This window comes from Miscanthus floridulus, chromosome 15 (assembly GCF_019320115.1).
Source record: "Miscanthus floridulus cultivar M001 chromosome 15, ASM1932011v1, whole genome shotgun sequence".
NCBI classification, from domain to species: Eukaryota; Viridiplantae; Streptophyta; class Magnoliopsida; order Poales; family Poaceae; genus Miscanthus; species Miscanthus floridulus.
In genome coordinates, this window is record NC_089594.1 from 22,034,308 (window position 1) to 22,104,986 (window position 70,679).

A 70,679-nucleotide genomic window follows, 5' to 3' on the forward strand; every position below is an offset into this window, starting at 1 on the left:
GCGACCTGGTGCTGAGGCTAAGGCAGAGCAACAAGGGCCGCTACAAGCTGACCCCACCATGGGAAGGACCGTACATCGTCGCCCAAGTGCTGAAGCCCGGGACCTACATGCTAACCAACGAGAAGGGCGAAATCCTCACCAACGCTTGGAACATAGAACAGCTACGTCGCTTTTACCCTTAAATTTCCAAGCATTGTATACATTGTTTCTCGGAATACAATTAAGAAGCGTTCTTTAGTTGTTCTAATTTTTTGAGAAACCCCCCGAGCCCATCACGGGTCTCGGCAGTACGATAACACCATAAGGGAGACTCGGCTCTGTCTCTGTAGAACCAAGCCTCCCTCGGGGGCTAGAAGGGGGGACTCCCCCCCTAAGTCCCACGCACCGTTTTTTTTCAGTCGTTTTTGAAAAAATTCCTACGCCAAACTCTCTAGCGTGCTCTAACAAATTAATTGTGAAAAAACCTAAGGATCGAAAAGCTGCCTCAAGGCCAGAAGGCCGGCTGAGTCGCGAGACGGCCTACGCCTCCGGGCTATGGCACTCCCTCACCACCTTTTGCCCGGGGGGCGGCTCAGGCTCCAAGGAAGTTTTTTGCAAGGGATTTGTTCAGAGACGAGACAGAGGGCAGAGGCTCGAAAATACAATGAAAAACGATTAAAGAAGCGTAGACGCACGATTACTTTAAAAAGGCCTCGACGGCCACCAGCGTTATGATAGGGTAACATAATCCCTAATCTATTTACATGGCCTCTCGGGCCCATGTCAAGGCTCAGGGTCTCCAGCATCGGCGGATGACGTGGGAGGGATCACCTCCTCTTCAAACAGTTGGGCCAGCGCCGTGCCGGGGCCCTTCGTCGCCTCCATCAGCTTCGCAACCTCCTCGTCAGCCTCCTCCTCATCATCAGGCAGGACATAGCCATCGATGATGGCCTTGAGATCGATGCCGATGTAGTGTGAGGCGATGATGGTCAGGGCGCGCTTAACGCCCGTGTGCAGCGCCCCTCGGAGTCGCTCGTGCACTTGGCCGCTCAACGCAATTAGGCGGCTCCTGAGGGAGCGGCCTGACTAGACCCCCTCGACCTCCAGGGCCTTGTAGGTAGCACGGGCGGCGCTCTTCAGCACATTGTGCTCCCCGATCTCGGTCTCAAGCACTGCCTGCACTGCGATGGAGGCCTCGGCTGCCTGGGTGACCTCCTTCTCTAGCTCTGCACCAAAAGAAACAGAATGGGGTTGAGCACAAAGGAAAACAAGCCAAATAGGGGCGGAAGCCTACGAGACTCACCCTCGGCCTTCTCCTCCCAGCGTCGGGCCTCGACCTAGGAGGCCTCAGCTTTCTCCTTCCAGCACTGGGCCTCGACCCGAGAAGGCTCGGCCTTCTCCTTTAGGCATTGGACCATGACCTGGGAAGCCTCGGCCGCCCTGGAAGCCTCTCCCTCCAGCTCTATATCACACCATGGAGTTAGGGGCCAAACACAAGAAAAACAAATAAAACAAGGGGAATAAGACTCACCCTCGGCCTTTCCCCTCCAGACCACAGCCTCAGTTCGGGAAGCCTCAGCCGCCTTGAGGGCCTCGTCCAAGGCACCTTTTATCAGCTGGTGCGCACCCTACTCCGTCCCAGCTGTCCAGCAAGGGCCTTGACAGAGGCCGTGGCTTCTCCAGCTCAGGACCTGAAGGCGTCTCGATCACCGGCCACGCGGGTCAGCTCCTCCAACTCCTTGACCCGCGCCGCCAAGGGGGCGACCTGCTCTTGAGCCACCGCCGCAGCAGCCTTCATATCAGTACCGCGTAAGCGGAGGTCCTCCACCTCCGCGCTCCGCACCGACAGAAGCTCGTTGGCACGAGTGAGCAGGTCCTTCTGCCACTGGAGCTGGTCCCAGACATCCCTCTCCCGCCGGAGAAAGACTGACTTCCCAAGAGACCGGGTCTCGAGCTCCCGGGTAAGCAGAACAGGGATCATTCACTACAAGAAAACTCAGAAAAAGACGACACCACATGAGAAAAGAAGGCGCGAACCTAGGCGACCTTGGGCAGATCGTCGGCCACCACGGACAGCGCCGTCCGTAGTGACCGCTCCACCAGCTGGCAGTATTGCTCGAAGGTGTCCCAGCGCCAGCCCTCGGCCGCATCCTCGAGGGTGAACAGAGGCTCCCCTTCAGGGTCGTCCCGGCTCTGCCATAGGACACGCGAGTGATCCCACCCATGGGGCTCGGGTCGTACCCACATGAGGGCCGAGCTTCCCTCGCCCGGGGTCGGAGCCGGCTGTTCCACGAAGCCAGCCACCTCGGCGTCGACCACCTCCTACGCCTGGGAAGTATCGTCGAAGGAGATCGGATGGACCTCCGCCTCCCGAACGCTCCCCCGCAACAGCGGCAGGCCTAGGACCAGGGGCGCCACCGAGGCCTCCGCCGCCTTCATCTCCACTTCCTGGGCCGACGGCTTCACCGCAATCACATCGGCCTCGATGGTCCCAGGGGCTCTGACCCTCGCCGCTGCGGCCTTGGTAGTCCTGGGCGCCCCGGCCTCCGTCGCCTCGGCCTCGGAGGCCCGGGGGGCCTTGACTTCAGTGGCCTCGGTAATTGAGGGCGCCTTGGCCCCATCTAACTCACGAGCCTCGGCCTCGCGGGACGGAGGCGCTCCCTCCCCTGTCTATGTCGGGGTCGCCTCGGCAGCCCCTCCTTGGGCAACCAACTCCTTCGGGTCGGCCCTCGCCGACGCTGCGCCATGTTGTATGGTGGCTTGCGCCTCCACCACCCAATGGGCGGTGGAGCTGGGCCTCACCTTGAGCGCCTTAAGTGGTGCCAAGGTGGGCACCTCCGCAGGATGCTTCTGGCTGAAGACGAGATACTTACGGGGTCAGCATGAGACCGAAGAATGAATGGAAAATGCTGCAACTCTACCAAAAATACGCTTACCTCGAGCGGGGCTGCAACCGCTTTGGCACGGCGACCCTCCTTTATGAAGGTGGTGGCGGTCGCAGAGGCACGACCTCTATATCCGCCGGCGTCGGCCGGTCCTCGACGGACCCCGGCGCCCCATCGGTCCTCTGCGGGGGCAGTTGTGTCACCCCTGCCGCCACCTGCTCCACCGCTACCGTTGAGCCCACCGGGCTGACGGTGCGCTTTCCCAACGCCCGCGCCTTGGGTGTGTCGGCCTCGGCCCCGGGGCGGGCGATCACCGGCCCCGAGGCGTCTCCTCCTTCTCCTCCTGGGAGCGCCGGGCTGCTTGCCGATGCCCCAGGCACCATCTCCCCGATGTCAGGGAGATGATCCAGGGGACCCCGCCCCATCTCGCCCTCGTCATCTCCATCCGAAGCATCCGTCGACAGTGACGACAACGGGGATGCCTCCAACAGAAGACCATCCTGCCTTTGCTGCCGGCGGCGCTTCTCCAGTCCCTCGCGTGTGAGGATTTTCCTCGTACGCTTTGCCTCCTTGGCGTCCTTCCGCCTCTTCTGCGCCTCGGCGTGCGCCCGGTTCACCGCCTGCCGCGCTGCATCCTTAGGAACAGGCGGTGGGGAGGCTCGCACGTCCCTCATGCCCTGTAGGAATGGCGAACGCAAATAAAGGACCGAAAAATAGTAAGGAATGAGGAGGCATCGGGGGCCGCAGCAGCGTGTGACTTACCAAAGAAAAGTACCCCCGCGATGGGTGCATCGCGATAGGGGCCAGACCACCGCTCCTCAGCTTCCCATCCACCATCTTCCTCACCCTATGTAGAATCTCCTCATCGGGGAGGGCGGAGGCAGACATCCGGATGCCTTCGATCGGCTCATCCGGTCTCATCTCAAACAGGCGCCGCCGCCGAGCCATCAGCGGCAGCACCCTCCAACGGTGGAAGGCCGCCACAACCACAGCTGTCGTGAGGCCACGGCAGCGCAGCCTCTCCAGTCCCTCTAGGAGCGGCTGTAGCTTGGGCTGATCCTCCTTCGGGACGCCATACCTCCACTTCTCCGGACAACTCTCCACGATCCGCCCGGTGTAAGGGGGAAGCCCACCATCGTCGTTGTGGAGGTAGAACCAGCTGGTATACCAATGGCGATTGGTCGAGGTGAGCTCAGCCAGGATGTAAAGGTGCTGCCGATCCTGGCGCACTTGGAGAGTGCAGCCACCGGCCCTCACTGCCCTCCTCGCGCCTGACGTGTCTGTCGGCTTGGTGGTATGCCTCGTCCGGAAGAGGTGGATCCACAACTCCCAATGGGGAGCAATCCCCATGTACCCTCACAGACGGCGACAAAGATGGCCGCCTGCGCGATGGAGTTGGGGTTGAAGTTGTGGAGCTCCACGCTGTAGTAGTGCGGGAGCGCCCGCATGAATCGATCCACCGGCAAGTCGAGGCCGCGCTCGTGAAAGGACATGAAGCTCATGACGTAGCCATCGTGTGGCCTCGGCTCCGGCTCGCCCGACGGAGTGATCCACTCCGTCCTGTTGGGGTCAGTAACCGGGCAAAGAAGTCCACCATCGACGAGCGATTGAAGCGTCTCCATGGTGACATCGGACTGACCCTAAGAATCCGCCTCAACGACAATGGCGCCGGCCATGGGTGCGATGGAGAATACGACTACGACGGTGAGCCTCTCTCGCTCTCTCTATCTCGCCTCTCTCTCTTTCTCCCCGGCGCTCTCTATTCTAGCAACGGCGCAAGGGCGGCAAAGGCGAATGTAGGCAAGGTAAGGAGGAGAGGGGCGAGGCTCGTTGCGTATTTATGTAGGAAGGAGGTGAAATGGGCAGGCGACGAAATCGGGAAAGTTTCCCCTAGATCTGACATAGTTAATCTAGATCCAATTTTACCGCCCACGTACCCACCTTTCCCTCATTAATCGCGTGAACAGTTATGTTCCATCCGCTGACACGGCGTCGCGTCCGACCGCTGCAGTGGCAGGCACCGTTCCGCCTCCCCGAGAAAGTCACCTCAAAAGGCGTGCCTGCTATTGTCGAACCGATGGGGGGAGGGAATATCCCCCACCCAATTCCTTTTAGACAAAGGAACTGGGCGCTGAGCCCGCTACGGTCCAGGGGTTCGAAGACTAGGCCCCCGAGGGTTTTGACAGCCGCCCTAGGGCAACAGAGTCAGGGACGACTATGGGTGAGCCCATATGGGGCCGAGACCCAAGCAAGCGAAACGCTTGGGACACCCTAAGTTGTGTCCGAGACCGGTAGGGAGGTCTCCGAATGGGATCCCACCGTAGGGAGGCACCGAGCCACCGGGGCCCAACGAACAGCCTTGACACCCACTAGAGAAACCCTTTGGTACTCTTGGAGTGTGTCTCTATACCGCTAGCCGACCCCTAGCGAACGGGGCATGGGCCTCCACTCGGACTTACCCGATAACAGCTCACCAGAAGTGCCACCGCTCGCGCCCATCGAGGGTAGCCTGGCATATTCCACCCCTCCTTCCAAATGAAAAGGAAGCGCGAGGGTCGTACAAAAAGCCAGAGGAACCCCTAACGGCCCTCTTGCTCCGTGCAGAGGCTAAGGGGCTCTTCCTACAACCTTGCCGAGACCTAGCGACCTAGGCTCGCACTCGAGGGGGCTCGGCAAACAACCCCTCCTTCTGAATGAAAAGGTTGCGCGAGGGTCGTACAAAAAGCCAGGGGAACCCCTGATGGCCCTCTCGCTCCGTGCAGAGGCTAAGGGGCTCTTCCTGCAAATATGCCAAGACCCCACGACACAGGCTCGCACCCGAGGGGGGCTCGGCAAACAAACTCTTATGCGCGAGGGGCGCACAAAAAGCCAGGGGAACTTTTGATCGCCCTCTCGCTCCATGCAGAGGCTCAGGGGCTCTTCCTGCAACTTTCCCGAGACCTAGCGACCCAGGCTCGCACTCGAGGGGGCTCGGCAAACAACCCCTCCGTCCGAATGAAAAGGATGCGCGAGGGTCGCACAAAATGCAGGAGAACTCCTGACCACCCTCTCGCTCCGTGCGGAGGCTTGGGGGCTCTTCCCGCACCTAAGACGAAGACAAGCAACCCAAGCTCGCACTCGAAGACTCGGAAAAACACGATAAAGGGCATCGAGCCCGTTACGGTCCAGGGGTTCGAAGGCTGGGCCCCCGAGGGTTTTGACAGCCGCCCCAGGGCAGCAGAGTCAGGGACCACTAGGGGCGAGCCCGTGCATGGCCGAGGCCTGAGCAAACGATCGCAACGGACGACCTAAGTCATGTCCGAGACCGACAGGGAGGTCTCCGAATGGGATCCCACCGTAGGGAGGCACTGAGCCACCGGGGCCCAGCGAACGGCCCTGGCACCCACTAGAGAAACCCTCTAGTACTCTTGGAGTGCGTCTTTGGACCGCCAGCCGACCCCTAGCGAACGGGGCTCGGGCCTCCACTAGGACTTACCCGATAACAGCTCACCGGAGGTGTCACTGTTCGCGCCCACCGAGGGTAGCATGGCACCCTCCACCCCTCCTTCTAAACGAAAAGGATGCATGAGGGCTGCACAAAAAGCCAAGGGAACCTCTGACGGCCCTCTCGCTCGGAGCAGAGGCTAGGGGGCTCTTCCTGCAACCTTGCTGAGGCTCAGCGACCGAAACTCGCACTCATGGGCCCAGCAAATGCAATAAAACCCCTCTCACAACGTAAGAAAAGCCCCTGGAGGAATAAATTCATTCCTCTAGGGCCTCGGGGGCTACACCCGGCGGGTGCGCTTGCGCGCACCCACCGAGGCCTCGAGTACGAAACACCATCCCGCCAGGAGCTGCTGCAAGCCGAGCCTCGTCAAAACCTCAAAGAGAGCGCTCACACTCTCCCTGAGGCTCGGGGGCTACTGTCGGGTACCACGAAAAGGGGTCACCTAAGCAACAATCGAAAAAATCGCTTAGACTCCGTCAAAGTCAAAGCCAAGGGGCAACTATTGAACAAACCCTGGCCGTGTCCGAAGCCACCTACTCTCTGCCTCGCTAGAGGCCTCGCACGAGAGGCCTCGGATGGCCTACCAGTTTTCCGTCTCGCTCGAGGCCTCGCGCGAAAGGCCTCGGCCGAGGAACCAATTTTCCGTCTCGCCCGAGGCCCCGCGCGTACAGCCTCGGACGAGACGCCGATTCTCCACCTCGCTCAAGGCCGGCTCGGCAAAACAACCTTATCGCCTCCGCCTCGACCAACTTCTCGGACAAAGACGTTGCGTCCGACCGGCGCGTACGACTGCTCCCGCGATATCAGCCAAACGACGGCTCGACACAGCGGCGTGACCAACTGGACGCTAGTCACATCGAAGCCGTGCCACCCGGGATAGGACAGGACAGGGGTCACCAACCACTGTGCTCGGTACTGTGCCCACGACTGGTGCCTGTACTGCGCTGTGCTACCTAACCACTGCTCCAGAAACAACGCGGCGTGCGGAGTCAAGTCCAGGTTACTATAGCCTCGAAGTCAGTGTATAGAACCAACTGCTCCCTCCATGCCTCGGCAGTCTACTTCAGGGTCTCGGCAACCTCGGGGTTCGCGCCTGCTGAGCCCCCTATGACGGCTCGGCCTCGGCACCAACTGGGCCTCGGCTCTTCACGCAGTCAACGCATAGCAACCAGCACGTCGCTCGTCAGGCCCTGCGTCCAACCATCACTGGAGCTCTCACGTCGCACAAAGTTCGGATGTGACCGGCGCGTTGCTCCAACACTTCAAGGGCAGGACCACTCCACCAACCATACCGCCATAGTAATAGGCTACAGGGCTCGGACATGCCACCTCTATTCGCACGACGCCACATAGCTAACACATGTATCACCCCTGTCCCCCCTTCAACTATAAAAGGGAGGGATTTGGGCCGTTTCAGGGGAGAGGCACACAGGTTCACGAGGTAGACGAACGCACACTCGACATTCCGAAACACGCACGCTTCTCCACCGCCCGAAATCAACTCCTCAAGCGATCCACGCCACTCCGCGCAGAGATATGGGACTAGCTCCCTCTCTTGCCCTGCTTGTAACCCCATACTGCGAGCATTTCAGTGCAAGGAATACAAGATCGATCTCTCAGACTGGACGTAGGGCACCCATTGCCCGAACCAGTATAAATCTTGTGTCTCTTTGCATCACCATCCGGGATTAGGGGCACGCAGTACGTTTTTACTAGTTGGTTGAGGGCCCGCCAGTCCAAAACACCGACAAGACACAATATTGTTTGTAGGCTTGTCAGATTTAAAACAGGTGTTCACCCGTAGGAACGCACGTGTATATTGCTAGTAAACTAATTTTCTAAAAACTTTTTTCAAACCAAAATTCTAAAAACTTCGCGCAGAAAAAAATGAAAGGGTTTTAAAAAATTGAGTTCAACAATCGTCCGGTTTAATAGGCTGGCGACTGTTTTTGTTGACGGGCCAATTCGGCCTCACTCGGCCCACGTTCACTCTGCTTTCACTTCGGCTTATCAGTGGCAACTGGGCCAGTGACCAGTGTCGCCGGATTTCTCTTCTAAACCCTGCTTCTCCCCTTGCTTTAAACCCGCGGCGTCGCGGAGGCGCGGCGATGAAGGCGGTTGCTTCCCGGAGAAGCAACGTCGGGTCGGCGATCGTCGCGCCGCAGCAACGAGGGGCTTCCCTTCCGCTCCGCCCGCAAGTAGGCGAACTGATGGTATGCAAACAATCCCCTCGCCGATCTCACTCCAATCCCAATCTCGCCGCGGTTTCGTCGTTTGATTCCGCCGATTCGATCGGGACTTCTGCGCTGGGCGATCCATGGCGGGAAAGCACTGCCGCTCTAGTTGCATCATTTTGTGGGTCGCTGGGGTGGGGTGGGGTGTCCGGGTGTGTGCTGTGTCACTGTGTGCTTCGGTACCCCCAATTTGCTCGTCGCAGTTTTGGTTGGTTCCCGTCTGCACCTTGCTTTTTGTGGATCCCATCCCCACACTTTGATAGAAATTTGAAAGGATCCTCTGTAAAATTTCAACAAATTTCTCCTGTGCGATCGTATGGTTGGGGCTCATCCCTTCGGATCCGTTTCCTGTTCTTCGGTTTCCACAATAGCGTATTGCCCATTCATGACTGAATGATTATTCTAATCTGTCCGAATTTTTTTTTCAGGGATACATGGTAATGGACTGCACGGTTGATTCCCAAGAGTATCTGGCTACCCCTTCTAAAATGGCTGTAAGACAAGCGGACGCCTCAACCCCTTCGCTTTTTGGTTATATATATGCGCACGTGATCCTACCAATTATCTTGCTGTGCAGTTTTATTTACAACTGCTTTATGCTACACGTATAACAATTTCTGGCTAACTGTGCTATACTAAGTCTTGTAAATTGGATCAATATTCATCTATGAGATCTTCTCCCTTGTTATTTGTTTACTGGTATGTCTGGGATTGTCTTTTTTTCCTATCTTTATATTCTAAGAAGTTTTAATCTGCCAATGCTACTTAATCTACCTTTATTTTAGTGATGCACATTTGCCAAAGAAAATCTTGAGAAATATGCATAGTGATATTGTGTGGAGGTTTTGCCCTATCTTATTTGGTGCTTAAACTTGTTTGAGCATGCTTTGTTTGTTTAAATGAATGGAACACCAGCTGCCAAGTTTTAAGAAAAGGTGTATGTGCTATTGTGCTGTGACATCAACTTCAGTTTCAGATGAAATTTGTTTTAACTTCCAGTATTTTTTAGATCATAAAACCTAGGAATCTTATAGTAAATCTTTCTGCTACTGTTCATCAGAGTGTAATGATTTGGAGTAGTAATCTCTACAATGCAGGCAATGAGGCGCAGAAAGGTTTCAGTTGTTGATGCAGAGATAAATACTCCTAATGCCAATGAATAATGCTGTGCGTTTCGCTCTTTCTTATTGGACTACCTTTTGCATTGGATATATTCAATACATTGTTAATGTCCTCATTCTTTTCAAACTGTACAATAAATTGCATGGCTAAAAAGGTCGTAAGTTTATTTTACTTTTGATTCTTCCATTCAGTTTTGTCATTGAGTTACATGCCCTTTCCAATTGCTAAGTACATTGTGTTCTAAAAAAATACAAACATACTGATATTACATGTTTTTGCTTTGTTTTGATTGGTAGTCCAAAAGTCTTGGTTGTGGTTGTTGCTGCTCACAATGCTTCTATCATCATCTGGAGCCTATTCAGCCACAGATACACAAAGATCTGAAGAGGGCACATGTCGTTATGACTTGACAAGCGTTGCCGTGTTATCATGTATGCAACCAAACGGTGTATGGAAGCCATCCTCGTCCTCACAGACATGCTGCAATGCTTTATTATATGCAATTGACCAAGTTCCAGCAAGTGATGAGAGTGGGGCTTGTTGCCTTTGCCGTTATATGAAAGAAAGATGGGGACCTCCTGAACTAGGTACCACATATATTCTGTGCAATGGAAAGGATAGACATATCATCTCCAAATGGTCAACATTTCATATGGAGGACTGCTCAGCAGGTACATGCTTATTTGTTGTTCCTTGAAGCTCAAAATACTTGCTATCTCAGTTACTCCATTGGTCCCTGAAGGCATGCATGTATTTCAAAATTAAAACTTTGTTATCTTTGACTAATAATTAGCCTAATTATATCAAAAGTTTGTATTACAAAAGTAGTTACATTAGATCCTTGAATTTAGAAATGTTTTGTAATGATCAAACTTTTGTTCCTATAAATTATATATTATAAGAGAAATTATATATAGGTGGCCTCACCAAGTCTAATCGCGCCTTATATTCAGGATAGAGGGTGTAATAATAATTTGTGCCTACTAATAGCTTTTTTTTTTAATCTTTTTCTAAGCAGAGTGTACAAAGACAAACATTTCTTCTGTGGACATCTCTGCGGACAGTGAAGTGGTTCACGTACATGACACTAGCAATAGCAAGGGTATATGGATAGCTGTTACCTTGTTCAGTGTGATGGCTCTTATTTGCTTATGGTATTTCTGGAGGTCCACAGCAGCTAATACAAGTGAGCAACGCCGAACATCATCCTACGAAGGTGAGCCTCAGGTTGGGCGCCAGCGATCCATCATCGCTTCATCGTCACCATCAAAAAAGCTTAAGGAGAGAAGAATTTCATCATCTTGAAAATATGATCCTCGATGTATCTATAGAACTGCACGGAGATGTTAGGATAGGTGTCTAGTATGATCATGCTTACATTAATTGCACGGGTACAAAATTGACATTGTTCAGCTGCTGTGCTGATATCAGATTAGGTACAGATGGATAAATGTTTTTGACAAGCCCTCAGTTGAAGTTGAGTTTAATCTTTTGCAACAACAAAAAAAAACAACATTATTTGTGTTTCGCCAGAGATTGTGTACGGCCACCGGTTTCTCGCCATGGTAAGGGAAGCTAAGAAAACGGAACTGAAGTTCGCACTGGAATCAGGAGATATATTTAGCCTGGTTCAGTACCATATTGGGGTCACCCGATATAAAACGGCAAGCTTAATACCTGCTCGGCCATACCCATCTGGTTATAGGATTGGGGCCATACCCATACTGGTTATAGGATTGGTGTAGGTACGTCTGGTAGTAGAAATGATTTCCCATCATATGCACTAGTCCATATGTTTTTAGCGTGTGCTGACGGCGGTAGCCTTCCCCATCAATTTTATTCCGGTCTGAGAGATGAGCTGTGTAAAAGTAAACTTGGAGCACACACCACAGCTATAAAAAAACATATTTATAGTTTTGGCTTTGGTCAATTGTGTCAGCAGAGTAATAATCTTCGTTCAATAATGGTTATGTGACCAAAAAATATTTCCCATTTTGAAGCAAGACCTTTTTTGTTTTGGCAAGGCAAAATTGTAGATTTTTATGGATGCAACTAGGTTCTGTCAGCACCCAAGAGGGGGGGGGGGGGGGGGGGGGGGGGGGGGGGGGGGGGGGGTGAATTCGGTCTAAACAAAACATAGATCCTAGGGGTCAAATTTAACTACCATTATAGCAACTCTAAGAGATTCTCTATATCCTTCCTAATTTTTAGGAATAGAGTTTTTCTATTTTAAAGTAACCTTCAACCGGTTCTTTAAATGATTATATCCAAATATAGTCATCCTCTATTTTGAATTTCTCGCTAACCAAAGATAGATACGAAAATGACTCTCTAAAGTGTATACAAGAATATAAGATATAGAAAAGTTGTTTGAGGGGGCGGGGGGGGGGGGGGGGGGGGGGGGGGGAGGAACATATATTAAGTGATTTTTATGCAGATGACTCTCCAAATGATGATGATTTAGAGGTGAATTTTAGAAACACTCTTTGGAGATGCTCTTAGAGAACCCATAAACTACTCTAACTCTAGTATGATGTGCAATTAACGTTTTTCTAGTGCACTTTTATCTTACCAACAACCCACAAAGAGTTTATTAACATATATAGCCAATCCTAACAACCCTATAACTAAATCTTACAAAGGTAAATATTACACAAGTATGATAAGTAAAAAGCAAAGGATAGAGAGGATAAACTCTTGGCATCCTGTGCTATTGGTTGCTAAAACACAACCCTTAGTCTATGTTGGAGATCTATCGAGGTATGCTCCCAATCAATAAGTCTCTCTCGATTGCGGTGTTCGCTCGACCAAAACCAATGGAGTCACAAAATCTCCCTATGCAGTGGCGGATGTGGGATGCGGGATAAGGGGGGGCTAAAACAACAGAGATGTTGATTTGCACGAAGATTTAACGGTGAAATCAAGTTTTGCTACAGTAATTAGCATTGAAATCAAGAAATTAGGGGGGGCTGGAGCCCCCCCAGCCCCCCCTTTGGATCCGCCACTGTCCCTATGCCACCCGATGGTTACTATAGTGTTGGACTATCACACAAGGCCTTCGCCAACCAAAGTGTTGCGAGTCATCAAGTCTCAGAGTTGCCACTACTGTCACCCAATTCGATCATGGTGTGTCAAATACAGAGCAAAGGCGGGTGTGAGTCACATAGTCTCACTAGATCCACTTAGTCGCGGTCACCTTGATGTTGTATCCACTACATGGTTTCTCCATTTAAGGGAGAGATGCTTCCTTGTCCTCTGCACACTAACACGTTGTCGTTCCACACCAAGAATGGAGAGAGTCGACGACTCGAAGGCTACCTCACCTTCACTGGAAGGTCATGAAGACTTGCACTTCCGAATTGTCAAGATACAAGGGCATCAAGACCCAATCACTCAAAGCTCTCAAACTCTAGGGACTAACTCTCAACAAAGATGCATTAAAATATTGTCTATCCTAATTTTGGATGTAATTTTGAATGGGTTGTTCGGCTGATGGTTTAATTTCTACGGTTGATAAGCCGGCTGATGTTGTTTTGTTGTGAGAGAAAAACAGTGTACCATGGCTAATAAGCAGGGATGATAAGTTCAAGCGAACAAAAATGTCTTGAGAGGGTGGATGCAGTGTAGACAACCTTATATATAACCCCATTCACCTCAACTAGCTGTAGGAAACAAGCTGCGAAATCATAAGCATTGGATGACTCGTTGCCTTTTTCCATTCACGAGACGATCTACTGCTTAGGGTGTCCCAAGGGGGTAGTGACGTCGCTGGCTGTGAGTCCGACGTGGAAGCCAAAAAGGTGGAAAGAGAAAACTCACTGGTACCTAGTAAGTTGCCGATCGATTATTCGATTTCACATCGTTCGATGAAAACAGAGATGAATAGTTGGGATCCAATAGGAGAGAACGATTACAGATCAATACTAATTTATTTCTTGTTCATCCACATTAGCCAGCGATTTCGCTGGGTCCGTTGCGGACGCCCTTATATTTTTCTGCCATATCGTACGGTGACTCGGTGAGTGCAAGTTTCCTTTTGCCACCTTACTGATAATCACTAGATGTTCTGTCGCAGCCCATTTTCTTCTCGGCAGATTAATTGTGCGGTGCCTTCTACCAATCTACCTTGTGTTAAATAGTGCTGTGAAGTGGTTCCGTTATTGGTGTTTGCGTCGTTTCTCCGCCGATCTTTGCACCACTTCGTCTCTTGCATTCCTAGGACTTAGTATAATCTAACTCACTTTTCACTCGTGTTAGTCTTAGACTTGTGTTGTCATCTAAATCACAAATACTATGGTTTCACAAAAAAAAATCACAAATACTATAAGATATATACCTTTTCTTGTCTCTTTCTTTGTGTCTTGAGCTTGTTTGTATCGTCGCACTTTTCTTGGACAACAACCATATAATAGTAAAATTATATAAGATGTTTGTACACAACCACATAGGGATAAAATATTTTTCCCTTTCGTTTTCAGTAGTTATAAAAAAAGTGTTGACACTAATTCGGTTACACGTACAGTATGCATGATTGCAAGGGCCGCACACGATTGAGACATGCAGGTGAGGTAGGTATAAATGGTGATGCTGACTTGGGGTGTTGGCGAGACTGATCTGACACTCATTCTTCGCCCAGAACAACCACCTCGCAAAGATTTATCAGGGTAAAGCATAGCAGGGATGTCCTAGGTTCTGCAAGACCATTTAGAACTCTAGTAAATCTTGTATAGAAAAATGTTGGACAACAATAGGTTGTAAGAGTTTGAGGGTAAAAAAAAGTGTAGTAGATTGAACCTTTTTGATTGATGAGATAGATGGATTTCTGAATTAGCCATGATCCTGTCATATAAATCGAGGTGGATGGTCGTATTAGAACTTACAAGTTTAACCCTTCGAGATAGAGCGAGTCCCCAACAAAAAAACTCGAAATAATATTGGACTATCGAAATCAGCTCACACTAATGGAAATATGAAATTCCCTGATGGTTTTAAATTTTTTTTGACGGTTATTGAATAAACCGTCAGGGAAATAGAATTACCTTGATGGTTTCAGGAAACTGGTGAAATTTGTACAATTGTTCCAAATTTGATCTTCTTCAATTTAATTTGTTTTTCTGGTTCTTTTACTCTCTCGATTATATTTGGCTGAGTATTGGCCATGGGCCCCTTGCTCACGGAGCTGGCTGAACAGAGTCGTCCAGTATTACGTAACGGATCCGATCCGATCGAGGGACACACGACACGACCAATGTTTGCTATCCAAAGTTCCAAACCAAACCGTACTCGGCCTAACCGGATGTGTCAAAAAAAAAAAAAGCTGATAACGAAACCTAAGAGACCTAGTAATTCTTCTGGTCGCAATGGCTGCTGGCGGTCGCCGCCCGGCGGTAACTCTGCCGGCGGTGCTCATGCTCGTATGCGTGCTGGTGGCCACGGCGCCCGGGCTCCAAATGCTCCTTGACGAGGACCCAAGTACGTACCCCGACAGTAGGCCGAGGGAGTTCTGGTACCGGCGCGGAGAAGTGGTCGTCATCGATCTAGGCAACACCAACTCTTGCGTCGCCGGCTACACCGGCTCCGGCAAGACGACCGACGACGACACCATGTTCCAGTTCTGCATCCCCTCCTGGGTCGCCTTCACCGACAACGGCACTTCCCTCGTCGGCGAGGCCGCCAAGAACCACGCCGCCGCCAACCCCGAGGCCACCATCTTCGGTTTCAAACGCTTGCTCGGGCTAAGGTATATATCGTTCCACTAAAAACAATACATATATATTAGGTTATATATAATTGATTGATGGATTCATGATTAGTGTGTATCGTTATTCGATCTGTTAATAGGCGAAACCGCTGGTACGACGAGGACATCGTGCAGGGAGCCATCCAGCGCGTGCCGTACAAGATCGGTACAAGAGATTACGACACGGCGATCGTCCAAGTGACGGCCAGCGATGGTTCAGTCAAGCAGCTCGAGTTCAGCGAGGTCGCGTCCATGGTAGTGGCTGAGCTCAAGAACAAGGCCGAGGAGTACCTCGGCCGCACGGTCGAGTACGCCGTCATGACCATCCCGCAGCATTTCGCCGCGGCACACAGCGGGGCGGCTGAGTACGCCGGCAAGATGGCCGGGCTGGACGTCGTCTGGACGGTCACAGAGCCGACCGCTGCTGCCGTCGCTCACGGCCTGCACACGAAGCTGCGCGAGCGCGGCACTGCGCTTGTCTTGCGTGTCGGCGGCGGCTCGTCCGACGCGAGCCTTGTGGTGCTGCTGGACGGCAGGTTTCAAGTCTTTGGGTATCGGATGGACAATTTCCTTGGAGGAGACGATTTTGACGACAGGGTCGTGGACTACTTCGCCAAGCGCATCAAGCTGAAGCACGGAGTGGATATCAGTCAGGACAGGATCGGTCTAGGCAAATTGAGGGCGGCATGTGAGAATGCCAAGAAGGCATTGAGCAGTCAAGATCATGTCCAGGTGATTGTTGAGTCCCTCGTTGATGGTGTCGATTTCTCGGAGCCGCTCTCACGGTCGGAGTTTGAGGAACTGAATGATGATCTGTTCCGCAAAGTCATGAACTTGGTGGAAACAGCCATGGTGAACAGAGGTGGTATAAAGTGGAGCAAGAGCAAGATCGGTGAGATTGTTATGGTCGGTGGGAGTGCCGTGATACCCAGGATTCAAAACCTCGTCAGGGATTACTTTGATGGAAGGGAGCCTAACATACGGAGGAAACCGGATGAAGCGATGGCTCTTGGAGCTGCACTTTACGTCCATTCTCTTTAGTGACTTCATTATATTTACAGTAGTAGAGGTTTTGTTGTTAGGTCTTCGAGGGATCTAGACACATAATGGTAGTGTGCATACATGGATCATAAATTGTGTATAAACAACTAGAAGTGATATGAGGTGCATGATATTCTTTTACAAACTTTTTTTTATCCCACAACTTTAGATTCACCTGACCTGTTATCTTGAGCCATACAAGACCTTATTGGATGTAGTCGGATTAACATTAATCCATATTAGGTTTATGCTTGTTAAATATAAATAATTAAATCTATGACTAAGTTATATATATATGATCCATGATTCAGGAGGCTGATCGTCTCCGCACGTTCGCTCCACTGCCAGGAAGATCCATCAAGCATAGGGCCTCGCTCTACGCGGATGATTTAGTTGTCTTCGTCACGCCGGCTGCTGAGGACCTCACCTGTCTTCAGCAGATTCTACTGCTATTTGCGGGGGCGTCTGGACTAATAGCCAACATTGATAAGTGTGTCGCCTCGCCGATTCGCTGCACTGAAGAAATGATGTTGGATGTGCAAACGGCCTTCCCATGTGTCGTCGCCCCGTTCCCGTGCAAGTATCTGGGCATTTCGCTGTCGCTCAAGAGGTTGAAATGTGCAGAGGAGCAAGCATTGGTGGATTCAGTCGCCGCGAGGATTGGAAGTCAGGACTGCTCACGCACGCGGGAAGGTCACGTTGTCGGCGATCCCGGTGCATATTAGCATTGCGTGTTGCCTCTCGACCTGGGCCATTGAGCAGATTAATAGACGTTGCAGGGCTTTCCTCTGGTGCGGTACTGACACAGCGCTAGGAGGAAAATGTAAACTGGCCTGGACTACTGTCTGTCGTCCGACATCTCTGGGCGGCCTAGGTGTTTTGGATCTCAGGTTCTTTGGGCTGGCCCTCAGGCTACGTTGGGAATGGCTAAGCAGAGTTGAGCCTGATCGCTGCTAGGATACAGTGCCGGCACGTGCTGAGAAGAATGTAGTCGCAATGATAGACGCCAGCATGACTGTGATCATCGGCGATGGGGCCTCAGCAAAACTGTGGATGGACAATTGGTCCAATGTTGGTTCGCTATGCTCATTTGCGCCTCAGTTGTTCGCTGCCATCTCACCGAGAGGAAAGAAGATGTCTCTGAACGATGGTCTCTTCCAGAACCGGTGGGCGCGTGAAATTCATGGTGCGGACACTGTGCAGGTGCTCCTTCAGTACCTGTGTGTGTGGGCAATCCTACGCGCCGTCGTTCTCGATCCACATGTGCCGGACCGATTAACATGGAAGTGGTCGCCTGATGGGAAGTACAGCGTGTCGTCGACCTACAGAGCTTTTTTCGAAGGATCAACTGCGCTCCTTGGTGCCAAGGAATTAGGGAAGACTAAAGCTCCACCGAAGGTCAAGTTTTTTATGTGGTTGGTGCTTCACCGCAGGATCTGGATTGCAAATCGACGATTGCGGCATGGCCTACAGGATTCAGATGACTACAACCTGTGCAGCCAGGCATCCGAGACGTGTGATCACTTGTTCGTGGGGTGTGTGACTACCAGGCAACTCTGGTATAGGTTGCTTCTACCTTTGGGGTTACAGGACTTGACGCCGCTGACAGAGGAAAGCTTGGGAATTTGGTGGCTGAGACAGAGAGAATGGATGAGTGCTGACAGCCGGCCACCATTCGATACCCTGCTACTGCTCATCACCTGGACAATCTGGAAGGAGCGGAACAATAGGGTCTTCAACCGAATCACGTCCAACTTGGCGGCAATCGCACAGGAGGTGATCAGAGAAGCGCAATGCTGGTGCGAGGCAGGGTACTCTTCGTTGGCTCACTTGATTAGCTTATGGTCGCAGAACCAGGTGGTCTTGTAATACGACTTTTTGTAATCCAGTAGCTAGGCTGCGGTTTGCTTTGGTGATGGTCTCTCGCCACCATCAGCTAACGGCTTTATTGTAAGGTCTATTGACCATTCCCGTCCTCTTAATGAAATTCGGGCATATATGCCTGCACACGAAAAAAAAGTATGAAATTCTTACTACAGTTAATAATAAAACAATTAGTCCACCACTATAATTGGATCATAAAAACTGCAGTTATGAATGATTCCAATTAATTATAAAAATTAATTATAGAAAACCATAGATCTAAAGCTTTTGCTAAAAATAGAAAACTTTCTAAAAAAGAAAAGTTGCGGAAATTTTTTTTACAAAAAAAGGAAAGTTGCATGTGTCTGAAAAGCGTTCGCTCAAAACCCATCTGAGTGAACGTTTGCTAATTAGCTGCCCCGTGTTGGACCCTATGTGTTGTTGTGTGAGTCACGGATGACAGTGCACGATTTTTTTGTTTGGAATGAAAATCTGATGGCTTATGTGGCACTATAATATTGGTAGTTTAGCTTGCATGAGGAGATAGACTATTACCCTAAATAAAGATAGTGGATGATAGGGTTCGCTGACGTGGATATCTAGATACATGTTAGTTGATAATGTGGCTCACTTTACTTCAATAGCTTGTATATTAAGTGAAAGCTATAACATACTTCTACTCCCTCCATTTCAGATTATAAGACGTTTGGTTTCTCTAGATAAATTGCTTTTGCTACATATCTTACATAATAATATACATAAAAAATAAATGTTTTTTTTTAAAAAAAGGCCAAAACGTCTTATAATTTGAATAGAGGGAGTATTATTCTGGTGAGGTTTACTTTGGTAAACTATCTATAAATCGAGATTTTGTGGTCTGTTAAACACTGTTGTTTAGTGCTACTTCTTTGCTAAAGTATTTCTGTTTAGTTATTAGTTAACAAGTTGCTGGTCAACCCTGAGCAGATGGTCCCGATTTTGTTGAGCCATAAAGAAAAATAAAAATTTGAGTCAATGGCAGGCCAGGCCTCAAGCCTCCAGCTGGAGCTGGGCTATATAAGAGAGGATAGGCCTGTTACGGCCTGCTGCTGTCTGTTGGGCTGGACTGGGCAGCGTGGAAACTGGGCCCGCATCCTTAAACGTGCGACGCGTGGACACCGACGAATCAGACGCTCGCGAAAACGCCGCGGCGCTGCCATCTCCTGAGACTCGGCTCGGCTTGGCTTCGCTCGGCTTGGTTTCACCAGAACGTCGGCTCGTTTGCTGAGCCTGGCATTAATAGCCAGCCTCAAGATTATCCGACCTCTTTCACACGAAGGAAGTGGGTTCCAAGGAAGTGATTAGATTGTTTCTTGCCAATCGCCGGTAGGCGCTCATCATCCACCTCCGCCGCACCACCAAGAAGGTGTCGCCGGGCGCCAGCAGCTCCGCCACGTTCGTTGTGCCGCTCCTGGCCGCCAGCTCGCGGTCGTCGTCCTCGCCTCCTCGGCGCCCCACTGCCCCAGCACGCGTCCGCGTCGCACGGTTCCACCTTCCCGATCGACGCCCACGCGGACGCCGCCGTGGCTCTGCCCAGCAACACCAAATTCATCCCACTTCCCTCCATTGTTGAAGTTGATCGAGTTCTCAACTTATGATCTTTCTGTTGTCAGTTCTTTGAACCAGGTTTTTTGTTTCTCACATTTCTTTGACATATTTTTGTTATGTAGATGATTTTTATGAGCTTCTGTGGTGTATGTGCACTGTGCAGTAGAAATTCCTAGATTTTGGGTCAGCATCATGGCTCTTTCATTACGCATGTATTAAACGCTTTGCTAAGCTGAAAATGTTACTGCATAGTCGGCAGGTAGAAATCAGGGCTTCATGGTATTGCAAGGAAAAAACAATAATTCTGCTACTATTTGTTTATTCATGGCATGCAATGGATTAGAATGGAGTGTATACAATGTATATCATAATTTTCAACTTCTCTTTATTATATCCAAATCTTGAATGTCGATTCGAGTTCAGCATGCCCCATGTAAACGTTCCATCAATGAGTTACCTTTTTTAGTCTTTTTTCTCCTACTTGGTTTCCACATTGTCCAATCTATACTAAAATGAAAGTTTGATATTGCTGGTTTGTTGACTTTAGTTAGATGTAAATTGTATTATTTTTATGCATATGTTGAGATGGCCTATATGTTGTACACATGTTTGTGTGTACAACAATATGGTCTTGCTAACTGATTTTCTCCCGTTTGCTTATGCTATCTTGTAGCCACTATGATCCTTGAGGGTGAAGTGAGCATAGCAAAGCGATTGGATTTTAATGTACACTCTGATGTTGAGTCAGTGGCCCCAGATATTCCTGCTCAAGAATGTACCGCACCACATAAGTCCTTTAGCATCCCATTATGTGTAAGTTTCATGCAACCATTACTTAAGACAGGTCTGCTATTGTCACGTGTTGTTTGTGACATATATCGCATACTTTGTAGGGTGGTCCTCGCGCAGCCATCTCCATGGACAACGTAGCCGGCATGACTGGAGGAGGCCAGGAAGGTGCTAGTCCTTGCGCCGTCGACGCAGCCGGCATGACAGGAGAAGGAGGCCAGGAAGGTGGTCCTTGCACCGCCGTCCCCTTGGACGATGGAGCCGGCATGATAGGAGAAGGATGCCAGGAAGAGAATTTGTTGCCATCCCAAGACAATTCATCGCCCATGGTTTCTCCCTCTATCCGTGGAGTCAAGGGAGAGCAAGTAACACATGTATGGTCATCATTTGGTCTTTGATCTTCCTCTTCTATCTTTCATGTAGTTTCATCATGTATAAATGTGTGCATACTATACTGTACAGAACACTATTGTTGCTATCGACGATAACACTCGTGCTAATGGGAACGCTCTCCATCATCTAGTAGCTGAAGAAGTGATAGACGGAGTACCAAATAAGGTAACAGTCTTTTTTCCTCTAACTAAATAGATAGGGCGAAGACAATTATAAATAACTACATTGTGGCAATATAGCTTTAATTCTGATTCGATTGCACAACAGGTGGTTGATAAAGTTGGAATAATTCCTGAAGTTGGTATGACTTTTGAATCAGAGGTCAAAGCTTATGAGATGTATAATGCCTATGCTGGTAATGTTGGGTTCAGTATAAGAAAGAGCCAGACAAGGCATCGAGGAGATGGTAGTATATGTCAAAAGTATATTGTTTGTAGTTGCCAAGGACATGGAGAAACTCAGACATCAAAGGATAGTACAAGGACAGGTTGTGATGCACGTGTTCAGTTTAGTGTCAGCAGAGAGGGGACTTGGACAGTGCAAAAGGTTGTACTTGATCACAATCATTATTTTGCTAGTACAAATAAATCGCATAAGCTGAGATCCCAACGACGTGTTGTAGAAGCGGATAGGATGTTGATTAACCAGATACGACAAGCTGGAATGAAGCCAACACAGGTATATGAGTTTATGAAGGAGTTTTATGGAGGATCTGACAAAGTTCCATTCTCAAAGATGGACTGCAAAAATAAAATTGGTCGTGAGCGTAGGAAGTACTTAGAATCAAATGATGCTCAAACAGTTCTAGAATACTTGAAGAATAAGCAGATAGAAGATCCTACATTCTTTTATGCCATTCAAATAGATGAGGATGATGGTCGGATGGCTAATTTCTTTTGGGCAGATGGTCAGTCTATCATGGATTATGCATGCTTTGGTGACGTTGTGTCATTTGACACCACTTTTCAAACTAATAAGCTTGAAATGCCATTTGCACCATTCGTTGGAACCGACCATCATAAGCAAACAATAATTTTTGGTGCTGCTTTGGTATTTAATGAGACCATTGAATCATTTGTTTGGCTCTTTGAAACCTTTCTAACAGCAATGTCAGGAAAGCATCCAAGTACAATTTTCACCGATCAAGACGCAACCACGGCAGGAGCAATTGCCTACGTATTTAGGAATACAAGCCATCGTCTCTGTTTGTGGCACATCTATCTTAACGCCACTAAACATCTCGGGCATGTAATTCAGAAGCACCCTGATAAGTTTCTACCTAATTTTAAGAGATGTGTGTATGAAGATAGATCTGAAGATATGTTCATCCAGAAGTGGCATGAATTGTCGAGTAAGTATGACCTTGAGAAGAACCAATGGATGGCAAACCTATATGATTTGAGAAAAAGGTGGGCTATTGTCTACCGTGATTCATTTACAGCTAATATGGCCTCGACTCAAAGGAGTGAAGGCATGAACAATGTATTCAAGAAAAGATTCCGTAGGAGACTTGGACTTTCAGAGCTTCTTGTAGAATGTGAGAAGGTTTTTGCTAGCCTTCATGAAAATGAGTTAGACGCGGAATTTAACTCGCGTCGAAAAACCCCGATTACTTACAGCCCAAATTTGCCTTTGTTGAAGACTGCAGCTGAATCATATACAAGGAGGATGTATTCAGAGTTTGAAGAAGAATTTAAACTGCATTTCTCATTCTCTTGTAAATTGTTGCAAACAGATGGGTCAGTTTTGACATATATGGTTACGCATATGCATTCTGTTCATGGAGCAACTGTCATCTTCAACGCTGTAGATATGGACATTACGTGTTCCTGCAGAAAGTTTGAGTCCATAGGTATGTACAGACACTTTAAATTACAATACAGTTTGTTATAAATCAAGATTGAAAACAGAATCATTATCATGTAGGTATACTATGCAAGCATGCCTTCAAAGTCTTCAGTGTGAATGATGTTTTCAATTTGCCGTCCAAATATGTACTAAACAGATGGACAAAATATGCGAAAAGAGGATTTTATATTGAGAAACAAGGAGCGGAAAAGAAAAATATGAAAACACATGCTGCACGCATCTCACGAAAGGCGACATCCCTTGCACTGAAGTGCTCAGTGTCAAAACAACTTCTTGTTCACTTGGAGAAAGCCGTCGATAATTTAGTTTTGGAAGTGGATAACTCTCTAAGCAAGGAGCCAGAAAAAACTGATGAGGTTCCTTTAGTATCGACTAACTGTGACACAAACACATTGAAAGGATCAATATCATTTAGAGTTCCTCGGGTCGTAAAAAGTGCAAAGACTAGACGGCTCCAAAGCGCAGTTGAAAAGAACACAAAGAAGAAGAAGAAGAAGAGAAGTGCAAAGAAAAAAGGTGTTTCTCCTACCCATTGCTGTCAGCTCCTTCTGTTTCTGTCATGGCTGCTTTTATACTGATTTTTTCAATTTCATTATATATATTACACCTGGGTGCATTTTCTATATTGAATGCACCTAGGCCAAAAACTAGTCTCCAACAACTTCTATATCTCAACTCCCAATCTTTCCACACTTGGGAAAATCAACCCAATCTTGTGAAAATTATAAGCGCACATATGGTTCTACCAATATAGAGGTGGATGGACATGGGAAAAATAAAGAATAGGACATGGTTTTCAATACAAACATGTAAGAGAGAAAGAAAGTATAAAAGCGGTTTGGATGATCTAGAAATAGTTCGGGGTTCATGATTCAAAATTGTCTTCTATATTTTAGGAGCGTGGTTTTGAAAACTAATGTAAAAACTCAACAAATATGCTCCCAACTTTTTTTAGCCACTTGAAAACTCCTTAATTTACCAACTACTCCCTCCGTACTGATACAACATGTCGTTTAGGATAATGACACGGTCTTCAAAACACAACTTTGACCTCTTGTTTTTATAAAATATATTTATGGAAAAGTGATATATGTATACTTTTATGAAAGTATTTTTCAAGACAAATCCATTTATATAACTTTCACATTTGCAACCTCAACAACTTAAAAGGTATTGATGATTTATATTCCCAATGGTTGACCCAAACCTTGTCCAAAATGACATGTTTTACGAGTACGGAGGGAGTATTTTTTTAGAACGATTGGAGATGCTTTTAGACCACGTTTGGGTCTATAAAACTAATAGTTAGCTCCTTGGATCAAAAAGGTTTAGCTAATTGCTAGTGGAATACCCAACTAACAATAATTTCATTGGTCGAACTAAACTAGCTAATGCTCCCTTCGTTCTAAATTATAAGTCACTTTGACTTTTTTATATCCATTTTACAATGGATCTAAATATAATAATATGTTTAGATATATAGAAAAATGGATGAACAAAAAAATCAAAGCGACTTATAATTTAGAATATAGGGAGTATTAGCTAAAAACTATATTAGTTAGCTAACTATTAGCAACTAATCGCACCAAACATGGTCCAAGATTGTCGATGAGGGACCCGCGGGATACCCCACATAGAAGAGAGAAGATCTAGTCCAACTAGGATTTCCCATATGTAATCCCAGTAGCATTGCTATCATGTAATCCTATTAGAACTTCTACTTTGTAACCGACTAGGATTCTTGCCTCCTGAACTATATAAAGAAGGGCAGGGCTTCCTAGATTGGCACAACCTCAACACACAAGCCTAACAGAACAAGAGAACAGATAGAAGAGATCAGATAGAGAAAGATAAAGGAATACTACATCAACAGCTGGCGCGCTAGGTAAGGATTTTCGGTGCGTTGCGTTCGAGAGCTCGATGGAAATCAAGATCACGACTCGTCGGCCCTCGTTGGCAACTCGCAGCGGTTCTCGTCGACAACTCGTTGTGTTCATAGCAACGACAATCTGCGATAGGATTTCACGTCTCAGACAATCGACTCCGAGCCACAAGCAAACTGTTCGACTGTATCAGGCTGTTCGACTACATCAAACGACAAGCGAGCTATCAAGCCTAGGTGCTTCCATCTACTCGAATGCTACGCGAACTACTTGAACGCCACGCCAACTACTCAGCTACGGCGATTGACAACTCGGCCTACAATCAAGCTAATTCACGCTTTAAATTTTTAATTTTTAATATATTTCCGAATAATTTTCGTGCGCCTCTGTGGTCGCACTATCCACGACTACTCCACATCTCCGAGCTTGTAGTCGGGATGACACCCAATGGGTGTGCATCGTGCACTCTAGTCTTCTCTTAACGGTCGCTAAAGTACTCGGGTAGCGCATGCCTTAATCCGTGAAGCCTCGGCTCTTCTGTGCATAAGTCTCGATAAATGAGCAGCGATAACAGGGACCAAGGTGCTTAAACGTATCAGGACACTACCTAGGTAGTTTACATGGCCTAACAAGAGCAAGACACGACACATTCTTTTTATTTCGCACAGGCTAACTGTTCTAGTCTTCTCTTAACGGTCGCTAAAGGACTTGGGTAGCGCATGCCTTAATCTATTAAGCCTTGGCTCTTCTATGCCTAAGTCTCGATAAATGAGCAGCGATAACAGGGACCGTGGTGCTTAAACGTAACATGACGCTACCTGAGGAGTTTACATGGCCTAACAAGAGCAAGACGCGAAAATTTTTACATGCATTTCATAGTACCAAGGCCCACCCCTGATTATTTATTCATATATAGGACATGCTCCTGACTTTCTATCTGGAACGTCAATTATAGCATATTTTTAAATTTAACATGCAGGGGCTACATCTGTACCATGCCATTGGGAAGGACACGCTCCCGAGAGCTACCTTACTCAACCAACAAATCAGACAATTTCAAAAAGAACCCAGGCTGGTCAAAAAACAACCTAGACGAGGTGCGCCAAGGATCAGACAAGTTCAGAAAGAACCCGGATAGGTAAAAAACAACCCAGACAAGATGCGTCAAGGATCAGACAAGTTCAGAAAGAACCCATGTTGATCAAAAAACAACCCAGACGAGGTGCGTCAAAATTACAGATAAGTTTAGAAAGAACCCAGGATGATAAAAAAACAACCCAGACGAGGTGCGTGAAGGATTGGACAAGTTTAGAAAGAACTTTGATTGAACAAGTTCAGAAACAACCCAGATGAAGCGCGTCAAGGGTCGAAAAAGTCTAGAAACAACTCAGATGGATCAAAAACTTATCTGTAATTACAAGTACTCGGACACAGGCTTAGGGGCTACATGATACATATCCTCAAAAAGAAAACCCCCAAACTTTTTCTCAAGGACAGATTCTAGACGCCCAAGAAGCAAGAGGCTCGGGGGCTACACTCACTAAAGAAAGAACCCAGAGAGAATAGACCAAAAGGACCCTCCAGCTTTTTCATCACAAAAAGCAAGAGGCTCGGGGGAGAAAGTGCACGTCAATCAAGGTGAACCAACCAAATAAAAGAAGACCATCTCAAGTCACTGCAGAGGAACCCATAATAGATACAAGAACGAAGATGAAGATCAGAAAGAACAAGGAAGTTCCTAGAGCTCAACCATGAAATGCTCGGGGACTTGTCGATACGGGACCCACGGGATAGCCCACATAGAAGAGAGAATATCTAGTCCAACTAGGATTTCCCATACGTAATCCTAGTAGCATTGCTATTATGTAATCCTATTAGGACTTCTACTTTGTAACCGACTAGGACTCTTGTCTTCTGGACTATATAAAGGAGGGCAGGACTTCCTAGATCGGTACAACCTCAACATACGACCCCAACAGAATAAGAGAACAGATAGATGAGATCATATAGAGAAAGATAGAGAGAATACTACAGATAGCGCATCACGTAATATATTATCTACCCTAGACTGGACGTAGGGCCCCGTGATTTTGTGGCATGTCGAACCAGTATAAATCGTTGTCTCCCTGCGTTCACCATCGAGTTCATGCATACGTCGATACCCCTCCAAACAAATCATCGTCCCGGGTACCCTCATGACAAGCAGTCAATGGTAAAACATCGTTAAAGATGTGTTCTTCATAGTATATATATACAACATTGACAACACATGTCTAGATAGGGGGGGGGGGGAGAGGGTGAATCTAGGCGGAATCAACATAGGTTCATCATCAAAGTCGACTAGGGTCTTGTATATTCATTATTGAGCAATGCAAACAAAATAGTGTTTTTTCGTTGGTTTTGCTTGAAGTCAGCGTGAATGGCAGATCAGGGTTTCATGAGAGTTTCATGAGCATTTTATAAGCTGATGTGGCATTGTATTAATAGAGAGATGAGATATGATAAAAGTTTCATATGATGAAAAGAGTTTAATGGAATAAAACTTTTCCACACTATTTCCAATACATGGGAATTTTGAAAACAGTGAGATGAAATCTTCAATTGGACTGGCCTTAACAATCTCATTAATGGCCAAATGTTTTGAATTATTATGACTGTATAGGATGTTTTTCTTATGTATTTAGTGAAAATTAGTGTGGAAGCTATGTTAACAAAGTCTTGTTAACAATATTAAGATATATATTGTCATGTTTTTTATTGCACCATGTGATCTTCGATATATATTTAGTTTAAATGTTAGTGTAAATTATATCCGGTCTTTGGTTGCATTCATTTTTGTAGCAAGACGGGCTTAACCTTTTTGATCTTATTAGTTGTTCAGGTTTATCCGCGTTTCTAGTGCTTATTAGATCTTATATTCATTGTATTTGTAATAAAATCGGTTCTATATAGGTCATAGATTACACTCTTGCATACTTAGGGGGTGGGGACTGCTCTGATCCATGTTTTTCAGCTCCCATCTATGTTTTTTTTTCAAACGGTTTTAGCTCCACACATACAGTTCGAAAAAAAGGATGAAGTTCTAAGAGCACTTAGATAGGTGCTCCATTAAAACCTGAAGTTTGTGAAGCTGCTCTACGGTGGAGTTTGTGGAGAGAGAAACCTAGAAAGAGTACATTAATGCAAGTTTAAGGTTTGGACCTCCTGCCCAATCCATGTTGGCAGCCACATCAGTGCTTGGGCGACGTCAGATAAGGGTTTGGACCTGGTTGGTACAATAATATAAGTTTAGGGTGTCAGAAATGGAAATCCTAGGTATTAGGAGTTATAGGAGAACTCTAGACAAATTTAGGAGCTGCATGTGAATGAAATAGTCCTTAAAAAATAATAGGTCCTACACTGTTCAAAAAGGAAAAAAATGGGGTATGGACCATTCTACACGGATCTTGTGCGTATTGTGCTGCTACTGCATGAGTTTACTGTAGTTCTCTCTCCTCCCATATTTAGTTGAGATCCACATGTCATGCGTATGGTCCCTACAGTGCTCATGCGGATAATCCTCACCTAATTTGTTTGCTTAAAAAAAGGACATCACTCTTCCAAGACTACGGCATGAATGCGTGATAGCACTACTAGTGGGACCCAATAACTCCGATGCAGTTTGTTCTTATCTTCATGCTTAGACACTCACAGCATGACTGGATGGCATATGAGTAGTATTTTTATATAGAGTTGGCACTGAGGCAAGTACTTGCCTTGCTCCACAAATTTCTGGCGTCGGTACCACCTATTGCAGTGTGTGGACACCTATTGCAGCGTGTGGAGTGATTCCCAAATCTTTTTGTCCTTTTCATTTTAAGCTTCACTTAATAAAAAAAATTAAGGGCCTATCGTTACAGCTCACAGCTGTTGTGATCTGTTTTCTTGCCAAACACCCATTGCTAAAATAGCTTCATGGGTGAAACTGTTTTTCTTTCTCTCTCGTAAGGAAATGAAGTGGGATGAAGCTGAAAAAAGTAGCTTATTCCAGCTCTCTCCCTCATTTCTCTCTGCCATCTATAATGAAGTTGTTGGTGAAGTTGTTTTGCCAAACAATTTTTCTAAAACAACTCAGCTTCACTTAAAAAGTTGTTCATGAAGCTGTTTCTAAAAAAAATAGCTTTACTAGCAAAAGTTTTAAATCTCCAGCTAAGCCCCTTAGCTGTTGACCTCCAATGCAGCTAAGCCCAGCTATAGCCGGAGATAGCTTCAGCTAAGCCGTTTAGCTGTTTTTCTTAAACAAAAGGAAAAACAGAGAAGAAGCAATATATCGAATGACAAATCTCGTATAGCTGTAGTGCATGGATAGGCAAAGCAATGGGCTAACGAGATGAGTCGGAGATATGAGAAGATGCCAGGGTTACGTTATTTTCCTGGGCTGGATGGAAGGGCAAAGCAATGGGCCGGCAGTGGCACACGTTTTAGTGGGCCGCTCTGACATAGTTTAGCGGTAGCTAAGTTTGTCCCAATTAGCCGCAATCTCCAGCTATCTCGGGCTATTAGCGTTTTACTTTTCTTAGCGCTAAAAGTGACGTATCTTAGCTGTGACTTTGTCCCGCAGCTATCGCCGGCTATTTTAAACTTTATTTACTAGTAAAGCTGAGCTGTGTCAAACGAGACCTACGCTTCATTTTAGGCTAACACTAACGCCGTGGAGGGCCTAAGAACGGTATATGAAGTATCTCTTTTAAATAGTACATGGCCGAGGCAACTCCTTTCAACACGCCCGGGCTTGGAAGCCAAAGGTCAGCTTCTGCAGATCATAGACAACCCTGAAAGATCTCAGGGCTTTGTTCCCTAGAATCTGAACATCCGGCACGCCAGCAGCGTCATTCGACTGGAACGCCAAACATATGCGATCAGTTGACTGCTGATGGAACACATTCTCCGGCGGTAGTTCCAGCGTAGCCCTTAGGAGCTGCATCTGCACCGTCGGCAAGCTCCTCCAGTTCACCGGCTCGCCGCCGGCAGGCCTGAAGCAGACCTTCCGACCGTACTCACGGTAATACGCCTTATCTTGCATCGCCGACGCTATCGCCTCGGCGAGAGCATAAAAAACTGAGGACGAGACGAAGGTGTCATCGGTCCCAGAGTCGACCACCAGGATCTGGCGCCCGTCGACCTCCAGAGGCTTCCCGTCGACGGCGATGCCCAGCAGCAGAACCGAGTAGACGTGCTGCCTACGCCCGTACCCCCTGATCAATGTCGTGACGAGCTCCAGCTTCTGCGGGTACGGCCCGACGATGAGAAACCCCTCGGCGCGGTGGTCGCCGGGAAAGCAGTAGGCGAAGGCGTTGTAGGTCGTCAGCCGTGCCATCTGGTTGAAGAAGGAGTAACGCTTGTCGCCGAGGCCGATGACGCCCGCCTCGAGGCCGTAGAACATGTCGTCCTCGCTGCACCCGAAGACGAAGTCGTCGACGATGGTGTAGTTGTCGCCCAGGGCGAGCCTGTCCCTCCCGAGCTTCCCCGCCGAGTACTGCGACCCGTAGCGCAGGCCGTAGAGGCAGGTGTCCGTCTCGTCGACGCAGCCGTAGGGGACGCCGTTGTCGGCCTGGATGTCGAGGCAGTCCTCGTCGGAGCAGCCGACGTGACGGTACGTGGCGGAGCGGTGAGGGTCCAGCTTGGGGCCAGCTTCTGCCGCCTGCTCGTGGCACCGTATCCGACACCTCTTGCAGTTGACCCAGGAGAGGGTGGAGCCGGTGTCGATGGTGACGAGGTTGAAGACGGCAGGGGTGCCCAGCCTGATGGCCATGAAGTACTTGCCTTGATGGATCTTGTCGTTCCCAATCACGGTGCCTGCGTCTGATACGCTTGCTGCGTGGATCGTCGATGGGTCTTCGTCAACACACGGGTGCTTCATGTGGAACACAGGGAAGTGGAAGGCGCCATCTTTCCTCTGCCGAGACTCTGAGCATGCATCCATTGGGGGTGTAGGATCAAAATCAAAATATAAAAACATGAAGAAAATATAGGAGTAAACTCTATTTGCAATGTACTAGCTACATCCATGGACAAAATGAACAATCACAAAAATAAAAAAGAAATGAAAAGAAAACAGAAACATGAAGGATCATGAAGACAAGGTTGGCATATATAATCTCGTGCAGATGAATGAAGAGAGATTACCGTACGTCGCTGGCGAGCATACTCCAGTGCAGTTGCACGGTCCGACCATATAGCTTAGAGCAAGCAACACCATGACAAGCACCGGTATAAATTCCATTTCGGGAAAAATCAGTAGTATTTGCTTGTAAGGTGTGTGCAGTGTGCACGGCAGGCTGCATATGTTTGGGCTTCAAGAAGCTACACTCTAAGAGCATGTAGTGTGCCCTTCAATTAGTAGTAAGGGCGATGAACTGCAATTTAATTAATTTGGACAATGCTCACACTTTCATGCGAAACGGTATCACCACCTAACCTAGCTTTATTGTTACTCACAGCATCGTCATGCATTTGTACATGTTGGGACTGGGGATTTTATTGCCGGCTTATATTTAAGGGTAAAGTCCAATTTACACCCTCCAATTTTCACCAAAGTCCGGATTTCAACCTCGAACTTCAAAACCGGACAACTTTGACCCTCCAACTCTCGAAAAAGTTCAACTTTCAACCGGCTGGGCGGTTTTGCGGGTGAACAGTAACTTTTGATATTTTTGGGAGCGCTAACATTTTATATTATTTTTTCGAGCATCTTAACATCCTCAAATGAAAAAACTCAAAATTACAAAGTTGTAGATCTCATCGAGGTCTACAATTTACATATAAAAATTATCTTCATCCGACATCGTATTGAAGGGTTTTCTATTTTTTGAAATTTGAGTCTCATCACGTGACAAAATATGGTGCTGAAATTTTATATTATTTTTTCGAGCATCTTACTGTCCTCAAATGAAAAAACTCAAAACTACAAAGTTATAGATTTCATCGAGGTCTACAATTTACATATAAAATTTATCTTCATTGTTTTGTCGCGACTTGGCATGTAAGAGATGAAAGAGTCCGACCAGCTCGCGACTTCTTTCATCACACCATTTGGCATGTACTGCTATGTGACTATGCCGTTCGGCCTAAAAAACGCAGGGGCCACATACCAGCGGTGCTTGACCCATGTCTTTGGCGAGCACATCGGGAAGACCGTCGAGGCCTACGTGGACGACATCGTGGTCAAGTTCAGGAAGGCCAGTGATCTCGTCGACGACTTGGAAATAGCCTTCACATGCCTCAGGGAAAAGGGCATCAAGCTTAACCCCGAAAAGTGTGTCTTCGGGGTCCCCCGAGGCATGCTTTTAGGATTCATAGTCTCGGAACGCGACATCGAAGCCAAACCGGAGAAGGTCTCGGCCGTGACCAACATGGGGCCGATCCGAGACCTCAAGGGAGTACGAAGGTTATGGGATGCCTTGCGGCCCTAAGCCGCTTCATCTCGCGCCTTGGCGAAAAAGGCTTGCCTCTGTACCGCCTCTTGAGGAAATCAGAACGCTTTTCATGGACCCCCAAGGCCGAAGAAGCCCTCGCTAAACTCAAAGCATTGCTCACCAATCCACCCATTCTAGTACCGCCAGCCAAGGGCGAGGCTCTCTTGCTCTATGTCGCCGCCACGACCCAAGTGGTCAGTGAGGCTGTAGTAGTCGAGAGGCAGGAAGAAGGGCATGCTCTACCCATCCAACGACCTGTTTACTTCATCAGCGAAGTACTCTCCGAGACCAAAACACGCTACCCCCACGTCCAGAAACTGATCTACACCGTAGTCTTGGCTCGACGCAAGCTGTGCCACTACTTCGAATCCCACCCGGTAACCGTGGTGTCGTCTTTCCCCCTGGGGGAGATAATCCATAACCGGGAGGCCTCAGGTAGGATTGCCAAGTGGGCCGTCGAACTCATGGGGGAAGCTTGGTCCTTTGCGCCTCGGAAAGCAATTAAATCTCAGGTCTTGGCCAATTTCGTGGCAGAATGGACCGACACCCAACTGCCACCTGCCCAAATCCAGGCGGAATACTGGACCATGTACTTCGACGGGTCCCTGATGAAGACTGGGGCGGGCGCGGGTCTGCTCTTCATCTCACCCCTAGGAGTACACATGCGCTACATGATTCGGCTCCACTTCGCCGCCTCCAACAACGCAGCCGAGTACGAAGCCCTCGTCAACGGCTTGTAGATCGCCGTCGAACTTGGGGTACGACGTCTCGACGTACGGGGCCATTCGCAGCTCGTTGTCGATCAGGTGATGAAGGAGTCGAACTGCCATGACCCCAAGATGGAGGCATACTGCAGGCTGGTACGTCGCCTTGAAGACAAGTTCGACGGTCTTGAACTCAACCACATCGCGTGAAAATTCAACGAGGCCGCGGACGAACTGGCAAAGATGGCGTCGGCACGGGCCCCGGTCCCCCGAATGTCTTCGCTAGAGATCTCCATAAGCCTTCCATCGACTACGCCTCGGCAGTGGAAGAGGGCCCACCATAAGCCGAGACCTGAAGGTGGGCGACCTGGTGCTGAGGCTGAGGCAGAGCAACAAGGGCCGCCACAAGCTGACCCCACCATGGGAAGGACCGTACATCGTCGCCCAAGTGCTGAAGCCCGGGACCTACAAGCTAGCCAACGAGAAGGGCGAAATCCTCACCAACGCTTGGAACATAGAACAGCTACGTTGCTTTTACCCTTAAATTTCTAAGCATTGTATACATTGTTTCTCTGAATACAATTAAGAAGCGTTCTTTAGTTGTTCTAATTTTTCGAGAAACCCCCCGAGCCCATCACGGGTCTCGGCAATACGATAACACCATAAGGGAGACTCGGCTCTGCCTCTGTAGAACCGAGCCTCCCTTGGGGGCTAGAAGGGGGGACTCCCCCCTAAGTCCCACGCACCATTTTTTCAGTCATTTTTCGAAAAAATCCTACGCCAAACTCTCTAGCGTGCTCTAACAAATCAATTGTGAAAAAAACCTAAGGACCGAAAAGCTGCCTCAAGGCCAGAAGGCCGACTGAGTCGCGAGACGGCCTACGCCTCCGGGCTATGGCACTCCCTCACCACCTTTTGCCCGGGGGCGGCTCAGGCTCCGAGGAAGTTTTTTGCAAGGGATTTGTTCAGAGACGAGACAGAGGGCAGAGGCTCGAAAATACAATGAAAAACGATTAAAGAAGCATAGACGCACGATTACTTTAAAAAGGCCTCGACGGCCACCAGCGTTATGATAGGGTAACATAATCCCTAATCTATTTGCATGGCCTCTCGGGCCCAGGTCAAGGCTCAAGGTCTCCAGCATCGGCGGATGACGTGGGAGGGTCCACCTCCTCTTCAAACAGTTGGGCCAGCGCGGCAAGCTTAATACCTGCTCGGCCATACCCATCTGGTTATAGGATTGGGGCCATACCCATACTGGTTATAGGATTGGTGTAGGTACGTCTGGTAGTAGAAATGATTTCCCATCATATGCACTAGTCCATATGTTTTTAGCGTGTGCTGACGGCGGTAGCCTTCCCCATCAATTTTATTCCGGTCTGAGAGATGAGCTGTGTAAAAGTAAACTTGGAGCACACACCACAGCTATAAAAAAACATATTTATAGTTTTGGCTTTGGTCAATTGTGTCAGCAGAGTAATAATCTTCGTTCAATAATGGTTATGTGACCAAAAAATATTTCCCATTTTGAAGCAAGACCTTTTTTGTTTTGGCAAGGCAAAATTGTAGATTTTTATGGATGCAACTAGGTTCTGTCAGCACCCAAGAGGGGGGGGGGGGGGGGGGGGGGGGGGGGGGGGGGGGGGGGTGAATTCGGTCTAAACAAAACATAGATCCTAGGGGTCAAATTTAACTACCATTATAGCAACTCTAAGAGATTCTCTATATCCTTCCTAATTTTTAGGAATAGAGTTTTTCTATTTTAAAGTAACCTTCAACCGGTTCTTTAAATGATTATATCCAAATATAGTCATCCTCTATTTTGAATTTCTCGCTAACCAAAGATAGATACGAAAATGACTCTCTAAAGTGTATACAAGAATATAAGATATAGAAAAGTTGTTTGAGGGGGCGGGGGGGGGGGGGGGGGGGGGGGGGGGAGGAACATATATTAAGTGATTTTTATGCAGATGACTCTCCAAATGATGATGATTTAGAGGTGAATTTTAGAAACACTCTTTGGAGATGCTCTTAGAGAACCCATAAACTACTCTAACTCTAGTATGATGTGCAATTAACGTTTTTCTAGTGCACTTTTATCTTACCAACAACCCACAAAGAGTTTATTAACATATATAGCCAATCCTAACAACCCTATAACTAAATCTTACAAAGGTAAATATTACACAAGTATGATAAGTAAAAAGCAAAGGATAGAGAGGATAAACTCTTGGCATCCTGTGCTATTGGTTGCTAAAACACAACCCTTAGTCTATGTTGGAGATCTATCGAGGTATGCTCCCAATCAATAAGTCTCTCTCGATTGCGGTGTTCGCTCGACCAAAACCAATGGAGTCACAAAATCTCCCTATGCAGTGGCGGATGTGGGATGCGGGATAAGGGGGGGCTAAAACAACAGAGATGTTGATTTGCACGAAGATTTAACGGTGAAATCAAGTTTTGCTACAGTAATTAGCATTGAAATCAAGAAATTAGGGGGGGCTGGAGCCCCCCCAGCCCCCCCTTTGGATCCGCCACTGTCCCTATGCCACCCGATGGTTACTATAGTGTTGGACTATCACACAAGGCCTTCGCCAACCAAAGTGTTGCGAGTCATCAAGTCTCAGAGTTGCCACTACTGTCACCCAATTCGATCATGGTGTGTCAAATACAGAGCAAAGGCGGGTGTGAGTCACATAGTCTCACTAGATCCACTTAGTCGCGGTCACCTTGATGTTGTATCCACTACATGGTTTCTCCATTTAAGGGAGAGATGCTTCCTTGTCCTCTGCACACTAACACGTTGTCGTTCCACACCAAGAATGGAGAGAGTCGACGACTCGAAGGCTACCTCACCTTCACTGGAAGGTCATGAAGACTTGCACTTCCGAATTGTCAAGATACAAGGGCATCAAGACCCAATCACTCAAAGCTCTCAAACTCTAGGGACTAACTCTCAACAAAGATGCATTAAAATATTGTCTATCCTAATTTTGGATGTAATTTTGAATGGGTTGTTCGGCTGATGGTTTAATTTCTACGGTTGATAAGCCGGCTGATGTTGTTTTGTTGTGAGAGAAAAACAGTGTACCATGGCTAATAAGCAGGGATGATAAGTTCAAGCGAACAAAAATGTCTTGAGAGGGTGGATGCAGTGTAGACAACCTTATATATAACCCCATTCACCTCAACTAGCTGTAGGAAACAAGCTGCGAAATCATAAGCATTGGATGACTCGTTGCCTTTTTCCATTCACGAGACGATCTACTGCTTAGGGTGTCCCAAGGGGGTAGTGACGTCGCTGGCTGTGAGTCCGACGTGGAAGCCAAAAAGGTGGAAAGAGAAAACTCACTGGTACCTAGTAAGTTGCCGATCGATTATTCGATTTCACATCGTTCGATGAAAACAGAGATGAATAGTTGGGATCCAATAGGAGAGAACGATTACAGATCAATACTAATTTATTTCTTGTTCATCCACATTAGCCAGCGATTTCGCTGGGTCCGTTGCGGACGCCCTTATATTTTTCTGCCATATCGTACGGTGACTCGGTGAGTGCAAGTTTCCTTTTGCCACCTTACTGATAATCACTAGATGTTCTGTCGCAGCCCATTTTCTTCTCGGCAGATTAATTGTGCGGTGCCTTCTACCAATCTACCTTGTGTTAAATAGTGCTGTGAAGTGGTTCCGTTATTGGTGTTTGCGTCGTTTCTCCGCCGATCTTTGCACCACTTCGTCTCTTGCATTCCTAGGACTTAGTATAATCTAACTCACTTTTCACTCGTGTTAGTCTTAGACTTGTGTTGTCATCTAAATCACAAATACTATGGTTTCACAAAAAAAAATCACAAATACTATAAGATATATACCTTTTCTTGTCTCTTTCTTTGTGTCTTGAGCTTGTTTGTATCGTCGCACTTTTCTTGGACAACAACCATATAATAGTAAAATTATATAAGATGTTTGTACACAACCACATAGGGATAAAATATTTTTCCCTTTCGTTTTCAGTAGTTATAAAAAAAGTGTTGACACTAATTCGGTTACACGTACAGTATGCATGATTGCAAGGGCCGCACACGATTGAGACATGCAGGTGAGGTAGGTATAAATGGTGATGCTGACTTGGGGTGTTGGCGAGACTGATCTGACACTCATTCTTCGCCCAGAACAACCACCTCGCAAAGATTTATCAGGGTAAAGCATAGCAGGGATGTCCTAGGTTCTGCAAGACCATTTAGAACTCTAGTAAATCTTGTATAGAAAAATGTTGGACAACAATAGGTTGTAAGAGTTTGAGGGTAAAAAAAAGTGTAGTAGATTGAACCTTTTTGATTGATGAGATAGATGGATTTCTGAATTAGCCATGATCCTGTCATATAAATCGAGGTGGATGGTCGTATTAGAACTTACAAGTTTAACCCTTCGAGATAGAGCGAGTCCCCAACAAAAAAACTCGAAATAATATTGGACTATCGAAATCAGCTCACACTAATGGAAATATGAAATTCCCTGATGGTTTTAAATTTTTTTTGACGGTTATTGAATAAACCGTCAGGGAAATAGAATTACCTTGATGGTTTCAGGAAACTGGTGAAATTTGTACAATTGTTCCAAATTTGATCTTCTTCAATTTAATTTGTTTTTCTGGTTCTTTTACTCTCTCGATTATATTTGGCTGAGTATTGGCCATGGGCCCCTTGCTCACGGAGCTGGCTGAACAGAGTCGTCCAGTATTACGTAACGGATCCGATCCGATCGAGGGACACACGACACGACCAATGTTTGCTATCCAAAGTTCCAAACCAAACCGTACTCGGCCTAACCGGATGTGTCAAAAAAAAAAAAAGCTGATAACGAAACCTAAGAGACCTAGTAATTCTTCTGGTCGCAATGGCTGCTGGCGGTCGCCGCCCGGCGGTAACTCTGCCGGCGGTGCTCATGCTCGTATGCGTGCTGGTGGCCACGGCGCCCGGGCTCCAAATGCTCCTTGACGAGGACCCAAGTACGTACCCCGACAGTAGGCCGAGGGAGTTCTGGTACCGGCGCGGAGAAGTGGTCGTCATCGATCTAGGCAACACCAACTCTTGCGTCGCCGGCTACACCGGCTCCGGCAAGACGACCGACGACGACACCATGTTCCAGTTCTGCATCCCCTCCTGGGTCGCCTTCACCGACAACGGCACTTCCCTCGTCGGCGAGGCCGCCAAGAACCACGCCGCCGCCAACCCCGAGGCCACCATCTTCGGTTTCAAACGCTTGCTCGGGCTAAGGTATATATCGTTCCACTAAAAACAATACATATATATTAGGTTATATATAATTGATTGATGGATTCATGATTAGTGTGTATCGTTATTCGATCTGTTAATAGGCGAAACCGCTGGTACGACGAGGACATCGTGCAGGGAGCCATCCAGCGCGTGCCGTACAAGATCGGTACAAGAGATTACGACACGGCGATCGTCCAAGTGACGGCCAGCGATGGTTCAGTCAAGCAGCTCGAGTTCAGCGAGGTCGCGTCCATGGTAGTGGCTGAGCTCAAGAACAAGGCCGAGGAGTACCTCGGCCGCACGGTCGAGTACGCCGTCATGACCATCCCGCAGCATTTCGCCGCGGCACACAGCGGGGCGGCTGAGTACGCCGGCAAGATGGCCGGGCTGGACGTCGTCTGGACGGTCACAGAGCCGACCGCTGCTGCCGTCGCTCACGGCCTGCACACGAAGCTGCGCGAGCGCGGCACTGCGCTTGTCTTGCGTGTCGGCGGCGGCTCGTCCGACGCGAGCCTTGTGGTGCTGCTGGACGGCAGGTTTCAAGTCTTTGGGTATCGGATGGACAATTTCCTTGGAGGAGACGATTTTGACGACAGGGTCGTGGACTACTTCGCCAAGCGCATCAAGCTGAAGCACGGAGTGGATATCAGTCAGGACAGGATCGGTCTAGGCAAATTGAGGGCGGCATGTGAGAATGCCAAGAAGGCATTGAGCAGTCAAGATCATGTCCAGGTGATTGTTGAGTCCCTCGTTGATGGTGTCGATTTCTCGGAGCCGCTCTCACGGTCGGAGTTTGAGGAACTGAATGATGATCTGTTCCGCAAAGTCATGAACTTGGTGGAAACAGCCATGGTGAACAGAGGTGGTATAAAGTGGAGCAAGAGCAAGATCGGTGAGATTGTTATGGTCGGTGGGAGTGCCGTGATACCCAGGATTCAAAACCTCGTCAGGGATTACTTTGATGGAAGGGAGCCTAACATACGGAGGAAACCGGATGAAGCGATGGCTCTTGGAGCTGCACTTTACGTCCATTCTCTTTAGTGACTTCATTATATTTACAGTAGTAGAGGTTTTGTTGTTAGGTCTTCGAGGGATCTAGACACATAATGGTAGTGTGCATACATGGATCATAAATTGTGTATAAACAACTAGAAGTGATATGAGGTGCATGATATTCTTTTACAAACTTTTTTTTATCCCACAACTTTAGATTCACCTGACCTGTTATCTTGAGCCATACAAGACCTTATTGGATGTAGTCGGATTAACATTAATCCATATTAGGTTTATGCTTGTTAAATATAAATAATTAAATCTATGACTAAGTTATATATATATGATCCATGATTCAGGAGGCTGATCGTCTCCGCACGTTCGCTCCACTGCCAGGAAGATCCATCAAGCATAGGGCCTCGCTCTACGCGGATGATTTAGTTGTCTTCGTCACGCCGGCTGCTGAGGACCTCACCTGTCTTCAGCAGATTCTACTGCTATTTGCGGGGGCGTCTGGACTAATAGCCAACATTGATAAGTGTGTCGCCTCGCCGATTCGCTGCACTGAAGAAATGATGTTGGATGTGCAAACGGCCTTCCCATGTGTCGTCGCCCCGTTCCCGTGCAAGTATCTGGGCATTTCGCTGTCGCTCAAGAGGTTGAAATGTGCAGAGGAGCAAGCATTGGTGGATTCAGTCGCCGCGAGGATTGGAAGTCAGGACTGCTCACGCACGCGGGAAGGTCACGTTGTCGGCGATCCCGGTGCATATTAGCATTGCGTGTTGCCTCTCGACCTGGGCCATTGAGCAGATTAATAGACGTTGCAGGGCTTTCCTCTGGTGCGGTACTGACACAGCGCTAGGAGGAAAATGTAAACTGGCCTGGACTACTGTCTGTCGTCCGACATCTCTGGGCGGCCTAGGTGTTTTGGATCTCAGGTTCTTTGGGCTGGCCCTCAGGCTACGTTGGGAATGGCTAAGCAGAGTTGAGCCTGATCGCTGCTAGGATACAGTGCCGGCACGTGCTGAGAAGAATGTAGTCGCAATGATAGACGCCAGCATGACTGTGATCATCGGCGATGGGGCCTCAGCAAAACTGTGGATGGACAATTGGTCCAATGTTGGTTCGCTATGCTCATTTGCGCCTCAGTTGTTCGCTGCCATCTCACCGAGAGGAAAGAAGATGTCTCTGAACGATGGTCTCTTCCAGAACCGGTGGGCGCGTGAAATTCATGGTGCGGACACTGTGCAGGTGCTCCTTCAGTACCTGTGTGTGTGGGCAATCCTACGCGCCGTCGTTCTCGATCCACATGTGCCGGACCGATTAACATGGAAGTGGTCGCCTGATGGGAAGTACAGCGTGTCGTCGACCTACAGAGCTTTTTTCGAAGGATCAACTGCGCTCCTTGGTGCCAAGGAATTAGGGAAGACTAAAGCTCCACCGAAGGTCAAGTTTTTTATGTGGTTGGTGCTTCACCGCAGGATCTGGATTGCAAATCGACGATTGCGGCATGGCCTACAGGATTCAGATGACTACAACCTGTGCAGCCAGGCATCCGAGACGTGTGATCACTTGTTCGTGGGGTGTGTGACTACCAGGCAACTCTGGTATAGGTTGCTTCTACCTTTGGGGTTACAGGACTTGACGCCGCTGACAGAGGAAAGCTTGGGAATTTGGTGGCTGAGACAGAGAGAATGGATGAGTGCTGACAGCCGGCCACCATTCGATACCCTGCTACTGCTCATCACCTGGACAATCTGGAAGGAGCGGAACAATAGGGTCTTCAACCGAATCACGTCCAACTTGGCGGCAATCGCACAGGAGGTGATCAGAGAAGCGCAATGCTGGTGCGAGGCAGGGTACTCTTCGTTGGCTCACTTGATTAGCTTATGGTCGCAGAACCAGGTGGTCTTGTAATACGACTTTTTGTAATCCAGTAGCTAGGCTGCGGTTTGCTTTGGTGATGGTCTCTCGCCACCATCAGCTAACGGCTTTATTGTAAGGTCTATTGACCATTCCCGTCCTCTTAATGAAATTCGGGCATATATGCCTGCACACGAAAAAAAAGTATGAAATTCTTACTACAGTTAATAATAAAACAATTAGTCCACCACTATAATTGGATCATAAAAACTGCAGTTATGAATGATTCCAATTAATTATAAAAATTAATTATAGAAAACCATAGATCTAAAGCTTTTGCTAAAAATAGAAAACTTTCTAAAAAAGAAAAGTTGCGGAAATTTTTTTTACAAAAAAAGGAAAGTTGCATGTGTCTGAAAAGCGTTCGCTCAAAACCCATCTGAGTGAACGTTTGCTAATTAGCTGCCCCGTGTTGGACCCTATGTGTTGTTGTGTGAGTCACGGATGACAGTGCACGATTTTTTTGTTTGGAATGAAAATCTGATGGCTTATGTGGCACTATAATATTGGTAGTTTAGCTTGCATGAGGAGATAGACTATTACCCTAAATAAAGATAGTGGATGATAGGGTTCGCTGACGTGGATATCTAGATACATGTTAGTTGATAATGTGGCTCACTTTACTTCAATAGCTTGTATATTAAGTGAAAGCTATAACATACTTCTACTCCCTCCATTTCAGATTATAAGACGTTTGGTTTCTCTAGATAAATTGCTTTTGCTACATATCTTACATAATAATATACATAAAAAATAAATGTTTTTTTTTAAAAAAAGGCCAAAACGTCTTATAATTTGAATAGAGGGAGTATTATTCTGGTGAGGTTTACTTTGGTAAACTATCTATAAATCGAGATTTTGTGGTCTGTTAAACACTGTTGTTTAGTGCTACTTCTTTGCTAAAGTATTTCTGTTTAGTTATTAGTTAACAAGTTGCTGGTCAACCCTGAGCAGATGGTCCCGATTTTGTTGAGCCATAAAGAAAAATAAAAATTTGAGTCAATGGCAGGCCAGGCCTCAAGCCTCCAGCTGGAGCTGGGCTATATAAGAGAGGATAGGCCTGTTACGGCCTGCTGCTGTCTGTTGGGCTGGACTGGGCAGCGTGGAAACTGGGCCCGCATCCTTAAACGTGCGACGCGTGGACACCGACGAATCAGACGCTCGCGAAAACGCCGCGGCGCTGCCATCTCCTGAGACTCGGCTCGGCTTGGCTTCGCTCGGCTTGGTTTCACCAGAACGTCGGCTCGTTTGCTGAGCCTGGCATTAATAGCCAGCCTCAAGATTATCCGACCTCTTTCACACGAAGGAAGTGGGTTCCAAGGAAGTGATTAGATTGTTTCTTGCCAATCGCCGGTAGGCGCTCATCATCCACCTCCGCCGCACCACCAAGAAGGTGTCGCCGGGCGCCAGCAGCTCCGCCACGTTCGTTGTGCCGCTCCTGGCCGCCAGCTCGCGGTCGTCGTCCTCGCCTCCTCGGCGCCCCACTGCCCCAGCACGCGTCCGCGTCGCACGGTTCCACCTTCCCGATCGACGCCCACGCGGACGCCGCCGTGGCTCTGCCCAGCAACACCAAATTCATCCCACTTCCCTCCATTGTTGAAGTTGATCGAGTTCTCAACTTATGATCTTTCTGTTGTCAGTTCTTTGAACCAGGTTTTTTGTTTCTCACATTTCTTTGACATATTTTTGTTATGTAGATGATTTTTATGAGCTTCTGTGGTGTATGTGCACTGTGCAGTAGAAATTCCTAGATTTTGGGTCAGCATCATGGCTCTTTCATTACGCATGTATTAAACGCTTTGCTAAGCTGAAAATGTTACTGCATAGTCGGCAGGTAGAAATCAGGGCTTCATGGTATTGCAAGGAAAAAACAATAATTCTGCTACTATTTGTTTATTCATGGCATGCAATGGATTAGAATGGAGTGTATACAATGTATATCATAATTTTCAACTTCTCTTTATTATATCCAAATCTTGAATGTCGATTCGAGTTCAGCATGCCCCATGTAAACGTTCCATCAATGAGTTACCTTTTTTAGTCTTTTTTCTCCTACTTGGTTTCCACATTGTCCAATCTATACTAAAATGAAAGTTTGATATTGCTGGTTTGTTGACTTTAGTTAGATGTAAATTGTATTATTTTTATGCATATGTTGAGATGGCCTATATGTTGTACACATGTTTGTGTGTACAACAATATGGTCTTGCTAACTGATTTTCTCCCGTTTGCTTATGCTATCTTGTAGCCACTATGATCCTTGAGGGTGAAGTGAGCATAGCAAAGCGATTGGATTTTAATGTACACTCTGATGTTGAGTCAGTGGCCCCAGATATTCCTGCTCAAGAATGTACCGCACCACATAAGTCCTTTAGCATCCCATTATGTGTAAGTTTCATGCAACCATTACTTAAGACAGGTCTGCTATTGTCACGTGTTGTTTGTGACATATATCGCATACTTTGTAGGGTGGTCCTCGCGCAGCCATCTCCATGGACAACGTAGCCGGCATGACTGGAGGAGGCCAGGAAGGTGCTAGTCCTTGCGCCGTCGACGCAGCCGGCATGACAGGAGAAGGAGGCCAGGAAGGTGGTCCTTGCACCGCCGTCCCCTTGGACGATGGAGCCGGCATGATAGGAGAAGGATGCCAGGAAGAGAATTTGTTGCCATCCCAAGACAATTCATCGCCCATGGTTTCTCCCTCTATCCGTGGAGTCAAGGGAGAGCAAGTAACACATGTATGGTCATCATTTGGTCTTTGATCTTCCTCTTCTATCTTTCATGTAGTTTCATCATGTATAAATGTGTGCATACTATACTGTACAGAACACTATTGTTGCTATCGACGATAACACTCGTGCTAATGGGAACGCTCTCCATCATCTAGTAGCTGAAGAAGTGATAGACGGAGTACCAAATAAGGTAACAGTCTTTTTTCCTCTAACTAAATAGATAGGGCGAAGACAATTATAAATAACTACATTGTGGCAATATAGCTTTAATTCTGATTCGATTGCACAACAGGTGGTTGATAAAGTTGGAATAATTCCTGAAGTTGGTATGACTTTTGAATCAGAGGTCAAAGCTTATGAGATGTATAATGCCTATGCTGGTAATGTTGGGTTCAGTATAAGAAAGAGCCAGACAAGGCATCGAGGAGATGGTAGTATATGTCAAAAGTATATTGTTTGTAGTTGCCAAGGACATGGAGAAACTCAGACATCAAAGGATAGTACAAGGACAGGTTGTGATGCACGTGTTCAGTTTAGTGTCAGCAGAGAGGGGACTTGGACAGTGCAAAAGGTTGTACTTGATCACAATCATTATTTTGCTAGTACAAATAAATCGCATAAGCTGAGATCCCAACGACGTGTTGTAGAAGCGGATAGGATGTTGATTAACCAGATACGACAAGCTGGAATGAAGCCAACACAGGTATATGAGTTTATGAAGGAGTTTTATGGAGGATCTGACAAAGTTCCATTCTCAAAGATGGACTGCAAAAATAAAATTGGTCGTGAGCGTAGGAAGTACTTAGAATCAAATGATGCTCAAACAGTTCTAGAATACTTGAAGAATAAGCAGATAGAAGATCCTACATTCTTTTATGCCATTCAAATAGATGAGGATGATGGTCGGATGGCTAATTTCTTTTGGGCAGATGGTCAGTCTATCATGGATTATGCATGCTTTGGTGACGTTGTGTCATTTGACACCACTTTTCAAACTAATAAGCTTGAAATGCCATTTGCACCATTCGTTGGAACCGACCATCATAAGCAAACAATAATTTTTGGTGCTGCTTTGGTATTTAATGAGACCATTGAATCATTTGTTTGGCTCTTTGAAACCTTTCTAACAGCAATGTCAGGAAAGCATCCAAGTACAATTTTCACCGATCAAGACGCAACCACGGCAGGAGCAATTGCCTACGTATTTAGGAATACAAGCCATCGTCTCTGTTTGTGGCACATCTATCTTAACGCCACTAAACATCTCGGGCATGTAATTCAGAAGCACCCTGATAAGTTTCTACCTAATTTTAAGAGATGTGTGTATGAAGATAGATCTGAAGATATGTTCATCCAGAAGTGGCATGAATTGTCGAGTAAGTATGACCTTGAGAAGAACCAATGGATGGCAAACCTATATGATTTGAGAAAAAGGTGGGCTATTGTCTACCGTGATTCATTTACAGCTAATATGGCCTCGACTCAAAGGAGTGAAGGCATGAACAATGTATTCAAGAAAAGATTCCGTAGGAGACTTGGACTTTCAGAGCTTCTTGTAGAATGTGAGAAGGTTTTTGCTAGCCTTCATGAAAATGAGTTAGACGCGGAATTTAACTCGCGTCGAAAAACCCCGATTACTTACAGCCCAAATTTGCCTTTGTTGAAGACTGCAGCTGAATCATATACAAGGAGGATGTATTCAGAGTTTGAAGAAGAATTTAAACTGCATTTCTCATTCTCTTGTAAATTGTTGCAAACAGATGGGTCAGTTTTGACATATATGGTTACGCATATGCATTCTGTTCATGGAGCAACTGTCATCTTCAACGCTGTAGATATGGACATTACGTGTTCCTGCAGAAAGTTTGAGTCCATAGGTATGTACAGACACTTTAAATTACAATACAGTTTGTTATAAATCAAGATTGAAAACAGAATCATTATCATGTAGGTATACTATGCAAGCATGCCTTCAAAGTCTTCAGTGTGAATGATGTTTTCAATTTGCCGTCCAAATATGTACTAAACAGATGGACAAAATATGCGAAAAGAGGATTTTATATTGAGAAACAAGGAGCGGAAAAGAAAAATATGAAAACACATGCTGCACGCATCTCACGAAAGGCGACATCCCTTGCACTGAAGTGCTCAGTGTCAAAACAACTTCTTGTTCACTTGGAGAAAGCCGTCGATAATTTAGTTTTGGAAGTGGATAACTCTCTAAGCAAGGAGCCAGAAAAAACTGATGAGGTTCCTTTAGTATCGACTAACTGTGACACAAACACATTGAAAGGATCAATATCATTTAGAGTTCCTCGGGTCGTAAAAAGTGCAAAGACTAGACGGCTCCAAAGCGCAGTTGAAAAGAACACAAAGAAGAAGAAGAAGAAGAGAAGTGCAAAGAAAAAAGGTGTTTCTCCTACCCATTGCTGTCAGCTCCTTCTGTTTCTGTCATGGCTGCTTTTATACTGATTTTTTCAATTTCATTATATATATTACACCTGGGTGCATTTTCTATATTGAATGCACCTAGGCCAAAAACTAGTCTCCAACAACTTCTATATCTCAACTCCCAATCTTTCCACACTTGGGAAAATCAACCCAATCTTGTGAAAATTATAAGCGCACATATGGTTCTACCAATATAGAGGTGGATGGACATGGGAAAAATAAAGAATAGGACATGGTTTTCAATACAAACATGTAAGAGAGAAAGAAAGTATAAAAGCGGTTTGGATGATCTAGAAATAGTTCGGGGTTCATGATTCAAAATTGTCTTCTATATTTTAGGAGCGTGGTTTTGAAAACTAATGTAAAAACTCAACAAATATGCTCCCAACTTTTTTTAGCCACTTGAAAACTCCTTAATTTACCAACTACTCCCTCCGTACTGATACAACATGTCGTTTAGGATAATGACACGGTCTTCAAAACACAACTTTGACCTCTTGTTTTTATAAAATATATTTATGGAAAAGTGATATATGTATACTTTTATGAAAGTATTTTTCAAGACAAATCCATTTATATAACTTTCACATTTGCAACCTCAACAACTTAAAAGGTATTGATGATTTATATTCCCAATGGTTGACCCAAACCTTGTCCAAAATGACATGTTTTACGAGTACGGAGGGAGTATTTTTTTAGAACGATTGGAGATGCTTTTAGACCACGTTTGGGTCTATAAAACTAATAGTTAGCTCCTTGGATCAAAAAGGTTTAGCTAATTGCTAGTGGAATACCCAACTAACAATAATTTCATTGGTCGAACTAAACTAGCTAATGCTCCCTTCGTTCTAAATTATAAGTCACTTTGACTTTTTTATATCCATTTTACAATGGATCTAAATATAATAATATGTTTAGATATATAGAAAAATGGATGAACAAAAAAATCAAAGCGACTTATAATTTAGAATATAGGGAGTATTAGCTAAAAACTATATTAGTTAGCTAACTATTAGCAACTAATCGCACCAAACATGGTCCAAGATTGTCGATGAGGGACCCGCGGGATACCCCACATAGAAGAGAGAAGATCTAGTCCAACTAGGATTTCCCATATGTAATCCCAGTAGCATTGCTATCATGTAATCCTATTAGAACTTCTACTTTGTAACCGACTAGGATTCTTGCCTCCTGAACTATATAAAGAAGGGCAGGGCTTCCTAGATTGGCACAACCTCAACACACAAGCCTAACAGAACAAGAGAACAGATAGAAGAGATCAGATAGAGAAAGATAAAGGAATACTACATCAACAGCTGGCGCGCTAGGTAAGGATTTTCGGTGCGTTGCGTTCGAGAGCTCGATGGAAATCAAGATCACGACTCGTCGGCCCTCGTTGGCAACTCGCAGCGGTTCTCGTCGACAACTCGTTGTGTTCATAGCAACGACAATCTGCGATAGGATTTCACGTCTCAGACAATCGACTCCGAGCCACAAGCAAACTGTTCGACTGTATCAGGCTGTTCGACTACATCAAACGACAAGCGAGCTATCAAGCCTAGGTGCTTCCATCTACTCGAATGCTACGCGAACTACTTGAACGCCACGCCAACTACTCAGCTACGGCGATTGACAACTCGGCCTACAATCAAGCTAATTCACGCTTTAAATTTTTAATTTTTAATATATTTCCGAATAATTTTCGTGCGCCTCTGTGGTCGCACTATCCACGACTACTCCACATCTCCGAGCTTGTAGTCGGGATGACACCCAATGGGTGTGCATCGTGCACTCTAGTCTTCTCTTAACGGTCGCTAAAGTACTCGGGTAGCGCATGCCTTAATCCGTGAAGCCTCGGCTCTTCTGTGCATAAGTCTCGATAAATGAGCAGCGATAACAGGGACCAAGGTGCTTAAACGTATCAGGACACTACCTAGGTAGTTTACATGGCCTAACAAGAGCAAGACACGACACATTCTTTTTATTTCGCACAGGCTAACTGTTCTAGTCTTCTCTTAACGGTCGCTAAAGGACTTGGGTAGCGCATGCCTTAATCTATTAAGCCTTGGCTCTTCTATGCCTAAGTCTCGATAAATGAGCAGCGATAACAGGGACCGTGGTGCTTAAACGTAACATGACGCTACCTGAGGAGTTTACATGGCCTAACAAGAGCAAGACGCGAAAATTTTTACATGCATTTCATAGTACCAAGGCCCACCCCTGATTATTTATTCATATATAGGACATGCTCCTGACTTTCTATCTGGAACGTCAATTATAGCATATTTTTAAATTTAACATGCAGGGGCTACATCTGTACCATGCCATTGGGAAGGACACGCTCCCGAGAGCTACCTTACTCAACCAACAAATCAGACAATTTCAAAAAGAACCCAGGCTGGTCAAAAAACAACCTAGACGAGGTGCGCCAAGGATCAGACAAGTTCAGAAAGAACCCGGATAGGTAAAAAACAACCCAGACAAGATGCGTCAAGGATCAGACAAGTTCAGAAAGAACCCATGTTGATCAAAAAACAACCCAGACGAGGTGCGTCAAAATTACAGATAAGTTTAGAAAGAACCCAGGATGATAAAAAAACAACCCAGACGAGGTGCGTGAAGGATTGGACAAGTTTAGAAAGAACTTTGATTGAACAAGTTCAGAAACAACCCAGATGAAGCGCGTCAAGGGTCGAAAAAGTCTAGAAACAACTCAGATGGATCAAAAACTTATCTGTAATTACAAGTACTCGGACACAGGCTTAGGGGCTACATGATACATATCCTCAAAAAGAAAACCCCCAAACTTTTTCTCAAGGACAGATTCTAGACGCCCAAGAAGCAAGAGGCTCGGGGGCTACACTCACTAAAGAAAGAACCCAGAGAGAATAGACCAAAAGGACCCTCCAGCTTTTTCATCACAAAAAGCAAGAGGCTCGGGGGAGAAAGTGCACGTCAATCAAGGTGAACCAACCAAATAAAAGAAGACCATCTCAAGTCACTGCAGAGGAACCCATAATAGATACAAGAACGAAGATGAAGATCAGAAAGAACAAGGAAGTTCCTAGAGCTCAACCATGAAATGCTCGGGGACTTGTCGATACGGGACCCACGGGATAGCCCACATAGAAGAGAGAATATCTAGTCCAACTAGGATTTCCCATACGTAATCCTAGTAGCATTGCTATTATGTAATCCTATTAGGACTTCTACTTTGTAACCGACTAGGACTCTTGTCTTCTGGACTATATAAAGGAGGGCAGGACTTCCTAGATCGGTACAACCTCAACATACGACCCCAACAGAATAAGAGAACAGATAGATGAGATCATATAGAGAAAGATAGAGAGAATACTACAGATAGCGCATCACGTAATATATTATCTACCCTAGACTGGACGTAGGGCCCCGTGATTTTGTGGCATGTCGAACCAGTATAAATCGTTGTCTCCCTGCGTTCACCATCGAGTTCATGCATACGTCGATACCCCTCCAAACAAATCATCGTCCCGGGTACCCTCATGACAAGCAGTCAATGGTAAAACATCGTTAAAGATGTGTTCTTCATAGTATATATATACAACATTGACAACACATGTCTAGATAGGGGGGGGGGGGAGAGGGTGAATCTAGGCGGAATCAACATAGGTTCATCATCAAAGTCGACTAGGGTCTTGTATATTCATTATTGAGCAATGCAAACAAAATAGTGTTTTTTCGTTGGTTTTGCTTGAAGTCAGCGTGAATGGCAGATCAGGGTTTCATGAGAGTTTCATGAGCATTTTATAAGCTGATGTGGCATTGTATTAATAGAGAGATGAGATATGATAAAAGTTTCATATGATGAAAAGAGTTTAATGGAATAAAACTTTTCCACACTATTTCCAATACATGGGAATTTTGAAAACAGTGAGATGAAATCTTCAATTGGACTGGCCTTAACAATCTCATTAATGGCCAAATGTTTTGAATTATTATGACTGTATAGGATGTTTTTCTTATGTATTTAGTGAAAATTAGTGTGGAAGCTATGTTAACAAAGTCTTGTTAACAATATTAAGATATATATTGTCATGTTTTTTATTGCACCATGTGATCTTCGATATATATTTAGTTTAAATGTTAGTGTAAATTATATCCGGTCTTTGGTTGCATTCATTTTTGTAGCAAGACGGGCTTAACCTTTTTGATCTTATTAGTTGTTCAGGTTTATCCGCGTTTCTAGTGCTTATTAGATCTTATATTCATTGTATTTGTAATAAAATCGGTTCTATATAGGTCATAGATTACACTCTTGCATACTTAGGGGGTGGGGACTGCTCTGATCCATGTTTTTCAGCTCCCATCTATGTTTTTTTTTCAAACGGTTTTAGCTCCACACATACAGTTCGAAAAAAAGGATGAAGTTCTAAGAGCACTTAGATAGGTGCTCCATTAAAACCTGAAGTTTGTGAAGCTGCTCTACGGTGGAGTTTGTGGAGAGAGAAACCTAGAAAGAGTACATTAATGCAAGTTTAAGGTTTGGACCTCCTGCCCAATCCATGTTGGCAGCCACATCAGTGCTTGGGCGACGTCAGATAAGGGTTTGGACCTGGTTGGTACAATAATATAAGTTTAGGGTGTCAGAAATGGAAATCCTAGGTATTAGGAGTTATAGGAGAACTCTAGACAAATTTAGGAGCTGCATGTGAATGAAATAGTCCTTAAAAAATAATAGGTCCTACACTGTTCAAAAAGGAAAAAAATGGGGTATGGACCATTCTACACGGATCTTGTGCGTATTGTGCTGCTACTGCATGAGTTTACTGTAGTTCTCTCTCCTCCCATATTTAGTTGAGATCCACATGTCATGCGTATGGTCCCTACAGTGCTCATGCGGATAATCCTCACCTAATTTGTTTGCTTAAAAAAAGGACATCACTCTTCCAAGACTACGGCATGAATGCGTGATAGCACTACTAGTGGGACCCAATAACTCCGATGCAGTTTGTTCTTATCTTCATGCTTAGACACTCACAGCATGACTGGATGGCATATGAGTAGTATTTTTATATAGAGTTGGCACTGAGGCAAGTACTTGCCTTGCTCCACAAATTTCTGGCGTCGGTACCACCTATTGCAGTGTGTGGACACCTATTGCAGCGTGTGGAGTGATTCCCAAATCTTTTTGTCCTTTTCATTTTAAGCTTCACTTAATAAAAAAAATTAAGGGCCTATCGTTACAGCTCACAGCTGTTGTGATCTGTTTTCTTGCCAAACACCCATTGCTAAAATAGCTTCATGGGTGAAACTGTTTTTCTTTCTCTCTCGTAAGGAAATGAAGTGGGATGAAGCTGAAAAAAGTAGCTTATTCCAGCTCTCTCCCTCATTTCTCTCTGCCATCTATAATGAAGTTGTTGGTGAAGTTGTTTTGCCAAACAATTTTTCTAAAACAACTCAGCTTCACTTAAAAAGTTGTTCATGAAGCTGTTTCTAAAAAAAATAGCTTTACTAGCAAAAGTTTTAAATCTCCAGCTAAGCCCCTTAGCTGTTGACCTCCAATGCAGCTAAGCCCAGCTATAGCCGGAGATAGCTTCAGCTAAGCCGTTTAGCTGTTTTTCTTAAACAAAAGGAAAAACAGAGAAGAAGCAATATATCGAATGACAAATCTCGTATAGCTGTAGTGCATGGATAGGCAAAGCAATGGGCTAACGAGATGAGTCGGAGATATGAGAAGATGCCAGGGTTACGTTATTTTCCTGGGCTGGATGGAAGGGCAAAGCAATGGGCCGGCAGTGGCACACGTTTTAGTGGGCCGCTCTGACATAGTTTAGCGGTAGCTAAGTTTGTCCCAATTAGCCGCAATCTCCAGCTATCTCGGGCTATTAGCGTTTTACTTTTCTTAGCGCTAAAAGTGACGTATCTTAGCTGTGACTTTGTCCCGCAGCTATCGCCGGCTATTTTAAACTTTATTTACTAGTAAAGCTGAGCTGTGTCAAACGAGACCTACGCTTCATTTTAGGCTAACACTAACGCCGTGGAGGGCCTAAGAACGGTATATGAAGTATCTCTTTTAAATAGTACATGGCCGAGGCAACTCCTTTCAACACGCCCGGGCTTGGAAGCCAAAGGTCAGCTTCTGCAGATCATAGACAACCCTGAAAGATCTCAGGGCTTTGTTCCCTAGAATCTGAACATCCGGCACGCCAGCAGCGTCATTCGACTGGAACGCCAAACATATGCGATCAGTTGACTGCTGATGGAACACATTCTCCGGCGGTAGTTCCAGCGTAGCCCTTAGGAGCTGCATCTGCACCGTCGGCAAGCTCCTCCAGTTCACCGGCTCGCCGCCGGCAGGCCTGAAGCAGACCTTCCGACCGTACTCACGGTAATACGCCTTATCTTGCATCGCCGACGCTATCGCCTCGGCGAGAGCATAAAAAACTGAGGACGAGACGAAGGTGTCATCGGTCCCAGAGTCGACCACCAGGATCTGGCGCCCGTCGACCTCCAGAGGCTTCCCGTCGACGGCGATGCCCAGCAGCAGAACCGAGTAGACGTGCTGCCTACGCCCGTACCCCCTGATCAATGTCGTGACGAGCTCCAGCTTCTGCGGGTACGGCCCGACGATGAGAAACCCCTCGGCGCGGTGGTCGCCGGGAAAGCAGTAGGCGAAGGCGTTGTAGGTCGTCAGCCGTGCCATCTGGTTGAAGAAGGAGTAACGCTTGTCGCCGAGGCCGATGACGCCCGCCTCGAGGCCGTAGAACATGTCGTCCTCGCTGCACCCGAAGACGAAGTCGTCGACGATGGTGTAGTTGTCGCCCAGGGCGAGCCTGTCCCTCCCGAGCTTCCCCGCCGAGTACTGCGACCCGTAGCGCAGGCCGTAGAGGCAGGTGTCCGTCTCGTCGACGCAGCCGTAGGGGACGCCGTTGTCGGCCTGGATGTCGAGGCAGTCCTCGTCGGAGCAGCCGACGTGACGGTACGTGGCGGAGCGGTGAGGGTCCAGCTTGGGGCCAGCTTCTGCCGCCTGCTCGTGGCACCGTATCCGACACCTCTTGCAGTTGACCCAGGAGAGGGTGGAGCCGGTGTCGATGGTGACGAGGTTGAAGACGGCAGGGGTGCCCAGCCTGATGGCCATGAAGTACTTGCCTTGATGGATCTTGTCGTTCCCAATCACGGTGCCTGCGTCTGATACGCTTGCTGCGTGGATCGTCGATGGGTCTTCGTCAACACACGGGTGCTTCATGTGGAACACAGGGAAGTGGAAGGCGCCATCTTTCCTCTGCCGAGACTCTGAGCATGCATCCATTGGGGGTGTAGGATCAAAATCAAAATATAAAAACATGAAGAAAATATAGGAGTAAACTCTATTTGCAATGTACTAGCTACATCCATGGACAAAATGAACAATCACAAAAATAAAAAAGAAATGAAAAGAAAACAGAAACATGAAGGATCATGAAGACAAGGTTGGCATATATAATCTCGTGCAGATGAATGAAGAGAGATTACCGTACGTCGCTGGCGAGCATACTCCAGTGCAGTTGCACGGTCCGACCATATAGCTTAGAGCAAGCAACACCATGACAAGCACCGGTATAAATTCCATTTCGGGAAAAATCAGTAGTATTTGCTTGTAAGGTGTGTGCAGTGTGCACGGCAGGCTGCATATGTTTGGGCTTCAAGAAGCTACACTCTAAGAGCATGTAGTGTGCCCTTCAATTAGTAGTAAGGGCGATGAACTGCAATTTAATTAATTTGGACAATGCTCACACTTTCATGCGAAACGGTATCACCACCTAACCTAGCTTTATTGTTACTCACAGCATCGTCATGCATTTGTACATGTTGGGACTGGGGATTTTATTGCCGGCTTATATTTAAGGGTAAAGTCCAATTTACACCCTCCAATTTTCACCAAAGTCCGGATTTCAACCTCGAACTTCAAAACCGGACAACTTTGACCCTCCAACTCTCGAAAAAGTTCAACTTTCAACCGGCTGGGCGGTTTTGCGGGTGAACAGTAACTTTTGATATTTTTGGGAGCGCTAACATTTTATATTATTTTTTCGAGCATCTTAACATCCTCAAATGAAAAAACTCAAAATTACAAAGTTGTAGATCTCATCGAGGTCTACAATTTACATATAAAAATTATCTTCATCCGACATCGTATTGAAGGGTTTTCTATTTTTTGAAATTTGAGTCTCATCACGTGACAAAATATGGTGCTGAAATTTTATATTATTTTTTCGAGCATCTTACTGTCCTCAAATGAAAAAACTCAAAACTACAAAGTTATAGATTTCATCGAGGTCTACAATTTACATATAAAATTTATCTTCATTGTTTTGTCGCGACTTGGCATGTAAGAGATGAAAGAGTCCGACCAGCTCGCGACTTCTTTCATCACACCATTTGGCATGTACTGCTATGTGACTATGCCGTTCGGCCTAAAAAACGCAGGGGCCACATACCAGCGGTGCTTGACCCATGTCTTTGGCGAGCACATCGGGAAGACCGTCGAGGCCTACGTGGACGACATCGTGGTCAAGTTCAGGAAGGCCAGTGATCTCGTCGACGACTTGGAAATAGCCTTCACATGCCTCAGGGAAAAGGGCATCAAGCTTAACCCCGAAAAGTGTGTCTTCGGGGTCCCCCGAGGCATGCTTTTAGGATTCATAGTCTCGGAACGCGACATCGAAGCCAAACCGGAGAAGGTCTCGGCCGTGACCAACATGGGGCCGATCCGAGACCTCAAGGGAGTACGAAGGTTATGGGATGCCTTGCGGCCCTAAGCCGCTTCATCTCGCGCCTTGGCGAAAAAGGCTTGCCTCTGTACCGCCTCTTGAGGAAATCAGAACGCTTTTCATGGACCCCCAAGGCCGAAGAAGCCCTCGCTAAACTCAAAGCATTGCTCACCAATCCACCCATTCTAGTACCGCCAGCCAAGGGCGAGGCTCTCTTGCTCTATGTCGCCGCCACGACCCAAGTGGTCAGTGAGGCTGTAGTAGTCGAGAGGCAGGAAGAAGGGCATGCTCTACCCATCCAACGACCTGTTTACTTCATCAGCGAAGTACTCTCCGAGACCAAAACACGCTACCCCCACGTCCAGAAACTGATCTACACCGTAGTCTTGGCTCGACGCAAGCTGTGCCACTACTTCGAATCCCACCCGGTAACCGTGGTGTCGTCTTTCCCCCTGGGGGAGATAATCCATAACCGGGAGGCCTCAGGTAGGATTGCCAAGTGGGCCGTCGAACTCATGGGGGAAGCTTGGTCCTTTGCGCCTCGGAAAGCAATTAAATCTCAGGTCTTGGCCAATTTCGTGGCAGAATGGACCGACACCCAACTGCCACCTGCCCAAATCCAGGCGGAATACTGGACCATGTACTTCGACGGGTCCCTGATGAAGACTGGGGCGGGCGCGGGTCTGCTCTTCATCTCACCCCTAGGAGTACACATGCGCTACATGATTCGGCTCCACTTCGCCGCCTCCAACAACGCAGCCGAGTACGAAGCCCTCGTCAACGGCTTGTAGATCGCCGTCGAACTTGGGGTACGACGTCTCGACGTACGGGGCCATTCGCAGCTCGTTGTCGATCAGGTGATGAAGGAGTCGAACTGCCATGACCCCAAGATGGAGGCATACTGCAGGCTGGTACGTCGCCTTGAAGACAAGTTCGACGGTCTTGAACTCAACCACATCGCGTGAAAATTCAACGAGGCCGCGGACGAACTGGCAAAGATGGCGTCGGCACGGGCCCCGGTCCCCCGAATGTCTTCGCTAGAGATCTCCATAAGCCTTCCATCGACTACGCCTCGGCAGTGGAAGAGGGCCCACCATAAGCCGAGACCTGAAGGTGGGCGACCTGGTGCTGAGGCTGAGGCAGAGCAACAAGGGCCGCCACAAGCTGACCCCACCATGGGAAGGACCGTACATCGTCGCCCAAGTGCTGAAGCCCGGGACCTACAAGCTAGCCAACGAGAAGGGCGAAATCCTCACCAACGCTTGGAACATAGAACAGCTACGTTGCTTTTACCCTTAAATTTCTAAGCATTGTATACATTGTTTCTCTGAATACAATTAAGAAGCGTTCTTTAGTTGTTCTAATTTTTCGAGAAACCCCCCGAGCCCATCACGGGTCTCGGCAATACGATAACACCATAAGGGAGACTCGGCTCTGCCTCTGTAGAACCGAGCCTCCCTTGGGGGCTAGAAGGGGGGACTCCCCCCTAAGTCCCACGCACCATTTTTTCAGTCATTTTTCGAAAAAATCCTACGCCAAACTCTCTAGCGTGCTCTAACAAATCAATTGTGAAAAAAACCTAAGGACCGAAAAGCTGCCTCAAGGCCAGAAGGCCGACTGAGTCGCGAGACGGCCTACGCCTCCGGGCTATGGCACTCCCTCACCACCTTTTGCCCGGGGGCGGCTCAGGCTCCGAGGAAGTTTTTTGCAAGGGATTTGTTCAGAGACGAGACAGAGGGCAGAGGCTCGAAAATACAATGAAAAACGATTAAAGAAGCATAGACGCACGATTACTTTAAAAAGGCCTCGACGGCCACCAGCGTTATGATAGGGTAACATAATCCCTAATCTATTTGCATGGCCTCTCGGGCCCAGGTCAAGGCTCAAGGTCTCCAGCATCGGCGGATGACGTGGGAGGGTCCACCTCCTCTTCAAACAGTTGGGCCAGCGCCGTGCCGGGGCCCTTCGTCGCCTCCATCAGCTTCGCAACCTCCTCGTCGGCCTCCTCCTCATCATCAGGCAGGACGTAGCCATCGCTGATGGCCTTGAGATCGATGCCGATGTAGTGCGAGGCGATGACGGTCAGGGCGCGCTTAACGCCCGTGTGCAGCGCCCCTTAGAGTCACTCGCGCACTTGGCCGCTCAACGCAATCAGGCGGCTCCCGAGGGAGCTGCCTGACTAGACCCCCTCGACCTCTAGGGCCTCGCAGGCAGCACGAGTGGCGCTCTTCAGCACATTATGCTCCCCAATCTCGGTCTCAAGCACCGCCTGCACTGCAACGGAGGCCTCGGCTACCTAGGTGACCTCCTTCTCTAGCTCTGCGCCAAAAGAAACAAAATGGGGTTGAGCACAAAGGAAAACAAGCCAAATAGGGGCGGAAGCCTACGAGACTCACCCTCGGCCTTCTCCTCCCAGCGTCGGGCCTCGACCTAGGAGGCCTCAGCTTTCTCCTTCCAGCACTGGGCCTCGACCCGAGAAGCCTCGGCCTTCTCCTTTAGGCACTGGACCTTGACCTGGGAAGCCTCGGCCGCCCTAGAAGCCTCTCCCTCCAGCTCTGTATCACACCATGGAGTTAGGGGCCAAACACAAGAAAAACAAATAAAACATGGGGAATGAGACTCACCCTCGGCCTCTCCCCTCCAGACCACAGCCTCGGTCCGGGAAGCCTCAGCCGCCTTGAGGGCCTCGTCCAAGGCACCTTTCGTCAGCTGGTGCGCACCCTACTCCGTCCTAGCTGTCTAGCAAGGGCCTTGACAGAGGCCGTGGCTTCTCCAGCCTGAGACCTGAAGGCGTCTCGATCACCGGCCACACAGGTCAGCTCCTCCTCCAACTCCTTGACCCGCGCCGCCAAGGGGGCGACCTGCTCCTGAGCCACCGCCGCAGCAGCCTTCATATCAGTACCGCGTAAGCGGAGGTCCTCCACCTCCGTGCTCCGCGCTGATAGAAGCTCGTTGGCACGAGCGAGCAGGTCCTTCTGCCGCTGGAGTTGGTCCCAGACGTCCCTCTCCCGCCGGAGAAAGACTGACTTCCCAAGAGACCGGGTCTCGAGCTCCTAGGTAAGCAGAACAGGGGTCATTCACTACAAGAAAACTCAGAAAAAGACGACACCACATGAGAAAAGAAGGCATGAACCTGGGCGACCCCGAGCAGATCGTCGGCCACCACGGACAGCGCCGTCTGCAGTGACCGCTCCGCCAGCTGGCGGTATTGCCCGAAGGTGTCCCAGCGCCCACCCTCGGCCGCATCCTTGAGGGCGAACAGAGGCTCCCCTTTAGGGTCGTCCCGGCTCTGCCATAGGACACGCGAGTGATCCCACCCGTGGGGCTTGGGTCGTACCCGCACAAGGGCCGAGCTTCCCTCGCCCGGGGTCAGAGCCGGCTATTCGACGGAGCCAGCCACCTCGGCGTCGACCACCTCCTGCGCCTGGGAAGTATCATCGGAGGAGATCGCATGGACCTCCGCCTCCCGGGCGCTCCCTCGCAACAGCGGCAGGCCTAGGACCAGGGGCGCCACCGAGGCCTCCGCCGCCTTCATCTCCACTTCCTGGGCCGACGGCTTCGCCGCAATCACGTTGGCCTCGGTGGTCCCGGGGGCTCCGGCCCCCGCCGCTGCGGCCTCGGCAGTCCTGGGCGCCCCGGCCTCCGTCGCCTCGGCCTCGGAGGCCCGAGGGGCCTCGACTTCGGTGGCCTCGGTAACTGAGGGCGCCTTAGCCCCATCTAACTCACGAGCCTCGGCCTCATGGGGCGGATTTCTCCCTTCCCCATCTGTGTCGGGGTCGCCTCGGTAGCCCCTCCTTGGGTGACCGGCTCCTTCGGGTCGGCCTTCGCCGACGCTGCACCATGTTGTATGGCGGCTTGCGCCTCCACCACCTAGTGGGCAGTGGAGCTGGGCCTCACCTTGAGCGCCTTAAGTGGTGCCAAGGTGGGCACCTCCGCAGGACGCTTCTGGCTGAAGATGAGATACTTACGGGGTCAGCGTGAGACCGAAGAACGAACAGAAAATGCTGCAACTCTACCGAAAATACGCTTACCTCAAGCGGGGCTACAACCGCTTTGGCATGGCGACCCTCCTCTATGAAGGCGGTGGCAGTGGCAGAGGCATGACCTCTGTATCCGCCGACGCCGGTCGGTCCTCGATGGACCCCGGCACCCCATCGGTCCTCTACGGGGGCAGTTGCGTCGCCCCTGCCGCCACCTGCTCCACCGCTGCTGTCGAGCCCACCGGGCTAACGGTGCGCTTTCCCAACGCCTGCGCCTCGGGCGTGTCGGCCGTGGCCCTGGGGCGGGTGATCGTCGGCCCCGAGGCATCTCCTCCTCCTCCTGGGAGCACTGGGCTGCTTGCCGACACCCCGGGCACCGTCTCCCCGATGTCAGGGAGATGATCCAGGGGACCCCGCCCCATCTCGCCCTCATCATCTCCATCCGAAGCGTCCGTCGACAGTGACGGCGACGGGGACGCCTCCAACGGAAGACCGTCCTGCCTTTGCTGCCGGCGACGCTTCTCTAGTCCTTCGCGTGCGAGGATTTTCCTCGTACACTTTGCCTCCTTGGCGTCCTTCCGCCTCTTCTACGCCTTGGCGTGCGCCCGGTTCACCGCCCGCCACGCTGCATCCTCAGGAACGGGCGGTGGGGAGGCTCGCACGTCCCTCATGCCCTGTAGGAATGGCGAACGCAAATAAAGGACCAGAAAATAGTAAGGAATGAGGAGGCATCAGGGGCCGCAGCAGCGTGTGACTTGCCAAAGAAAAGTACCCCCACGACGGGCGCATCGCGATAGGGGCCAGACCACCGCTCCTCAGCTTCCCATCCACCGTCTTCCTCACCCGATGTAGAATCTCCTCATCGAGGAGGGCGGAGGCGGACATCCGGATGCCTTCGATCGGCTCATACGGTCTCATCTCGAACAGGCGCCGCTGCCGAGCCATCAGCGGCAGCACCCTCCGACGGTGGAAGGCCGCCACGACCATAGCCGCCGTGAGGCCACAACCACGTAGCCTCTCCAGTCCCTCTAGGAGCGGCTGTAGCTTGGGCTAATCCTCCTTTGGGACGCCATACCTCCACTTCTCCGGACAACTCTCCACGATCCGCTCGGTGTAAGGGGGAAGCTCGCCATCGTCGTTGTGGAGGTAGAACCAACTGGTATACCAGCGGCGATTGGTCGAGGTGAGCTGAGCCAGGATGTAAAGGTGCTGCCAATCCTGGCGCACTTGAAGAGTGCAGCCGCTGGCCCTCACCGCCCTCCTCACGCCCGTCGTGTCTGTCGACTTGGTGGTATGCCCCGCCCGAAAGAGGTGGAGCCACAACTCCCAATGGGGAGCAATCCCCATGTACCCCTCGCAGACGGCGACGAAGATGGCCGCCTACGCGATGGAGTTGGGGTTGAAGTTGTGGAGCTCCACGCTGTAGTAGTGCGGGAGCGCCCACATGAATCGATCCACCGGCAAGTCGAGGCCACGCTCGTGAAAGGACACGAAGCTCACGACATAGCCATCGCGTGGCCTCGACTCCAGCTCGCCCGACGGAGCAATCCACTCCGGCCTGTTGGGGTCGGTAACCGGGCGAAGAAGTCCGCCGTCGACGAGCGATTGAAGCGTCTCCACGGTGATGTCGGACTGACCCTAAGAATCCACCTCAACGACAACGGCGCCGGCCATGGGTGCGATGGATAATACGACTACGACGGTGAGCCTCTCTCGCTCTCTCTATCTCGCCTCTCTCTCCTTCTCCCCGATGCTCTCTATTCTAGCAACGGCGCAAGGGCGGCAAAGGCGAATGCAGGCAAGGTAAGGAGGAGAGGGGCGATGCTCGTTGCGTATTTATGCAGGAAGGAGGTGAAATGGGCGGGCGACGAAATCGGGAAAGTTTCCCCCAGATCTGGCATAGTTAATCCAGATCCAATTTTACCACCCACGTACCCACCTTTCCCTCATTAATCGCGTGAACAGTTATGTTCCATCTGCTGACACGGCGTCGTGTCCGACCGCTGCAGTGGCAGGCGTCGTTTTGCCTCCCCGAGAAAGTCACCTCAAAAGGTGCGTCTGCTATTGTCGAACCGATGGGGGGAGGGAATATCCCCCACTCGATTCCTTTCAGACAAAGGAACTGGGCGCTGAGCCCGCTACGGTCTAGGGGTTCGAAGGCTAGGCCCCCGAGGGTTTTGACAGCCGCTCTAGGGCAACAGAGTCAGGGATGACTATGGGTGAGCCCATACGGGGCCGAGACCCAAGCAAGCGAAACGCTTGGGACACCCTAAGTTGTGTCCGAGACCGGCAGGGAGGTCTCCGAATGGGATCCCACCGTAGAGAGGCACCGAGCCACCGAGGCCCAATGAACGGCCCTGGCACCCACTAGAGAAACCCTCTGGTACTCTTGGAGTGTGTCTCTGGACCGCTAGCCGACCCCTAGCGAACGGGGCATGGGCCTCCACTTGGACTTACCCGATAACAGCTCACCGGAAGTGCCACCGCTCACGCCCATCGAGGGTAGCCTGGCATATTCCACCCCTCTTTCCAAACGAAAAGGAAGCGCGAGGGTCGTACAAAAAGCCAGGGGAACCCCTAACGGCCCTCTTGCTCCGTGCAGAGGCTAAGGGGCTCTTCCTACAACCTTGCTGAGACCTAGCGACCAAGGCTCGCACTCGAGGGGACTCGGCAAACAACCCCTCCTTCCGAATGAAAAGGTTGCACGAGGGTCGTACAAAAAGCCAGGGGAACCCCTGATGGCCCTTTCGCTCCATGCAGAGGCTAAGGGGCTCTTCCTGCAAATATGCCAAGACCCCGCGACCCAGGCTCGCACCCGAGGGGGGCTCGGCAAACAAACCCTCATGCGCGAGGGGCGTGCAAAAAGCTAGGGGAACTTTTGATCGCCTTCTCGCTCCATGCAGAGGCTCGGGGGCTCTTCCTGCAACTTTGCCGAGACCCAGCGACCCAGGCTCGCACTCGAGGGATCTCGGCAAACAACCCCTCCGTCCGAACAAAAAGGATGCGCGAGGGTCGCACAAAAAGCTAGGAGAACTCCTGACCGCCCTCTCGCTCCGTGCGGAGGCTTGGGGGCTCTTCCTGCTCCTAAGACGAAGACAAGCAACCCAAGCTCGCACTCGAAGACTCAGAAAAACAAGATAAAGGGCATCGAGCCCGTTACGGTCTAGGGGTTCGAAGGCTGGGCCCCCGAGGGTTTCGACAGCCGCCCTAGGGCAGCAGAGTCAGGGACGACTAGGGGCGAGCCTGCGCATGGCCGAGGCCCGAGCAAACGATCGCTCGGGACGCCCTAAGTCGTGTCCGAGACCGGCAGGGAGGTCTCCGAATGGGATCCCACCGTAGGGAGGCACTGAGCCACTGGGGCCCTGCGAACGGCCCCGGCACCCACTAGAGAAACCCTCTGGTACTCTTGGAGTGCGTCTTTGGACCGCCAGCCGACCCCTAGCGAACAGGGCTCGGGCCTCCACTCGGAGTTACCCGATAACAGCTCATCGAGGGTGTCACTGCTCGCACCCACCGAGGGTAGCATGGCACCCTCCACCCCTCCTTCTAAACGAAAAGGATGCGTAAGGGCCGCACAAAAAGCCAGGGGAACCTCTGACGGCCCTCTTGCTCCGCGTAGAGGCTAGGGGGCTCTTCCTGTAACCTTGCTGAGGCTCAGCGACCCGAACTCGCACTCATGGGCCCAGCAAACGCAATAAAACCCCTCTCACAACGCAAGAAAAGCCCCTGGAGGAATAAATTCATTCCTCTAGGGCCTTGGGGGCTACACCCGGCGGGTGCGCTCGTGCACACCCACCGAGGCCTCGAGTACAAAACACCATCCCGCCAGGAGCTGCTGCAAGCCGAGCCTCGTCAAAACCTCAAAGAGAGCGCTTACACTCTCCCTGAGGCTCGGGGGCTACTGTCGGGTACCACGAAAAGGGGTCACCTAAGCAACAATCGAAAAAAAATCGTTTAGACTCCGTCAAAGTCAAAGCCAAGGGGCAACTATTGAACAAACCCTGGCCGTATCCGAAGCCACCTACTCTTTGCCTCGCTAGAGGCCTCGCACGAGAGGCCTCGGATGGCCTACCAGTTTTCCGTCTCGCTCGAGGCCCCGCGCGTACAGCCTCGGACGAGACGCCGATTCTCCGCCTCGCTCAAGGCCGGCTCGGCAAAACAACCCTATCGCCTCCGCCTCGACCAACTTCTCGGACAAAGACGTCGCGTCCGACCGGCGCGTACGACTGCTCCTGTGATATCAGCCAAACGACGGCTCGACACAGCGGCGTGGCCGACTGGACGCCAGTCACATCGAAGCCGTGCCACCCAAGATAGGATAGGACAGGGGTCACCAACCACTGTGCTCGGTACTATGCCCACGACCGGCGCCTGTACTGCGCTGTGCTACCTAACCCCTGCTCCAGAAACAACGCGGCGTGCGGAGTCAAGTCCAGGTTACTATAGCCTCGAAGTCAGTGTATAGAACCAACTGCTCCCTCCATGCCTCAGCAGTCTACTTCAGGGTCTCGGCAACCTCGGTGTTCGCGCCTGCTGAGCCCCCTATGACGGCTCGACCTCGGCACCAACTGGGCCTCGGCTCTTCACGCAGTCAACGCACAGCAACCAGCACGTCGCTCGTCAGGCCCTGCATCCAGCCATCACTGGAGCTCTCACGTCGCACAAAGTTCAGATGTGACCGGCGCGTTGCTCCAGCACTTCAAGGGCAGGACCACTCCACCAACCATACCACCATAGTAATAGGCTACAGGGCTCGGACATGCCACCTCTATTCGCACGACGCCACATAGCTAACACATGTATCACCCCTGTCCCCCCTTCAACTATAAAAGGGAGGGATTTGGGCCGTTTCACGGGAGAGGCACACAGGTTCACGAGGTAGACGAACGCACACTCGACATTCCGAAACACGCACGCTTCTCCGCCGCCCGAAATCAACTCCTCAAGCGATCCACGCCACTCCGCGCAGAGATATGGGACTAGCTTCCTCTCTCGCCCTGCTTGTAACCCCATACTACGAGCATTTCAGTGCAAGGAATACAAGATCTATCTCTCAGACTGGACGTAGGGCACCCATTGCCCGAACCAGTATAAATCTGGTGTCTCTTTGCATCACCATCCAGGATTAGGGGCACGCAGTACGTTTTTTACTAGTTGGTTGAGGGTCCGCCGGTCCAAAACACCGACAAGACACAATATTGTTTGTACGTCCGGGTGTGTGCTGTGTCACTGTGTGCTTCGCTACCCCCAATTTGCTCGTCGCAGTTTTGGTTGGTTCCCGTCTGCACCTTGCTTTTTGTGGATCCCATCCCCATACTGTGCTATACGTATAACAATTTATGGCTAACTGTGCTATACTAAGTCTTGTAAATTGGATCAATATTCATCTATGAGATCTTCTCCCTTGCTATTTGTTTACTGGTATGTCTAGGATTGTCTTTTTTTCCTATCTTTATATTCTAAGAAGCTTTAATCTGCCAATGCTACTTAATCTACCTTTATTTTAGTGATGCACATTTGCCAAAGAAAATCTTGAGAAATATGCATAGTGATATTGTGTGGAGGTTTTGCCCTATCTTATTTGGTGCTTAAACTTGTTTGAGCATGCTTTGTTTGTTTAAATGAATGGAACAACAGCTGCCAAGTTTTAAGAAAGGTGTATGTGCTATTGTGCTGTGACATCAACTTCAGTTTCATATGAAATTTGTTTTAACTTCCAGTATTTTTTAGATCATAAAACCTAGGAATCTTATAGTAAATCTTTCTGCTACTGTTCATCAGAGTGTAATGATTTGGAGTAGTAATCTCTACAATGCAGGCAATGAGGCGCAGAAAGGTTTCAGTTGTTGATGCAGAGATAAATACTCCTAATGCCAATGTCACATGCTGTACGTTTCGCTCTTTCTTATTGGACTACCTTTTGCATTGGATATATTCAATACATTGTTAATGTCCTCATTCTTTTCAAACTGTACAATAAATTGCATGGCTAAAAAGGTCGTAAGTTTATTTTACTTTTGATTCTTCCATTCAGTTTTGTCATTGAGTTACATGCCCTTTCCAATTGCTAAGTACATTGTGTTCTAAAAAAATACAAACATACTGATATTACATGTTTTTGCTTTGTTTTGATTGGTAGTCCAAAAGTCTTGGTTGTGGGTGTTGCTGCTCACAATGCTTCTATCATCATCTGGAGCCTATTCAGCCACAGATACACAAAGATCTGAAGAGGGCACATGTCGTTATGACTTGACAAGCGTTGCCGTGTTATCATGTATGCAACCAAACGGTGTATGGAAGCCATCCTCGTCCTCACAGACATGCTGCAATGCTTTATTATATGCAATTGACCAAGTTCCAGCAAGTGATGAGAGTGGGGCTTGTTGCCTTTGCCGTTATATGAAAGAAAGATGGGGACCTCCTGAACTAGGTACCACATATATTCTGTGCAATGGAAAGGATAGACATATCATCTCCAAATGGTCAACATTTCATATGGAGGACTGCTCAGCAGGTACATGCTTATTTGTTGTTCCTTGAAGCTCAAAATACTTGCTATCTCAGTTACTCCATTGGTCCCTGAAGGCATGCATGTATTTCAAAATTAAAACTTTGTTATCTTTGACTAATAATTAGCCTAATTATATCAAAAGTTTGTATTACAAAAGTAGTTACATTAGATCCTTGAATTTAGAAATGTTTTGTAATGATCAAACTTTTGTTCCTATAAATTATATATTATAAGGGAAATTATATATAGGTGGCCTCACCAAGTCTAATCGCGCCTTATATTCAGGATAGAGGGTGTAATAATAATTTGTGCCTACTAATAGCTTTTTTTTTTAATCTTTTTCTAAGCAGAGTGTACAAAGACAAACATTTCTTCTGTGGACATCTCTGCGGACAGTGAAGTGGTTCACGTACATGACACTAGCAATAGCAAGGGCATATGGATAGCTGTTACCTTGTTCAGTGTGATGGCTCTTATTTGCTTATGGTATTTCTGGAGGTCCACAGCAGCTAATACAAGTGAGCAACGCCGAACATCATCCTACGAAGGTAAGCCTCAGGTTGGGCGCCAGCGATCCATCATCGCTTCATCGTCACCATCAAAAAAGCTTAAGGAGAGAAGAATTTCATCATCTTGAAAATATGATCCTCGATGTATCTATAGAACTGCACGGAGATGTTAGGATAGGTGTCTAGTATGATCATGCTTACATTAATTGCACGGGTACAAAATTGACATTGTTCAGCTGCTGTGCTGAGATCAGATTAGGTACAGATGGATAAATGTTTTTGACAAGCCCTCAGTTGAAGTTGAGTTTAATCTTTTGCAACAAAAAAAAAACATTATTTGTGTTTCGCCAGAGATTGTGTACGGCCACCGGTTTCTCGCCATGGTAAGGGAAGCTAAGAAAACGGAACTGAAGTTCGCACTGGAATCAGGAGATATATTTAGCCTGGTTCAGTACCATATTGGGGTCACCCGATATAAAACGGCAAGCTTAATACCTGCTCGGCCATACCCATCTGGTTATAGGATTGGGGCCATACCCATACTGGTTATAGGATTGGTATAGGTACGTCTGGTAGTAGAAATGATTTCCCATCATATGCACTAGTCCATATGTTTTTAGCGTGTGCTGACGGCGGTAGCCTTCCCCATCAATTTTATTCCGGTCTGAGAGATGAGCTGTGTAAAAGTAAACTTGGAGCACACACCACAGCTATAAAAAAACATATTTATAGTTTTGGCTTTGGTCAATTGTGTCAGCAGAGTAATAATCTTCGTTCAATAATGGTTATGTGACCAAAAAATATTTCCCATTTTGAAGCAAGACCTTTTTTGTTTTGGCAAGGCAAAATTGTAGATTTTTATGGACGCAACTAGGTTCTGTCAGCACCCAAGAGGGGGGGGGGGGGGGGGTCTGTGAATTGGGTCTAAACAAAACATAGATCCTAGGGGTCAAATTTAACTACCATTATAGCAACTCTAAGAGATTCTCTATATCCTTCCTAATTTTTAGGAATAGAGTTTTTCTATTTTAAAGTAACCTTCAACCGGTTCTTTAAATGATTATATCCAAATATAGTCATCCTCTATTTTGAATTTCTCGCTAACCAAAGATAGATACGAAAATGACTCTCTAAAGTGTATACAAGAATATAAGATACAGAAAAGTTGTTTGAGGGGGCGTGGGGGGAGGAACATATATTAAGTGATTTTTATGCAGATGCCTCTCCAAATGATGATGATTTAGAGGTGAATTTTAGAAACACTCTTTGGAGATGCTCTTAGAGAACCCATAAACTACTCTAACTCTAGTATGACGTGCAATTAACATTTTTCTAGTGCACTTTTATCTTACCAACAACCCACAAAGAGTTTATTAACATATATAGCCAATCCTAACAACCAGTCTATAACTAAATCTTACAAAGGTAAATATTACACAAGTATGATAAGTAAAGAGCAAAGGATAGAGAGGATAAACTCTTGGCATCCTGTGCTATTGGTTGCTAAAACACAACCCTTAGTCTATGTTGGAGATCTATCGAGGTATGCTCCCAATCAATAAGTCTCTCTCGATTGCGGTGTTCGCTCGACCAAAACCAATGGAGTCACAAAATCTCCCTATGCCACCCGATGGTTACTATAGTGTTGGACTATCACACAAGGCCTTCGCCAACCAAAGTGTTGTGAGTCATCAAGTCTCAGAGTTGCCACTACTGTCACCCAATTCGATCATGGTGTGTCAAATACAGAGCAAAGGCGGGTGTGAGTCACATAGTCTCACTAGATCCACTTAGTCGCGGTCACCTTGATGTTGTATCCACTACATGGTTTCTCCATTTAAGGGAGAGATGCTTCCTTGTCCTCTGCACACTAACACGTTGTCGTTCCACACCAAGAATGGAGAGAGTCGACGACTCGAAGGCTACCTCACCTTCACTGGAAGGTCATGAAGACTTGCACTCCGAATTGTCAAGATACAAGGGCATCAAGACCCAATCACTCAAAGCTCTCAGACTCTAGGGACTAACTCTCAACAAAGATGCATTAAAATATTGTCTATCCTAATTTTGGATGTAATTTTGAATGGGTTGTTCGGCTGATGGTTTAATTTCTACGGTTGATAAGCCGGCTGATGTTGTTTTGTTGTGAGAGAAAAACAGTGTACCATGGCTAATAAGCAGGGATGATAAGTTCAAGCGAACAAAAATGTCTTGAGAGGGTGGATGCAGTGTAGACAACCTTATATATAACCCCATTCACCTCAACTAGCCGTAGGAAACAAGCTGCGAAATCATAAGCATTGGATGACTCGTTGCCTTTTTCCATTCACGAGACGATCTACTGCTTAGGGTGTCCCAAGGGGGTAGTGACGTCACTGGCTGTGAGTCCGACGTGGAAGCCAAAAAGGTGGAAAGAGAAAACTCACTGGTACCTAGTAAGTCGCCGATCGATTATTCGATTTCACATCGTTCGATGAAAACAGAGATGAATAGGTGGGATCCAATAGGAGAGAACGATTACAGATCAATACTAATTTATTTCTCGTTCATCCACATTAGCCAGCGATTTCGCTGGGTCCGTTGCGGACGCCCTTATATTTTTCTGCCATATCGTACGGTGACTCGGTGAGTGCAAGTTTCCTTTTGCCACCTTACTGATAATCACTAGATGTTCTGCCGCAGCCCATTTTCTTCTCGGCAGATTAATTGTGCGGTGCCTTCTACCAATCTACCTTGTGTTAAATAGGGCTGTGAAGTGGTTCCGTTATTGGTGTTTGCGTCGTTTCTCCGCCGATCTTTGCACCACTTCGTCTCTTGCATTCCTAGGACTTAGTATAATCTAACTCACTTTTCACTCGTGTTAGTCTTAGACTTGTGTTGTCATCTAAATCACAAATACTATGGTTTCACAAAAAAAAATCACAAATACTATAAGATATATACCTTTTCTTGTCTCTTTCTTTGTGTCTTGAGCTTGTTTGTATCGTCGCACTTTTCTTGGACAACAACCATATAATAGTAAAATTATATAAGATGTTTGTACACAACCACATAGGGATAAAATATTTTTCCCTTTCGTTTTCAGTAGTTATAAAAAAAAGTGTTGACACTAATTCGGTTACACGTACAGTATGCATGATTGCAAGGGCCGCACACGATTGAGACATGCAGGTGAGGTAGGTATAAATGGTGATGCTGACTTGGGGTGTTGGCGAGACTGATCTGACACTCATTCTTCGCCCGGAACAACCACCTCGCAAAGATTTATCAGGGTAAAGCATAGCAGGGATGTCCTAGGTTCTGCAAGACCATTTAGAACTCTAGTAAATCTTGTATAGAAAAATGTTGGACAACAATAGGTTGTAAGAGTTTGAGGGTAAAAAAAAGTGTAGTAGATTGAACCTTTTTGATTGATGAGATAGATGGATTTCTGAATTAGCCACGATCCGGTTAGGCCTGTTACGGCCTGCTGCTGTCTGTTGGGCTGGACTGGGCAGCGTGGAAACTGGGCCGGACTGGGCACGAGGCGGTGTTCCATCCAAGCGGACGAGAACCAGCTCTTCAAATCTTCAGTCACTCCCTGTATCCGCTACATACGCATCCTTCAATTAGCCATGATCCTGTCATATAAATCGAGGTGGATGGTCGTATTAGAACTTACAAGTTTAACCCTTCGAGATAGAGCGAGTCCCCAACAAAAAAACTCGAAATAATATTGGACTATCGAAATCAGCTCACACTAATGGAAATATGAAATTCCCTGATGGTTTTAAATTTTTTTGACGGTTATTGAATAAACCGTCAGGGAAATAGAATTACCTTGATGGTTTCAGGAAACTGGTGAAATTTGTACAATTGTTCCAAGTTTGATCTTCTTCAATTTAATTTGTTTTTCTGGTTCTTTTACTCTCTCGATTATATTTGGCTGAGTATTGGCCATGGGCCCCTTGCTCACGGAGCTGGCTGAACAGAGTCGTCCAGTATTACGTAACGGATCCGATCCGATCGATGGTCTCTTCCAGAACCGGTGGGCGCGTGAAATTCATGGTGCGGACACTGTGCAGGTGCTCCTTCAGTACCTGCGTGTGTGGGCAATCCTACGCGCCGTCGTTCTCGATCCGCATGTGCCGGACCGATTAACATGGAAGTGGTCGCCTGATGGGAAGTACAGCGTGTCGTCGACCTACAGAGCTTTTTTTCGAAGGATCAACTGCGCTCCTTGGTGCCAAGGAATTAGGGAAGACTAAAGCTCCACCGAAGGTCAAGTTTTTTATGTGGTTGGTGCTTCACCGCAGGATCTGGACTGCAAATCGACGATTGCGGCATGGCCTACAGGATTCAGATGACTGCAACCTGTGCAGCCAGGCAACCGAGACGTGTGATCACTTGTTCGTGGGGTGTGTGACTACCAGGCAACTCTGGTATCGGTTGCTTCTACCTTTGGGGTTACAGGACTTGACGCCGCTGACAGAGGAAAGCTTGGGAATTTGGTGGCTGAGACAGAGAGAACGGCTGAGTGCTGACAGCCGGCCACCGTTCGATACCCTG

At 47.8% G+C, this 70,679-nt stretch overlaps 6 protein-coding genes and 1 long non-coding RNA gene across 7 annotated transcripts; 5 read left to right on the forward strand and 2 right to left on the reverse strand.

Annotated features, from left to right (window-relative positions):
* The first annotated feature begins 15,153 nt into the window (after window positions 1-15,153).
* On the forward strand, window positions 15,154-16,547 carry LOC136506629 (luminal-binding protein 4-like). Its single transcript, XM_066501530.1, has 2 exons — window positions 15,154-15,447; window positions 15,549-16,547. Exons 1-2 carry the CDS (start codon window positions 15,158-15,160, stop codon window positions 16,486-16,488), a joined length of 1,230 nt encoding a protein of 409 aa, XP_066357627.1. The 5' UTR covers window positions 15,154-15,157; the 3' UTR covers window positions 16,489-16,547.
* A 4,864-nt stretch (window positions 16,548-21,411) lies between these two features.
* Window positions 21,412-23,567, forward strand: LOC136507189 (protein FAR1-RELATED SEQUENCE 5-like). Its single transcript, XM_066501988.1, has 2 exons — window positions 21,412-22,972; window positions 23,047-23,567. The coding sequence occupies exons 1-2, from the start codon at window positions 21,424-21,426 to the stop codon at window positions 23,565-23,567; spliced, it is 2,070 nt and encodes a 689-aa protein (XP_066358085.1). The 5' UTR covers window positions 21,412-21,423.
* A 6,061-nt stretch (window positions 23,568-29,628) lies between these two features.
* LOC136507190 (aspartyl protease family protein At5g10770-like) lies at window positions 29,629-30,834 on the reverse strand. The gene has a single exon (XM_066501990.1). It carries the CDS (start codon window positions 30,832-30,834, stop codon window positions 29,629-29,631), a length of 1,206 nt encoding a protein of 401 aa, XP_066358087.1.
* A 7,175-nt stretch (window positions 30,835-38,009) lies between these two features.
* On the forward strand, window positions 38,010-39,403 carry LOC136506630 (luminal-binding protein 4-like). Its single transcript, XM_066501532.1, has 2 exons — window positions 38,010-38,303; window positions 38,405-39,403. Exons 1-2 carry the CDS (start codon window positions 38,014-38,016, stop codon window positions 39,342-39,344), a joined length of 1,230 nt encoding a protein of 409 aa, XP_066357629.1. The 5' UTR covers window positions 38,010-38,013; the 3' UTR covers window positions 39,345-39,403.
* A 4,864-nt stretch (window positions 39,404-44,267) lies between these two features.
* LOC136507191 (protein FAR1-RELATED SEQUENCE 5-like) lies at window positions 44,268-46,423 on the forward strand. Its single transcript, XM_066501991.1, has 2 exons — window positions 44,268-45,828; window positions 45,903-46,423. The coding sequence occupies exons 1-2, from the start codon at window positions 44,280-44,282 to the stop codon at window positions 46,421-46,423; spliced, it is 2,070 nt and encodes a 689-aa protein (XP_066358088.1). The 5' UTR covers window positions 44,268-44,279.
* Window positions 46,424-52,484: 6,061 nt separating this feature from the next.
* LOC136507192 (aspartyl protease family protein At5g10770-like) lies at window positions 52,485-53,690 on the reverse strand. Its single transcript, XM_066501992.1, has one exon. The coding sequence runs from the start codon at window positions 53,688-53,690 to the stop codon at window positions 52,485-52,487; it is 1,206 nt and encodes a 401-aa protein (XP_066358089.1).
* Window positions 53,691-64,874: 11,184 nt separating this feature from the next.
* Window positions 64,875-66,333, forward strand: LOC136506636 (uncharacterized). Its single transcript, XR_010771681.1, has 3 exons — window positions 64,875-64,999; window positions 65,251-65,625; window positions 65,973-66,333. It is a non-coding gene; the product is annotated as an uncharacterized lncRNA (long non-coding RNA).
* The last annotated feature ends 4,346 nt before the right edge of the window (window positions 66,334-70,679 follow it).

Coding starts and splice junctions, on each gene's coding strand:
- LOC136507192 (XM_066501992.1), bottom strand. CDS start 53,690: ATGGATGCATGCTCAGAGTCTCGGCAGAGGAAAGATGGCGCCTTCCAC.
- LOC136506630 (XM_066501532.1), top strand. CDS start 38,014: ATGCTCCTTGACGAGGACCCAAGTACGTACCCCGACAGTAGGCCGAGG. Junction 38,304..38,404: donor AAACGCTTGCTCGGGCTAAG/GTATATATCGTT, acceptor ATCTGTTAATAG/GCGAAACCGCTGGTACGACG.
- LOC136507189 (XM_066501988.1), top strand. CDS start 21,424: ATGACTTTTGAATCAGAGGTCAAAGCTTATGAGATGTATAATGCCTAT. Junction 22,973..23,046: donor CAGAAAGTTTGAGTCCATAG/GTATGTACAGAC, acceptor ATTATCATGTAG/GTATACTATGCAAGCATGCC.
- LOC136507191 (XM_066501991.1), top strand. CDS start 44,280: ATGACTTTTGAATCAGAGGTCAAAGCTTATGAGATGTATAATGCCTAT. Junction 45,829..45,902: donor CAGAAAGTTTGAGTCCATAG/GTATGTACAGAC, acceptor ATTATCATGTAG/GTATACTATGCAAGCATGCC.
- LOC136506629 (XM_066501530.1), top strand. CDS start 15,158: ATGCTCCTTGACGAGGACCCAAGTACGTACCCCGACAGTAGGCCGAGG. Junction 15,448..15,548: donor AAACGCTTGCTCGGGCTAAG/GTATATATCGTT, acceptor ATCTGTTAATAG/GCGAAACCGCTGGTACGACG.
- LOC136507190 (XM_066501990.1), bottom strand. CDS start 30,834: ATGGATGCATGCTCAGAGTCTCGGCAGAGGAAAGATGGCGCCTTCCAC.